General features: G+C 39.0%; 1 protein-coding gene across 3 annotated transcripts; it reads right to left on the bottom strand.

The window, feature by feature from the left end:
* Window positions 1-21,645: 21,645 nt before the first annotated feature.
* Window positions 21,646-53,660, bottom strand: LOC106553984 (glutamate decarboxylase 1). 3 transcript variants are annotated; one of them, XM_087707582.1, is made up of 15 exons: window positions 53,462-53,660; window positions 46,825-46,959; window positions 46,053-46,295; window positions 44,905-44,995; window positions 42,012-42,124; window positions 38,719-38,834; window positions 35,693-35,772; window positions 34,471-34,525; window positions 32,586-32,702; window positions 30,480-30,544; window positions 29,056-29,134; window positions 27,122-27,271; window positions 25,997-26,104; window positions 23,156-23,245; window positions 21,646-22,145 (listed from the first exon to the last, which is right to left on the bottom strand). In XM_087707582.1, exons 1-15 carry the CDS (start codon window positions 53,490-53,492, stop codon window positions 21,972-21,974), a joined length of 1,647 nt encoding a protein of 548 aa, XP_087563708.1. In that variant the 5' UTR covers window positions 53,493-53,660; the 3' UTR covers window positions 21,646-21,971. The 3 variants fall into 3 exon arrangements, with proteins under 3 accessions (XP_087563708.1, XP_087563710.1, XP_087563709.1); XM_087707584.1 differs by lacking the exon at window positions 46,053-46,295; XM_087707583.1 differs by lacking the exons at window positions 29,056-29,134; window positions 30,480-30,544.
* Window positions 53,661-70,702: the final 17,042 nt, after the last annotated feature.

Consider the following 70,702-nt stretch of genomic DNA (forward strand, 5'->3'; position numbering starts at 1 on the left):
CAAATCCGCTTCAAGGTGCTGGTCGCTACCTATAAAGCCCTACATGGCATCGGACCTGGGTACCTGAGAGACCGCCTCCTGCCAATTACCTCTCTCAGACCAATTAAATCGCACAGGTTGGGTCTCCTCCGGATTCCATCTGCCAGCCAATGTCGGCTGGTGACTCCCCGGGGGAGAGCCTTCTCTGTTGCAGCTCCGGCCCTCTGGAACGAGCTCCCTGTTGAGATCCGGACCCTTACTACCCTCCCGGCCTTCCACAAAGCCACCAAGTCCTGGCTGTTCCAGCAGGCTGGGGGGGGGGGGGTTGAGAAGCATCTACCTCCACGGAAATTGTGAATGTTGGTTTTGTTTTTAATATGTTGTCTTTGTCTCGTTTTGCCCCTTTCCCTTGTCTTTTGTGAGCCGCCCGGAGTCCTCCGGGAGTGGGCGGCATACAAGACAAACAAACAAACAAATAAACAAATAAACAAACAAACAAATAAATAAATAAATAAATAAATAAATAAACTATATGAAAATTTAAAGAAATAATATATTGAATTGCACCTAAAATCCAATCAGTCTTCACAGTAGAAGTATCAGAAGCCAATAAGCTGTGACGATTACTATTTAGGCTACTACATTTTGAAACAAATCCAAACGAGCTGCAATGCTCTAAACGTGAAGTGACAGTGGTAAAAGTGACCATCAACAAAGCCCCCCCCCCCATTCAAGGAAGGTCCATAACTACAATGTGGAGTTGCAGAGACTCCCTCCTGGTTACGGGTTCTACCTACCTTTCAGCAGAAAACGTGAATCCATGAGGATACCCAGAGCGCAAACTTGCTCTGCATGGGAGAATGCAAGATAGCTCTCCAATGGAATTACTCACTTTCTGAATCCATAGCCATTGTAGTACTAAAATTCAACTTACTCTGATTCTTCTTATTGAGCCCTGAATAGCCTTCAAACCTCAGAAAAGCCATCAGCTGCTGCTTGGCCCAGAGTGGGGATATAGCACTTGACCCACTGATGATAACCTCCCTTTAAGTTCATAGAAGAGCCTGGTTTCGTGTAAATTGGATGTTCTTCAGCAACTCACGTCAAATCACCTCGATGTGGAAAGCTTGACTTTTCCCCATAGCCTCCTCTATCTGGAACTGACCACAGAACCTCCAACTCTCAATCCTTGCAACCAGTCGGAGATACACGTTGTTTTTGTCAAAGGCTGCTGAAAGCTCTAGCGCAGTGTTTCTCAACCTTGGCAACTTGAAGATGTCCGGACTTCAACTCCCAGAATTCCCCAGCCAGCATTCGCTGGCTGGGGAATTCTGGGAGTTGAAGTCCGGACATCTTCAAGTTGCCAAGGTTGAGAAACACTGCTCTAGCGGGACCAGGAGAGGTACAGTTTCTCCATCCCAGTCCTTCCATGGCTCACCTGTGCAATGACAGCTAATGCAGCTTCTAAATTCCCTAAGCCTGAATTCCAGCAGAGGCCAAAGAGAGCACATGCATGTGCTCCTGTGAGCTAACATAACATGCCACTGATGTTTTCTCTGCCTGTTGCATCTGTATTTGTGTTAATGTGTGCACTAGGATGTCTTCTGGGGGGGTGGCAGCATATGCTCAGTTCTGGGTCGGTGACTGTCAAGGCAGAGAGAAGGTTAGACTCGCCCGTTTAACAGCATTCCAGGCTTCTGCCCAGCTAATTTGCTCATAAGGATGCATTGCAGGATCCTTTCCCTTCTTGTTTTCCGTTGTTCAATTTCTTTTGTATATTTTAATTAATTAAATACAAAAATAAAAGAAATGTCCAGAATTACAAGGGAAGGGAAAAGCTGAAAAAAAAAAACCATACAAGTCTACATATATCATAAACAGAGCTCATCATTAATGACAGTCATCCACAGTTGATCTGTATTAATCCGTTCTACAAAGTGCTGACTGGTTGGTTCCACCACAAAACCGCGGTCGACTAAAGCGTGTGTCACTAAAGCGCGGGGACAAAACCGCGCCGTCAAAATCGCGCGACAACAGCACGCCGACAACAGCACACCGACAGAACATAACCCTAAAAATAACCTAAACCTAACCCTAAACGTAACTAAACCTACCCTAAACCTAACCCTAAACCTAACCCTAAACCTAACCCTAAACCTTACCTTAAGTGAAATCGCGCTTCTGTCGGCGCACTGTTGTCGCGCGCTTTTGACATCGCGGTTTTAGCCCCGCGGTGGTGTCGGCGCGCTTTTGACTTTCGCGGTTATGTCGTGCCACTGACTGGTTAGAGCCACATGTTTTGTTTGTTTGTTTGTTTATTGGATTTATATGCCTCCCTTCTCCCAAAGGACTCAGGGCGGCATACAACATAAAAAAAAACACATATTACAAAAGTTAAAAAGGGAATTAAATAAAGTATCCAAAAACAAGCCCAATGAATATTAACAATAAAAATTTAAAAATGCAATTAAAATTAACAGTGATCAATCATTTATTTTGTTTTGTTCAGGCCAGGCTGGCTTGCTGGAAAAGCCAACTTTTGAGGGCGCGTCGGAAGGACCGGAGGTCGGGGATTATACGAAGCTCCTTAAGCAACCTAATGAATGTCCGTAGTTGAAAAAACTTAGATCTCCCGTTTTATCTTGCTCCCTGTATTGCACTAGCTATCCTCTTGAACAAGCCTTGCATTTTCATTTCATTTCATTTCCTTTATTTGTATGCCGCCCTTTTCCCTGGGGGGACTCAGGGCGGCTCACAATTCAAAAAGGGAGGGGGGGGAAGACAAACAGTATTCCAATATGGAAACAATACAACATATTAAAAGAGAGTACAACAGTCACACAATTCGGGTGGGGTTGGAATCTTAACCCCAGGCCAGCCGGGACAGCCAGATCTTCAAAGCGGCGCGGAAGGATTGGAGGGTGGTGATATTTCAAAATAACTGTATGCTGCTAGTCCTCAATGAAACTGCATTATGGAAAATATATTTTCCACTTTCATCTTTCACTAATTTATGTCTCCCTTTACAAACATTGAGCAGCACTGTTTGATTTTTTTGCCCTGCGGGGCTCTGTTGAGGATTGAACTTTGGTAGATTCGTTTCATCTTGTGTTTGTAACACTGTTAATTACACAGCTGTACTTTTGTCCTCACAAAACCCATTCGAGTGAAGCTAAATTCTGGGGAAAACACATTTCGAGAATCACATTATCATAGTGCATGGAGTTTTTAGAGGCCCAGCTAATGAATAACAGTATTTAGGGGAAGGAATTGAAAATGGTCCAATTACAACCATTCTGATTAAATGCATAATTTACATTATATGTGCACTAAATGTTGCAAAATAAAGTAGTTAGAGCAAGGTGATTATGTTTCCAAGAAACATAATTAAGTATTAAAGATGTATAATTACCCACCTGAGCTAGGTAACAGCACTCAGATATACATACTGTTGTAATTATAAATTTTAAAGCTTACAATTTATGCTTTGAACTCTTGAACTTGTGTTAATAAGAGTATCATTTACCCAAATGTTATTCTGCACGAGAGCTGGGTGGGGAAGTAATCTTAGCTTAATCTTAAATTTAAAAAGTCGTTTTTGGTGGCTCCCAGAGCAGGCAGCTGGCATCTTAATGACTTTTCCAGATCTGGTGGAAGAAATAAATCCATTTCAGAAACAAAACTGGAGATTAAGAGCACAGTCTTGTCATGCTTCCAAACGTATAATACCATTCCATTCATTCTAGTTATTCCAGAAAAGATATGATTGGCATTCCAGTTTATAGCAATGTGAAGAGTGAGATATGCAGGATCTAAAACAGAAAATCCTGTTGAATTTAAGCAGATTGGTGGAGATTCTTGGCTCCAGAGGAATCAGAGCAGAGTGAATGTTAGTTTCAAGAGAAGTCTGACAAGGCTTATTCCTCCTTAAATCTGTGCAGAAGCTGGGGTGAACTTCTACTCATCTTTTTTTAAAGGAGGGAGCATTAGATACGCAGGATCAAACCCAACTTTTTCAAACCTTTACAAGTCAGAGGTGCAACAATGCCAGATTCTTTTTTGTGAATTTTATTTCTTTTTTTCAGCATTTCTTGATGCACTCTGATCAAATTGTTATTACAGGAAATACCATCAAGAGGAAAACATCTCTATTTGGCTTGGTTCCATCAGAATCAATTTCTCCAAAAATTAATTTGTTGAATATGGACAACCGAAATTGTTGGGTATTCTTCACTTTTGCAATAAAACAGTTCTTTATGCAATGTTTGAAGCTATAGAATCATAGAGTTGGAAGGATTTTTTCAACGTAATCCAATGCAACCACATACGTATTTTATGCCAATTGGCTAGAATTTATGTTTATCTCATGGTCAACAAGGACTCCCACATTGCTTTTTCATGAGCTTTTGCCAAACCAAATCTTTCCCATTCTAAATGTTTGCCTTTAGAACTTTACATCTATTCTTAGAAATTCAATCCTGTTTATTTCAGCCCACTGCTCAACTGCCCAGATCTTTTTGTATCTTTTTTTTTTCATTTAAAGGATTAGCTATTCTTCCTAGCGTGGTGTGATCTGCAATCTTAACAAAAAACTTAACTTTCTCATCCAAGCCATTAATAAAAAATATTGAACAATAGAATTCAGTCAATATTTCCAGTACTCTGATCACCTCTGCTACCTCCTTCAGGATCTCCATTCTTTCTCTTTCTCTCCCTCACTCCCTCTCACTCCCTCCCTCTCTTCCTCCCCCTCCACACACACACATACACACAATGAGTATGTACACAATGAGGCTCAGTGTAGTATAGTGATGATGAAGGTGCTGGACTATGATCGGGAAAATCCATTTCTAGTCCTCTCTAAATCATGGAACAGGGTGCCTTTGAGACAATCATTCTCGCTGTGTCCTAGACAAGGATGTAAAAAATCATGTATCTATCAACCTGTACTGGAATTTTATGGTAGATTGTGATCTACAACCATTAGTGAAGAGACCTTCATCTTGCAATGGATTGATTCCGGCTGATCAATCATCATCTATAGTGCAATATCCCATCTTTTCTGCAGAATCTGTTACTTTCAAATAATTTATAGCCTCCACTGCTGTGTTTCAACCATTACTATCATCCCAACAATTTGAGTGATGTTTTTCACTTCACATTTTTCTTTCTAAACTAGAATCTCTAATTGCCTGTATTTTGTGCATTAGTGTAGAAACAGCTGAGTTTTGGGCTAGTTATCGTTTTTTTGGATCTTTTCATCCTGACTTTCGATTTTCCCTTTGTGCTTTCTTGGCTCCAACCCTTGGCTGTATATTTGGTTGTGGGCCTTTGCCATCTTCCATGCGAGACTGGAAAGGAGCCTCCTGAGTATATTCTTCCCAATTTTAGTAAGATGCAGCCTGGCTCCATCCAAGGAGTTCTTATCTGATTCTCACAGAATGCAAATCCTTCTTGATGGCATCATCCGCAAGGCATTTGTGAATTCTAGAACAGTGTTTTCTCTTTCTACACCCTGACTCTTAGCTAGAAGGATTGATAACAAGACCTGTGCTTTGAATTTCTTCATCTTCATTACCAAGCCCTTGGGTATTGTTTAAGATACATTTGACCATATTATCTTCATGTAAGATAGTTGTTGATGGGTTTTAATAGTCTTGTCCTAGATCAGTGTTTCTCAACCATGGCAACTTGAAGTCCTGTGGACTTCAAGTTGCCAAGGTTGAGAAACACTGTCCTAGATAAAGCAAGATGGAAGACAACACGCTTCCTCTGTATAATGTTGGTGCTGTAGACTTAGTTTAGATTTTTTTTAGATTTTATTAACATTTGTAGGCCGCCCTTTTCCCTGAGGGGACTCAGGGCGGCTCACATAAAATCAGGGAGGGGGAATACAAACAATGACGTAGACACATATAATAAAAGTAATAAGCAACATACATTCATCATTCAGGAGGGGCGGCTATCCTTGTCCCCAGGCCTGACGGGCTAGCCAGTTCTTAAGGGCTGTGCGGAAGGCCTGGACGGTGGAGAGGGTACGAATCTCCACGGGGAGCTCGTTCCAAAGGGTCGGGGCTACTACTGAGAAGGCCCTCCTCCTTGTAGTTGCCAGCCGGCACTGGCTGGCCGATGGAATACGGAGGAATACGGCCGATGGAATACGGTTTACCTTAGCAAGGAATCACCCTTATAATATACTTTTTCTTTCTGAAGTTGACTCTTGGATTTCTTGAACCTAAAGGTGCCCAAGTATCTTCTACAATACTCCAAAATTTGCTCAAGTGCTATACTTTGTGTTTTGAATGGGTCATCCATTTCTGAGTTCAATTGACAATGCGTACTTCCGGATCTTCCTTCTTTGGGTTACATACACAGCTTTTTTTTACATACATACATACATACATACATACATACATACACACACACACACACACACACACACACACACACACACACAAAAGTTTTTTACATGCACAAGTTTTTTCTGCTAAGGGGAACCTTTACTACTCCTTGATATTCTCTTACTTTTCTGCCCCTTCTGCAAAAATTCCTGGAGGCATTTTAGTGTAGAAACTGTCTCCTCAAATCCCTTCACTTTCTCCTCCAATAAAGAGAAACACTTTTACTTGCAGTAGATATAGTTGGATCCTTTTCAGAAGGCAAACATTTCAAGGAGACTAAAAGGGGGGGGAGAGAGGTTTTAGTTAACTTAATTTGAATGAATTATTCATTTTAATAAGTTCAATGTAATTCAAATTATTTAAAATGCATGTGTGTTATTTTTTTTTATTTAACTAATTTATCGTGAATATCATTTAAATGTTGCTTAGCATGGATATTTTAGTTTAAGGTATTTTGTGTACCAACAAAGAGTTACATAAGATGTAACTGTGATATTATAAAACTGAATGAGTGAATGAATGAGAAAATCGTTATGTATTGTGAGTCTAGTTTACAATTTCAAAAGGGATCCTTCTATAATTTTGTACATTATTGAAAAATAAGTGTAATTCCCACCCAACCGCATCTGATTGAGCCAATATTTTTACATTTTTTAAAAAAAATATCATTCTAAAATATGTCACAAATGAAGTAGATGTAAAACAAAACAGATTTTTTGAGGCAATGAATATATCCAGTGGACTTTAGCAATAAAAATATAATTAAATTGGCAGCTAAGTTCTTTTTGATAGTATCCCAAGCTTATTGCCACTTGTAAGCAGTCTTATCTAACAGTAGCGTAGATTCCCTGCTTGCGTCTTTAAATATTCATGCTCTGCTTTAAATTATTAAATTTCAGTTTAAGATAAAATCCAGAAAAGCAAAAATAATGGAACAATAAAAGCAAATGAAATACAGGAGGGGTGTTCTATAATTACAGTGCCATCTCTCTCCAAGAGATTTTAATCTTTGGGCAGTTCAGCTCAGGTGGCCAGGCGCATTGGAACACTGTTTATTCATACATAAATTCATGTATATATGTCAAGATGACTCTGAATGGCAACAGACTGATCTGTCTACCCAATACATTCAGTTTCTCCCTCAACTCAGTAATAGTTCTTTCCCTCTTCCATTCATGAAACATTGTCAGCCAAATATTTCAAGCATTACAGTGCCCAAAAATAAGTACAGAAAACAAAGGGGTGAAAACACAGGGTGTCCAAATAAATGATGCACAAGCACCAGGATATACAAACATACACAAATTGTGTGAATATGATCATTTTCATATCATTGGTGTGAATCAGATAGTTTTTACTTCCTCTGTAATGGCGATGTAGAGGATGGATCCCTCTCTAAGTGCCCATGTATATAAAATGTGTACAAACTGAAAAAGTTGTAAGCTTAAAAGTTTTGTTTTAGATTTCAGACAGCCATTTGAAGTTTAAATTGGGTTGACAGAGGCTGCTGCAGATCCAAAGTGATGGTTTGAGTGTAGATAGACCAGGCAAGATAAAAAAAGGGGGGATGTGTTTCAATAACAAGATATATATCCTGCCTTTCTTTTAAGGAGTTTAGAGTGACTTACATGGGGACACAACATATTTTACCTTCACATCTATATACCGTGAAGGTATGTTTGGTTGAGGAAAGACAACTATTCAGGTAAAGTGGGGATTTAAATCTTGATCCCCGTGGCCTATCTCTAATGCTTTTAACCAGTTAGGTTAATATAAGTTTGGAACAAGAATAAAATGAGATAAGAATGATAATATAACGGAAAAGAATAGAAATGAGATGAGGCGAGAATAGAAAGAGATGAAAAGGTATCACTGGATGTAAATTACCATTATGGTGGCAGTGTTGCTGTTAAGAGTATCCTATGTGATTAGTTTAGTTTAGTTTATTGGAATTTGTAGGCCGCCCTTTTCCCTGAGGGGACTCAGGGCGGCTCACATAAACTAGGGAGGGGGATGTGATGTCTTTGTCCTGCTAATACAGTAGCTAGTAGGATACTAGGAGCCAAAATAGTTCCTCCAACCTAGATTGAAGGCAGCACAAGAAGCAATGGATGGAAACTAATCAAGGAGAGATCCAACCTAGGACTAAAGAGAAATTTCCTGACAGAACAATGAACCAGGGGAATGGCTTCCCTTCAGAAGTTGGGTCCTCCATCACTGCAGGTTTTTAAGAAGGGATTGGGCCAACATTTGTCTGGAATGGTCTAAGGTCTTCTGCCTGAGCAGCTGGTTGGACTAGAAGACCTCTAAGGTCCCTTCCAACTCTGTTATTCTGTTATTTCTGCTGTCTTGCATCTATTCGTTGCTTTTTGCACCTCTTATCTACCGGAATTAAAATGCTTATGCTTTATTTCCTCCCTTAATTTCATGATCTAAAACAGGGGAGGGCAATGTTTCTTTTTTCTATCATTGGCCTCTTTGCTTTAGGGAGAATCTGTTGAGGGCATAAGGTGGGCAGAGTTAAAACAAGAAAAGGATGTGGGCAGAGCCAAAAATAATGATGGGGAAGGCAACATTCTCGGGCATACACACACACACACACACACACACACACACACACACACACACACACACACACACCAATTTCTGATGCCCTCCTCTCTCTTTTCCAAACCACAGGTTGCAGGGAACAATAGAGATGCTCTAATTTGAAATTAGAGAACAGGAGGATGAGCAATTTTATAAGGTATGGGATTTGTTTTACCAATGGTTAGACAAAAAAACCTGGAAATGAAATTGTTTATTTATGTACTACCAGAAAGTTATAGCCATTGTTATGAAAGGTGGGGGTTTTTTTTGCTATGAAATAGAGTGTTTGATCATATGATATATAAAGGACAATAGTGTATTTAAGGTATAAGAATGGGATGATTTGAATCCTATGTATAATTGTAAGTATTGATCATGTTATACCGGAAAGATTTTTATATGTTAAAGGGACTAATGATGACGTATTGAATAATCGATACATATATGAATTGAAATGTTCAATAACTACTTGGATTAACAATGGAAAACTATTTCTGGAGTTGAATATGCCACACTAGAAGTATTGTATATTCTATGGATGATTAATATTAGCGGTAACCTGAACACATAATGCTCAGTGAGGATAATGTATTTAGTTATGTTGGACCAGTGATCTTATTTTTAATCGTAAAAACTGATGCACAAAAGTTTGTAACCAAACGACATGCTTGATGAAATTGAGGAAAGTTTTTTGTATGTATTGTTTTGTTTTCGTTTGTTTTAAAAATAAAAATAAAATTAAAAAAAAAAAACAGAAATGCTCTTACCAAAATGCAGGGGTGTCAGCAAGATCCAGTTAAAAATAAAATTAAAAGGGGGGCTGTGGCAGTGTGATGGAAGATCGGCCTGTTTTGGTTTTTTCAATGTGTGCTGTGCATACACAGGCAGACACTCCTCCTTTAGTCGCATCTGATTTTGGGACCTGAACATGAGTAAACACTGCAGGACTAAGGTGAGCATAGCACATGGTTTAAAAAAAACACCACATTTTGTAGTCTGTGATAAGCAACATGCAGCACGACAGCAAGATTAAAAGGCATTTTCAATGTATTCACGTTTTCAATTCCATTTCTAAGCAGCAGAGACATTGTAATAGTGTAGGTAATGTTAGACCAGGTACAAAAATGGCACTCAAACTACATTTGCACCATTAAAACAAAGCATAAGAGCACACCGCCAGTGCTTCTTAATTACATTTCTTACATCCCGCTCCTTTAAACAAATGGTAATGGGCCATTGAAACACAGAACTAAAAATGCATACAGGTAAAAAGAAAAAGTTGATTAAATTCACGTGGAACTTATAGTGATATAAGTGGAGAATCCCCCCCTCCCTTTCAAAATTGTTTGAGACATTTGTGTACATGGCTAATTTGGCAGGCTTAACTTTGCTTGCATTTTTTGCAATTGACACGTAGAATGATCACAAATTGGCCTCGGGGGCCCAGGATGGGAGCAGCCACACTGGATCACTTTCAAATGTAAACCAGCAATTTGGCAGAGGAGAGGAGGATGGGAGTCAGTCCAGGCAAAAAATGGGATTTGATTCAAGGCACAAAAGGGGTTTAGTTCCACTAATGGGAGAAACAAATTAGTTAGAAGTTAGAAAGGCAAAAAGAAGGGGCTGGAATTTAGACACAATTTCTGGATTGAGGGAATCAATAAGAATAATAAGAATAACAAAAAGAGGGAGGCAGGAGAGGAGGGCTACACACCAGCAGCCCCTGAATTAAACTCCCAGCTTGTGACAGGCCTTCTCTCTTCTCAATTAATCCTACAACCCCAAAAGTTTATCCAGAGGCAAGGGGAAAAAACACCCCAGACCGATCTTTGTTTCTGTTTTATGATCAGGTGCAAGGATTTTCCCCTTGAGTTCCACATGGCAGGAAAAAAGAGGTAAAATTACAATGTTTTCTTTTTCCCCGTTTTAATAGTCCATGAGAGGTAAAGAAGAATCCGCCAAAATGGAAGAAGAATTTGAAACACACACACAGACATGGCGCTGTGTGTTGTTCTTAAGTTGATTTCATTTCCAATTGGAAGAACTTATTGTTGTCCATGAGATTAATAGCAATAGCAGTTAGACTTATATACTGCTTCATAGGGCTTTCAGCCCTCTCTAAGCGGTTTACAGAGTCAGCATATCGCCCCCAACAACAATCCGGGTCCTCATTTCACCCACCTTGGAAGGATGGAAGGCTGAGTCAACCTTGAGCCGGTGAGATTTGAACCGCTGAACTGCGGATAACAGTCAGCTGAAGTGGCCTGCAGTACTGCACCCTAACCACTGCGCCACCTCGGCTCTCCTCCTCCGCCTCCTATTCCTCGTTCTTGTTCTACTAGCAATAGCAGTAGCAGTTAGACTTATATACCGCTTCATAGGGCTTTCAGCCCTCTCTAAGCGGTTTACAGAGTCAGCATATCGCCCCCCACAGTCTGGGTCCTCATTTCACCCACCGCGCCACCTCGGCTCGACAAACCTGGACTAGTACAGGCAATCCTCGACTTACAACAGTTCATTTAGGGAACATTCAAAGTTGCAATGGCACTGGAAAAAAAGTGACTTATGGCCATTTCTCACACTTATGACCGTGGCAGCATCCCCATGGTCACGAGATTTATATTCAGATGCTTGACAACTGACTCACATTTATGACTGTTGCAGTGCCCCAGGGTCACGTGATCCCCTTTTGCAACCTCCTGACAAGCAAAATCAATGGGAAAGCTGAATTCACTTAACAACCTGTTTAACATCTGCAGTGATTCAATCAACAAATGCAGCAAGGGAAGTTGTAAAATGGGGCAAAGCTCACTTAACAAATTTCTCACTTAGCAACCTCCATTGTGGTTGTGAGTGGAGGGTTACCTGCGCTTTGTTTTCTTTGAGGGAGATGCATTAGCATTATGACCTTTAGCTGAACACCCCAAATTCTCTTTCATTTGCCGTTAGTCATGGCTCCCAGCAATGCCCTTAATAGAAGAAAATTAAAGTTACCTGTACAGTATATTGCACTATATTTCTTTGTGACCACTAGGAACAAATTATTTATACACCTGTTCACACATGAACCCCTGACTATGTGATTAGCATGCCATTAGAATTTTGAGAAAGAAAAACAAGAAGTTATTCAATAGGACATCTATCAGTATGAAAAGTTTTAGCAAGCTATAGCAAAATTCATTCTAGCAATTTATCTACCTGTGTCAATTCCCATTGAACATCGGAATCAATATTAATGATACATTTTCAGTGCCGTTCCTATGAACGTATATTAATAAGCACAGCACGGAAATTATTCTTGACCTTGTGCCATAAAGGACAGATAATCAATACCCCCAATGTCCTTGCCCAAGGTGAACCCTGTCCTTGGGTTATGCTAATGAAAATCTAAACAAACTGCCGGGCTGTTATAATTAAGAAATGGAGGAATAGAACAAGGAAATAAACAGCCTGTGGGTGATTTAATATTAAAGGTATTTGATAATGACAAATCGTTAAGGCAACTTCAACTTCCTCTAAGTATATTGTTTACTTACATGGGAATAGGAAGGTCATTTCAAAAGCAGAGCAAGGAAGGAAAGCTTTAAAAATAGTGGTAAAACTGAGGATGCTCAAGTCAAAAATGAGATTCCAGTTTAGGTGAATTTTGTGAGCTGAGAAAGGAGAGATGTGAAGCAATGTGTGAATTATTTCTGACATTTTTTTTACACATACTTGTAACGAATTTGAATAACTTTTTGGAATTAGTTTCATAGCTCAGAAAAATTAGCAAAGGTCAGGGTGCTACTAAATTGCAGCAGGATAGAAGTTTAAAAAATAAATATGTAAAATTCTATTTTATTTTTTAAAAATGCTGCTACTTTTCACGATAAGCCTTGTATCTGATGCAGCACAAATCAGTGAGTTTCTCAACTGAGTCCTTAGCTTTCATCATTCCCGGAGATGTGTATCAGATGGGGACCTCACATTCTCCATCTCTTCTCTCTCAGTCTTGGATCTGAACCTGAATTTTGGTTTGGGACTTTGAGGTTGGTTATATATATATATATATATATATATATATATATATATATATATATATATATATATATATATATATATATATATATATATATATATATATATATATATATATATATATATATATATATATATATATATATATATATATATATATATATATATATATATATATATATATATATATATATATATATATATATATATATATATAAATATAAATATATATAATATATATATAGTGTCACAACCCCTGGTATGCCCCAATTATGGGAGGAAGCTAACTGCTTCCATATCTTTCAATCGGCTCGTCACAAGAGTCCATCACGACAGAAACCCAATATTTTTACATACATACATACATACATACATACATACATACATACACACACACACACACACAACAACAACAAATAGTTGTTGTTGCTTTAAATGAGTGGATGTACTTATCAGGTGTAATTAACTTTACTATAAGAAGGAGTCAAGAAAGCGCTCTCTCTCTCTCTCTCTCTCTCTCTCTCTCTCTCTCTCTCTCTCTCTCTGCTTGTCCTATGCTCGATGACTTGATGACTGGAATGTGAACTGCGACTGTAAGCTATTGTTTGTTCTTTGAATTGTGTTTGGACTAATATCTACTATCACTGCTTGTGAAGCAATTATCAGTAGTAAAGCTACTTGTTTTTACTAGCAGTGTCTGAGACTCTATTCGTGTGTTTCTACTAGCAACATTCTTTCTCTCTAGCTGTACATTCCGCTGCACTAGTTTCTGTCTCCCGACGGAGATACCCCTAACAGAGACATTTCATTATCCAGCTGAATAACATTATCAGAATTCAGGGATGTGAGATTTTGTTGTTGTCATGTCCGACCCATCACGACCCCCATGGACAACGTTCCTTCAGTCCTTCTATCCTCTACCATCCTCTGGAGTCCATTTAAGCTCATGCCTACTGCTTCGGTGACTCCATCCAACCACCTCATTCTCTGTTATTCCCTTCTTTTGCCCTCAATCTTTCCCAGCATGAGGGTCTTCTCCAGTGAGTCCTTCCTTCTCATTAGGTGGCCAAAGTATTTGAGTTTCATCTTCAGGATCTGTCCTTTTAAAGAGCAGTCAGGATTGATCTCCTCTAGGACTGACCGGTTTGATGGCCTTGCAATCTAAGGAACTCGCAGGAGTCTTCTCCATTACCATATGGCTGCTTATATACAGTAACTTGCTCTGCCAATCTTGGTGAGAGTGGGGGGAAAGTATTCTGGGATCTTTGTACACGAATCCCCTGAATTTCAGTGCCATTAATCTACCACCTATCTCTTTGCTTAATCCCTTTGCCCACCCATTCATTTTTCTATATGGCCAGTCACAGATATGGCTAGATCAAACAATACGCATAGTGCTTTCGCACGCATAGGATGGAGACAATTCTCTATTCAGCAGAACACAAAAATGTTTTTTTTTAAATAAAAACACCCCCACAAATCCCTACTTCACTTACAGAAGCATTGTCTGACTTATTGCCTGCTAAAATCAGCAATCTGAGATTTGGGCTTTTTCTTCAGATACTCTGGTGTGGTGAATTGATTGAATTGGATTTCATGGGGGCAAGCTACAAATATCTAAAGTAACTGAAGGTAGGAGGCAGATAAATGGAAAGAGGTGTTCGCCTGTGTACTTTACTATTCTTCAGTTCCAACGCCATGCAGGGATGTTGATTGTAAATACAGAAAGGATTAGTTTCTCTCTCCCTGTCTCTTGTGCAACTGAAGAACAGGTTAAACAAAGAATCGTTATGTAGAATTATGTAGAAAGTTAAAGCCATCCTCAGAAAGGCTGGCACCTTGGAATGGATGAGCCAATATAAACGTGCTTTTCACATTGCCAAGTGTACAAATGTTGCCTGCACATTTTAGGGCAGTGTTTACTTGAGCAATATTTGAGCAGCTGGGCACAATGGTTGAATGTGGAGGATTTAATCAAGTCCGTCATAATGAAGGTACTTGCCTTTGTGGAGACCCAGAGACATATATTATTTGAATATCAATTGTATAAGAATTTTCCTGGACCACAATTTAAACGAATGATCTGTCACAGCTCTTATATTAGAACCACATATTTTATGTGCAGTCAGAATACAGAAATCACTTATATGGCCATTTATAATGTAGTTCAGTTGAGATCTGCATTTGTGAGTCTGACTGAGGTAAACCGCAGGGGTGACACAGAAATAAGATTCACTTTCTTTACAATATTTAACCAGTTCCTTTTGTTCCATGTTTACATATGGTCCTACTAATGTTCTGTATTTGGTATCCTGTATCTTTATACGACCTATTGGCTATAAATAAAGTGACTTTTACAGAGAGGATTAGCAGAATGTTGGTTAGCTTACATTGACATAGACTTGTATCTTGTGAATATTGAGATTCAGAGTTATTTCCAAAATGAAGCAAGCGTGTATTTTGAAAGACGTTATTGAAGTTACAGTCAGTAGGCCAAAAGGAGCATTTACATTTAGTGCGTGGGTTTATGTAAATTCAACCAGACAACAACGTGAAATCTTTTCAAAGTTTTATCTTTGTTGGTTTGGCTGGACAAATGTGTGACCCGACAAAAGTGCACATGACAAAAGCGCACTGACAAAACCGCGTCGCTAAAACCGTGACATCATCAACGCGCCGAAAACAGCGCGCCAACAACAGCGCGGCGACAGAAAGCAGATTTAACTTAAGGTAAGGGTTAGGTTTAGGGTTAAGTTTAGGGTTAGGTTAAGGGTTAGGGTTAGGGTTCGGTTTAGCGTTACATTTAGGGTTAGGGTTAGGGTTACGTTTAGGGTTAGCGTTACCTTTAGGGTTAGGTTTAGTTTTACAGCGCGCTTCTGTCACCGCGCTGTTGTCGGCGCGATTCAGTGCTCATTTGTCGGAGCGCTTTAGAACACGCGGTTTTGTCACCATGGTTTAGTCGGGCGTGGTTTTGTCATTCGCCCTTTTGTCGGTGAACCGGACAAATGAGTGTTGAGTATTTTTGAAACATTTCAAGTTCATCTGATGATGGATTTGGCAGCTTGCTGAATTTTAGAAGTTGGTAGCAACTTGTCCATGCTCTCGTGCCTTGATGATTGTGGAGTCTTAATAGTATATTAAGAAACATAGACTTTGTGTTGGTTTAACCCATTTTGGCAACCTTTTAATATCTACTGATATGTCTTCTCTCCTGCTTGTAAATTATGGGGCATTTGGAATATATTTTAAAGTGCAAAACCGGTGAAGTATATTAGCTGATTTTTGAACCAATGATATGTGTGCATTCAGTCCAGCATGTCAGGTACTGTTTGTGGCATCACCTCTGAGTTCCAAATTTCAAAGTTGTAACCCTGTAGCAAAAAGGCACATATTTAATTTTATATACTGTGTAAACAAATTGACATACTCCTCTTCCCATTCCATGCATTATTGTATGACATTAAAATGTCATTTAGGCATAAGTTTCTGACTGGGAGATGTTATATAGGCTTTGGCTAAGCAAAAGGATTGGTGAATATAAATAAAGTTGAAATTCTTTAATTTAGATACTTAGTTTTCATAAAATTTAGCACCACACAAGCCCTGGCAACATTTTTAATGTTCAGCAATTGTGGATTAACTTTGCCACCTAGTGCTGAAAAGGCAGACATGCAGAAACATATTCACCAATGTTTTGTTCAATTGTGGTTTAAAATTTTATGGATTCAAGCGTACGCATTCTTTGTAGACTGCTCAAAATTAGTGGAATATCTTCGCAGTTCTTAATGGGGAAAATGTAGCATAAGTTAAAAAGGTTCAAAACAATGCAGGTATTTGGGCAAATGTGTGTCTTCAGGGAAAATAGATAATATGGGACAAGATTTTTCATGCACTTGGATGTAGCACTAGACTTATAAAGTAGATTCAGTTATTGAATCTTCTGACACTTAGGAAAATGGATATTTAAGATTCTCAATATAAGGGAGTTTCCCTGCTACTTACTTTCTTTCTTTCTTTCTTTCTTTCTTTCTTTCTTTCTTTCTTTCTTTCTTTCTTTCTTTCTTTCCTTCTTTATTTCTTTCTTTCTTTCTTTCCTTCTTTCTTTCTTTCTTTCTTTCTTTCCTTCTTTCTTTCTTTCTTTCTTTCCTTCTTTCTTTCTTTCTTTCTTTCTTTCTTTCCTTCTTTCTTTCCTTCCTTCTTTCTTTCTTTCCAGCTATCCTTCACTCTAATATAAATTTTGGATTTTTCTTTCATATGGCCAAAACATCTCATTCTACTTTAATAACTCGGAGGCTACTGTACTGCTTATTTATTAAACAGTAGGAATGAGTTTTGAATAATTCCTGAAGCTAGAATTTCAGTCCCATGTGGAACACATCCTAGCCAGATATTTCTTTAAAAAGAAATTACCCAACCACTGGTTCCCAGATTTGTTAATGTCGCTGCCCTGAGTTTAAGAGGCTGTCTCCCTTAAAACCTCTTCAGGTAGGATCTTCATGAACTCTTTGCAATTTACTGTGAACACGTCTGATGCCTAGTTTTCCCTCATCTTTTTTGCAAATTCAAGTACAAATCTTCCAGTTGTGAACATTTACAGCTTGCGCAGTGGAGTCCACTGTTGGAAGAACAAGACGCCCAGGGTAGGAACATACAATCATGGAGAATTCTGCTCATATGCAAGTGTGGGAACCATATAAATTTAATAAGAATTACATTTAATAAGAACTATGCAGTTACTAAGAGTCAACAATAACTTTATGGTATATCATTATCAGTTCCACCCCCACCCTCACCAAGCCCTTGTGCGGCTCTCCCAGGGCACTGCCGCCTGCCGCCCCACCACCCCGCTCCGAGCATAACTTCCAAACTCCAAAACTCTGCTGCTGAATCTTCCAGCGTCAGCTGCTCTAGGAGTGCTCTCTATGGTGGTCCAGCTGCTGGAAGACTCTCTGTCTGGAAGACTCTCTGTCTGGCAGCTGGCCCACCAAGGAGAGCAATCCTAGAGCAGCCAATTCTGGAAGACTTGGCAACCGAGTTTTGGAGTTTGGAAGTTATGCTCGGAGCATGGCGGTGGCAGCTGGTGGCGCCCTGGTAGAGTTGCGCAAGGGCTTGATGAGGCTGGGGGCGGAACAGGCACTCAGACAACTTCCCTCTCCAGCTGGGCAGAGCTCCATGCACTGACCTAGAGGGTATCCCAAATGTGCTAAGCTGCAGGAGCTGGGGGGCGGGCAGAACGCCACTTGGCTTGGTGCCTTAGTGATACCCCCTAGGTCAGTGAATGGCGCTCTGCCCGGCTGGAGAGGGGATTTGCCGGGCGGCTGCTCATGAGCATGGTTACCTCATGGCTGCTTCGTCCCTGAGGCTGTGCTTGACTCTCCGGAGTCCGCTCACAAGCCACTAAGCCATGCCACACCCACCAAGCTATGCCCACAGAACTGGTAGTAAAAATATTTGAATCCCACCACTGGTCCATGGGGTCACAAAGAGTCGGAGATGACTTAGCAACTGAACAACAACAGATTAGCAATCACTTAATTTAAAAGAAGCCCCCAACATCCTTACTTCTGACACTGAATAGGCTGAAATAAATGTCAAAAGACCGAAGATTCTTTTTCCCTTCTAGAGCACCTTAAAGATTAAAAAATAGTGCCTTGTCCCTTGATAAGGAAGCTGCAGAACACTAGGAGTAGCCATCATGAAGATATCTTCTGCCTTATCTGTCAAAGACGTTTCTGACTGGTGGGAATGAAAATGGTTTCCCCCCAAGAATTTTAAAACTCAGCCAGATTGATTTGAAATAATGTGTTATGGCCCAATTCCCAGAAATCTTGGCTACTGCTACTGTAGGGTTAATGTGATTTTATTTTCCATTATTTCTACCATCATCGTCCTATTATTTCAGATGTCAGTCAGGTGTTATCTTGAAAGGGATAGGCAATAATCTCTATAACCTTACTGAAGAAAGAACCCTCTGAATAATTTGCATTTGGGTAAGCCCAGCCAGATGCTTGAATGCTAATTTGTTGAAGCTATAATTCCGTATTACTCAAAATGGGTGACATTTCAATGATATTATTAATCATTCTTTCACTCATGGCCAGGTCTTTGTGTGATTGTCCTTCTTGATTTTGGATGCTTTTGATTTCTTAGTGTAACTTTTATATTCAGTAATTGGACATGCTCATTAGCAATCTATTTAAGTAGAAAGACTAGACTTAAAATGATTTTGGAAGGTTTTCTTTCTGATTAATTCAGTGAAATTAGACCAATCTACGCCAAACGTGGGTGTTTAAAAAGTTAATGTTATCCTTATTAGATGTTTTTGTTAGATAGCTATGTTAGTTGAATGTAATTCTTACTTTAAACATACTTAGGCTAACGTTGAATTTATATGCATATTAGTTACTCTACTTTAGTAATGACATTTCCAACTCAGTTTAATGTAGAGCTTTCAAATTCTCATCCAGTCTCAAACATAATGCAACTCTTGCAGCCCAAACACCCAACGAAACAAAACAACAACAATTAGAATCTATGGGACTGAGTGATTCTTTTTTAAAAAAATGTGTACTCATTATATGCCCATAGATCAATGTTGCTGTTGACCACTATTTATTTATGTATTTATTTAACTCAATTTAGGCATTGCCCAACTTCAAATCATTCATGGACAGTTCACAATCAAAATAAAAGCACAAGATGGAATAAGATGAGATCCAATCAGGCATTCAAATGCCCACAACATACAGGCTGCATGGGACACATGCACTGGCTTCTGCCTTATTAACTCCCATCTTTCTCAAATTCATGATGAAAATCTAAAGCACGAGTTCCAGAAGTGACCATTTTTATACATCTTTGACTAGTGAAAATGCTGGCATGTGCCCCAAGAAAATCTGATGACTTTTGAAAATGGCATATCATTTTTAAAATAATTTTTAAAAAATTTTTTTAATCTAAAACCAGTAGGAAAAAGTAGATAATGGTCAGAGGTGTTTTCAACGAATCAAACAATCTCTATTTATTGATTGTATGTATTTATTTATTTACAATAATTTAATGCTGCCTACTGACTAGGCTCAAAGGGCTTACAATTTCAAAACCACCAAAATCAACATTCAATATAAAATCAATCCATTAATATCCATGCAATCATTACCTATGCTGTCACTGTTCTTCCATTCAAATGCCACGTGAGGTAAGACTGTTGTCACCATCTTTCTAATCATTGAATGGGAACAGCATCTTTCTAGAAGACGCGACTCTGAAGTGATGGAGTTGCTACCAAGAAAGCCATCTCTGGGGCTTTCGCCTGCTTGCCTGCTAGGCTGTGTCTACTTAGTACAGGGATGTCAAACTCACATCGTCACGGCAGTGTCACATGACATATTAGGACATTTTCCCCCTTTGCTAAACCTGGTGTGGGCGTGGCCAGCACATGACGCATCCAGCCCATGGGCCGGGAATTCAACAGCCCTGACTTAGTGCATGGATTTCCAAAAGTATTGGACTAAGAGAAGTATGCCATCCTCACCCACATCCTGCTATAGACCATCACAAGAATGACCAGCATGTTTTTGCCCCATGCCTAGGTTTGAGCCTTGACTTAAAGGGATCCAAACAATCTTTATTATGAAGGATTACTTCTACTTGTACTCCAGACATCATTGTCAGTTGGCACTTTGTCTTTGCATCCAAATTTTGATGCAAAGTTGTTTTGCATCAAAATTGCTGCAACAGTCTGCATGGGGCAGTGGTGGGTTCCAGCTCCCATTGCAATCGGGTGTCCACCACGCACAAGTGCGGAGTGCGCGCATGCGTACCCACTACCCGTGACCCTCCAGCTGCTCAGCCTCATGCATGTGTGCAAATGCTACAGTTGGCTCAAATAGAGGTAAGGAGAGTGGGCGGGCGGGTGGGCCCTCCAGAGCACCGTACCAGAATGGCACCTGGTGCTCCCAGCAGGCACTGGTACGCCCATACTGGTGCCACTGGCATGGGGCTGCTGCAATGATCATAAGTGTAAAAACTTGTCAGAAGTCACTTTTTTCAGTCCCTTTGAACAGTCACTAAATGAATCATTGTAAGTCAAGGATTATATGTATTTCTGATAACCATTGGTTATTGGTTAGTGGAGTCGAGTGAGAAGGACTGCCATCTTGGATCTAACGTGACCCTGAGCATGGTGCCATGAGATGTGTCTATGTGGGTTTTTTAAAAAACCCACATAGAGAGCCGAGGTGGCGCAGTGGTTAAATGCAGCACTGCAGGCTACTTCAGCTGACTGCTATCTACAGTTCGGCGGTTCAAATCTCACCGGCTCAGGGTTGACTCAGCCTTCCATCCTTCCGAGGTGGGTGAAATGAGGACCCAGACTGTGGGGGCGATATGCTGACTCTGTAAACTGCTTGGAGAGGGCTGAAAGCCCTATGAAGCGGTATATAAGTCTAACTGCTATTAAAATACCCAGTGCTTGTTTTGTGCATGGTGATTATCACAATGATTTCTCTTGGGGATTACTTGTGATCAAACAAGACAGCATGATCGCGTGAACTTTTTAAGAGGTTTTCTTAGGCTGCAGCCTATGGAAAAACAATGCCCACTACTTTGAATAAAAAGACATGTAAGATTCTTTACCCACTTAATGTACAAATACAAGTTTCTTGAAAAATGTTCTATTTCATCAGATCTAGTGTAACTCCCTTCCCGGTATGTTTCAAACCTTTGAATTTCACCCCAACAAATAGCAGAAAGAAAGGAAACTACAGCGCAGCACTTTTATGAAAAAAATAACAACAGACCTTTGTCAATCCGTGTTCCACAACTTTGACAAGATGTGGACTTCAGCTTCCAGAATTCTCTAGTCAAGAGGGCTGGCTGGGGAATTCTGGGAATTGAAGTACACTCATGTTAACGTTGACAAAGTTGAGAAACTCTGCTGTAAAGAACCCCCACAATACTAATAATACTTTTTTTTTCTGATTATCATAAATCCTTCCCAAGTCTTTCAATTTCTTCCAAGAGGAAATCGACATCTGATTTTTGGGTTGCTGGATTAGAGAAGACCATTCGGAAGAAGTTGACATTGTCCCCCAAAGGTTGGTAGCTAACCATGGTAGTGCCTTCTTCAATCATCCTTGCTTTTATTTTTGGAGCAACCTGGGTAGATAGGGAAGAAAACAATACTTAATTCCTGGGACAATGCATTGAAGAGACTAAAGAAAAAATAGTTGCAGCCATTATTTTGGAATGATGGCAGAAATATGATTAAATTGTATATTTATATCTTATTAAAATTTGGTGAACCTTACGGTTATCAATATTGACATTTTAGAGATGTCTTAATATTGATATTAACATTTTTTTATATTTTAGAGATGTCTTAATATTGACATCTAAAGATTTAAACATTCTAGTGTTAATATTCTCTAGTCAATACGGTATAAATAGCACGGTATTCAAGTAATATAATGTATTATTTATGCCTTATCATAATTCAATAAAGCAAATTAAGGAATGAAAAAAACGATTCAATGGTGGGTCTTTCATTAGAAAAAGAAATCAAATAGAAACATACTGGAATGAAATGTTGGATGACACCATGCAGGACAGAAACATTCAGATATCTCAGTGGTTCCCAAACTTGGCAACTTTAAGACTTGTGGACTTCAACTCCCAGAATTCTCCAGCCAGCAGAGCTGGCTGGAGAATTCTGGGAGTTGAAGTCCACAAGTCTTAAAGTTGCCAAGTTTGGGAACCACTGAGATATGTCCATCAGAGACTAAAGGCAAAACCAGACCTTCTGCCATTGCAGATTGTATCTACTATCCGTAGATTAGGCTACCCTTCCCCAATTGCATGAACCTACATCTGAAGCTGTCATACTCAATGGATCATTGGTAAAGAGAGTAGGAGTTCTCCTCTAATATATTTAACTTATCTGAAATATGGAGGGATAGATAGAACATTTTAGTTCCACAAACACTTGTTCCAACCACTTGCTTTTCAAACTTGGCAACTTTTAATATGTGTAGACTTCAACTCCTAGAATTCCATGCCCAGAATGGTTGGGTAGAGAATTCTGGGAATTGAAATCCACACATATTAAAGTTACAAAGTTTGAAAAAATAAACGCTGCTCTGACAGAAAATGTACCCATGAGCTTTTACCTGATGGAGTCTTTTGTCTCTTTCTGGCCCTTTGGGGATATGTCGAAGACTTGGTGGGATATACCAGAAACATACATTGCTGAATTCAGGCTTTAAAAAAAGAAGAGGTAAAAGCAAACATTTTTATTTCTGCAACGAATGTTCTACTTTCTCAAACAGGCAGGGGAAGTTGTAACCTGAAGTCTTATAAACAAAATTAGAATAAATCCACTCTATGCAAAATCCTTACTTACCCATGGTAAGCCCATGATAGCAATAGCAATAGCAGTTAGACTTATATACCGCTTCATAGGGCTTTCAGCCCTCTCTAAGCGGTTTACAGAGTCAGCATATCGCCCCCACAGTCTCATTTCACCCAGATAGATAGATAGATAGATAGATAGATAGATAGATAGATAGATAGATAGATAGATAGATAGATAGATATAGAGAGAGGGAGAGATAGATATAGAGAGAGGGAAGGAGAGATAGATATAGATAGATAGATAGATAGATAGATAGATAGATAGATAGATAGATAGATAGATAGATAGATGATAGGTAGGTAGGTAGGTAGGTAGGTAGGTAGGTAGGTAGGTAGGTAGATAGATAGATAGCAATAGCAGTTAGACTTATATACCGCTTCATAGGGCTTTCAGCCCTCTCTAAGCAGTTTACAGAGAGTCAGCATATTGCCCCCAACAATCTGAGTCCTCATTTCACCCACCTCGGAAGGATGGAAGGCTGAGTCAACCCTGAGTCGGTGAGATTAGAACCACTGAACTGCAGATAGCAGTCAGCTGAAGTGGCCTGCAGTACTGCACCCTAACCACTGCGCCACCTCAGCTCTTTTTGATGATTTCCTCTGTTGGCATTTTCTTGTACCTAATGCACAAGTTCTCCTCTTTTCCATTTAATGCCCAGCATGAAAAAAAAACTCATTGGAAACTTCAGCCTCTCTACTTCCTTCCTTCAGAATTGCCTCTTCATTAAACACAACTATTCATGCGTGTTTAACATAGGGTAAAATATTTTCTACCGCCAACCCAGTAAACATCATGAAGTAGCTCAGGGGTGACTTCTCCACTGCGGAGTCAAAAATCATAATGAATTAAGCTAAAACTTGTTTTTTTTTATTAAGTTCACTGCAATCTTAAATATGGGCTGAATTTGTTTCTGCATGAACATAAATTTTAACTTATTTTATTGAGAATTATCGTTGGTTCAGGTGTGGGATATTTCCATGAGATGTTTATTAATATCTACAGAGATAAAATGTGTGAAAACACAGTCTATTTAAATTTCATTAATTATATACAAGTCTCTGACGCATCGCAATGAGCTATTAAAGGTTTTAAATTTGGTTATTTTCCATTAGCTCAAAAAAAAAGTGATGTGTGTGAAGAACATTCCATAAATACCAAAAATTTAGGCTGTGGAACCTTTCCAGATCTAACTTATATTTAGTTTAACTTTTCATAATCCTTTTTTTTAGTTTAGTGATAATTTTACAACTGCTATTTGTGAAGCATTTTTATGTCTTTTGATTCATGTTGCAGATTTGCTACTCTATTTTTCTCTCCTGGGGCATTATGAAAACTAAGGATTGCCTTTTCTGATGTTCACATATTTATGAAACATTTTACATTTTACACATTAATAGCTCGGGGAAATCTCTGGGGCTTAACATCAAATAAATATGCACCCACATGAATTTGTAAAGAAGTTCTGGAAAACGTAGAATTCAGGCATTAGAATTCTACTCAGCTGAAGCAGAAATGTGAGGTTCATGCCCATTTTTAAAACATATTTTCATTTAATCTGATTAATTTATTTGGCAGCTTCTGAACCTAGGGAAAAAGATGATTCATTGTTCCTAGTCACCAGAAATCTTGATTCACACCCAGAATGTGTAATGCAAATAAGTCACTTGCATGAAGGCTCATATGCAAACTTTCAGCTAAGGGGGGGAAAAAGACTAGGAAAAAAAAGGATTGGAGAGGGTGGGGAGGAAGAGAAAAAAAACATATTCATTCCTTATAATCCAGCCAAAAAAGATTGGAAGACCTTTGTAACTTCTGTGATAATTAACTTAGTGTGCCCATTTATTTATTTTATTTATATCCTGTCATTATTGTGTTTACAAATAACTCAAGAGTGCAAATACAGGCAATATCCCTTCTTCCTCCTATTTTCCCACAATAACAACCCTGTGGCATAGATTGGGATGAAAGCAGAGGTGGGATTGAAAAATTTTAGCAACCCGTTCTCTGCCAGATTGCTGGGTGGGCGTGGCCATGGTGATATGGCCTACTCGTCATGGTGGGGGAGTGTTTCACCCTCCCCAATCTCTGGAGGCTTTTTTCGAGCCTCTGGGAGAGCAAAAACAGCCTTTCCTGGGCTCCAGAGACCCTCCAGAAACCGGACATCTGGAGCTTCTGGAACTTCCGGGAGACCCATTTTTCACCCTCCCATCCCAGAGCCTCCGCATTGGCCCTGCGCTTACCTGGCATCCAAAACAGGCCGTGTGGAGACTCCTGGGAGGGGCAGAGCTAGGTGGGGGTGGCCAGCCAGTCCTTTCAACTACCAGTTTGGTGAACCAGATGTAAAATGATCATCCGATTCACCCGGACCAGTCCAAACTGGCTGAATCTCACCTCTGGCTGAGAGAGACTGGCCTAGTTTTCATTGTAAAAGTGGGATTTGAACTCACGGTCTGCTTTTTTTAGCTGGTGTCTTAACCACTAGACCAAACTGACTCTTTTCATCCTTTGTGAAGAAGACTTTTGTGGGATCTGGAAACTATAGATTAACAAAATAAAGAAGTAATACAGAGACTCCTCGCCACTGTTAACTCCTAACCTCTGCATCAAAAACCAGCTCATAGTTGTTTCTTGTCTTGAGTTCCTTATAAAGATATTCCGCAAGTTCCAAAAATTTGTTGATAAGAATTTCAAATCCTCCTGTGCCCTGTAGGATACAAAAGGCAGAACGAACACGAGTCATTCTATTATATACTGCAAGTTTGCAAAGTAAAATGTCAATGATTTATCTGGGGGCAACAAACAATTAAAATGAGGTCCTCCCACTGTAAAGTAACATAAACGGCTATATTGAAATTTCAGAAGCTGCCTTTTCAAGAATACAAAGATTCCTCTGCAGATTTTTATTAGAGCTTCATTAAAAAAGAAGTCCAACAATGGTAGATAAATACTTTTATTGCGGAGGCCCAGAAATACTGATCAGAATCCATATTATTCTTCATTCATTCATTCACTCACTCATTCAAATGTATTGCAAATGGATATGTGTGTATTCATTTATTAATAGTATTAATTTTCATTGAAAAAAATATTCTCAAGTGATGCAGTTTGTCACAGAATGAACTAAATCTAACATTAAAAACTAAGAAAGCGAGGGTGAGAAGGAAGGGAGGGAGTGTACTGGGAGAGAGGAGTGGTAGAGGGGGAGGGGAAGCAGGGTAGAGGGGAATGTTGGAGGGAAGATGGAAAGTTGGAGGGGGGCGAAAGAAAGGGTGTATGGAGGGTCGAAGAGGTACATTGGGTTTCTATTTTGGGGGGTATTGTTGACAAGAGGAATGGCTGTGTTTATTGTTTAATGTTATATGGCCCCAGTTGTGCACAGTATATATGTGACTGTACGAAATGAAAATGGAAAATAAAAAGACATTTACATTTTTAAAAACTAAGAAAGCAACCGACTTGTTCATCTTTAGTCGGATGCTTCATCCAGTAATAGCAATAGTTAGGCTTATATACCGCTTCATAGGCCTTTCAGCCCTCTCTAAGCGGTTTACAGAGTCAGCGTATTGCCCCCAACAACAATCTGGGTCCTCATTTTACCCACCTCGGAAGGATGGAAGGCTGAGTCAACCTTGAGCCTGGTGGGATTTGAACAGCCGAACTGCTGAACTGCAGTGCTGCATTTAACCATTGCGCCACCTCGGCTCTATGAATGTGCTCCTACCTTAGCTCTCCACATTAGCCACAATTTGAAGACATCAACATGCCGGCCACACTGGATTGCCTTGTCTCCGGTGTCATAAACTGTGTCATAAGCCTTGTCTGGTTGGAAGAGATAGTCAGCACGGAGCTGGTTGCAGGCTTGGAGAAGACCCTAGAGGAGATACAGAATGAGAAAAGCTTCTACCAACAATTTTATTTTACATATTGTTATGATCTGCTATCCTTCTAGAAATGAATCGGGACTGGACTGTGATTCCCACCAAGCCAAATGTATAATATCCGTGCATTACAAGCGCTCCTCAGTTAAGGGCCATCGTTCAGTGACTAAAGTTGTGATAGTACTGAACAAATGGTAATTACAACCAGTCCTCAAAATTCTGGCTGTCACTGCAGTCCTGAGCCAAGGTGGCGCAGTGGTTAAATGCAGCACTGCAGGCTACTGCTAGATCAGCAGTTCAGCGGTTCAAATCCCACTGGCTCAGGGTTGACTCAGCCTTCCATCCTTCCGAGGTGGGTAAAATGAGGACCCAGATTGTTGGGGGCAATATGCTGACTCTCTGTAAACTGCTTAGAGAGGGCTGAAAGCCCTATGAAGTGGTATATAAGTCTACTGCTACTACTACTACTGTGCTCATCATTGGTTCTGATTCAAGTGCTTGGCAACAGTTGTAGTGTCTCGTGGTCATGTGGGCTACCTTTTGCAATCTTCCTTGTCAGTTTCCCACAAGCAGAGTCAACGGTGATGCCAGCAGGGAAGGTTGCAAGTTAGTTCCATCACTTATTTCTCCTAAGGAGCCCCACTTGTATTCCGTAGCAAGCGCGTGCTGGATCAAACCCTCCCCAGTTCCACTAAACATCTCTATTGCCTGTAGACCCATGGTGGTACAGTGGTTGGAGCGCAGTGCTTCAGGCTACTTCTGCTGACTGCTGGTTCCCAGCAGTTTGGCAGTTCAAGTCCCACCGGCTCAAGGTTGACTCAGCCTTCCATCCTTCCGAGGTCAGTAAAATGAGGACCCGCATTGTTGGGGGCAATATGCTGACTCTAAATGACTTAAAGAAGGCTGTGAAGTGGTATGTACCGTATTTTTCGGACTATAACGTGCACTGGAGTATAAGAATCGGCATCATGATTTTGAAGAGGGAAATTAAAAAAAAAGGTTTTTGCACTATGCATGCCTCTCAAACCCTCTGCGTGCCTCATTTTTTGCAAAAAAAAAAAAGGATGGGCATGCAGAGCTTTGGGAGGCTTGTAGAGTGCGAGGTGGCGCAGTGGTTAAATGCAGCACTGCAGGCTACTTCAGCTGACTGCAGTTCTGCAGTTCGGCTGTTCAAATCTCACCGGCTCAGGGTTGACTCAGCCTTCCATCCTTCCGAGGTGGGTGGAATGAGGACTCAGACTGTGGGGGCGATATGCTGACTCTGTAAACCGCTTAGAGAGGGCTGAAAGCCCCATGAAGCAGTATATAAGTCTAACTGCTATTGCTATTGCTCCTGGGGGCTAGGGGGAGGGGCAAAACGAGCAAAAGGGGCCCTTTTTTGTTCGTTTTTGCCCTCCTCAGTCTCCAGTAACACCTTGCAAGCCTGCCAAACCCTCTGCATATCCATTTTTGCAAAGGGGGTGGGGTTTTGGTAGGCCAAAAATTCTGTATTCAGTGTATAAGACGCACCCAGATTTTCACCCTCTTTTCTAAGGGAAAAAAGGTACGTCTTATACTTCGAAAAAAACGGTAAGCCTAAGTCCTATTGCTATTGCTATGATTGCTCAAAAGTAAGCAAATTCATTACAGTAAAAGTAGCTTCCATGTGATACAGAGGGTGCCTTGTCCTACAAATCTTTCCTTGTGCAATATTATTTCAACATTATTTAGATAGAAATCTTGTTTTTATAGCAAACAAGTAGACCTACCTGGGCCAAAAAAAAGAGAAGGAAATTACCTTTTCATGGACTAAAAAAGCCGAGCACTGTAGCGGAACACCCATCAGTTTGTGAGGATTCCATGTAACAGAATTAGCTCTAATTAAAGAAGAGAACTTTAATATCTGCAACTGCATTAATATCTGTGCTGATATCTGCAACTACATGATTATAGAAACTCAACAAAAAAGAAACATAGAAAGAAAAGGGATGTTAAATGTGGAACACTTAAAAGAAAAGAATATCAGGTTTTTTAAAAAAAAGGCTGGAAAAAAATAAACTCTAAAATTATGTACAGATCACCAGTCACACTATGATCCTATGTAAACGTATGCATTCGCTAGTGATTCAGGCACCATACAATCACACCAACTTAGTGAACATCCACTGTTCACTGTATATACGCATCAGAACGGAAGTGGTTGATGGATTAAGGGAAGGGCCCGCTCCCATGTGCCTCCTGCTTCCTCTTTTTAACTGTAATGTAATACTGTCATTAGAAATATTTATTGTTCATGATTTTGGTATTGGATCTGGGTACTTGAGAGACCGCCTGCTGCCAATTACCTCCCACAGACCCATTAGATCTCACAGGGTTGGCCTCCTCCGGGTGCCATCTACCAGCCAATGCCACCTGACTACTACCCGGGGGAGGGCCTTCTCTGTGGCAGCTCCGGCCCTTTGGAACGAACTCCCCGCAGAGATCCGGACCCTCACCTCTCTCCAGGCCTTCCGGAAAGCCGTCAAAACCTGGCTGTGTCGGCAGGCCTGGGGGTGATGAGTTCCCTCCCCTCTCGACATGTATGGTTGTGCGACTGTTGTTTACTTTTATTATTTGTATTTTGTCTTTTATGTTCCCCCTTTTTTTTCCCCTTGAATTGTTTGCAGCCCTGAGTCCTCCCGGAGAAGGGTGGCATACAAATAATAAAATACAATACAATTTTATTGTCATTGAATGTTTGTAAGTCACCCGGAGTTGCCTCGAAGTGGTATAGGTGGCAACTAAATCTAATAAAAACAAACAAATAAAATAAATATATTTATAGATAAGCTTTTTAGTTCCTGGTTATTACCGGTTCCTTTACTTGGTACATAAAATGAGGGAAGTATTCCCACATTTAGTTTAACTGCAAGTGTGAATGGTTTTTTTGGGGGGGAAATTGTATCCTCTGGCAATTAGTTGAACTGGGTCTATTAATGTTTTTTTTTTTTTTCGTTTTCACAAGATATATCTCTTCCTCCTTCAATTGATGCACAGGTTGAAGAAATAGGATCAAGATTCCTCCCCCCCCCCTCTGCTTCTCATAACAACTTTGGTTGTTCATGGATCATTATCATTGTAATTATATTCTTTATCTTCTCTTCAGGGAGAGGTTAGGAACAAACAAAAAATAATATATTAATATCACTGCTGTACAAATAAATTGCATCACAAGCTGCTTACCTTTCAATGCCGCTCAACTTATGGGAATGCTTTCTTGACAATAATAAACCACCTCCCCATGACGCCTATTGAAATGAAGCACAGAGTTATCTGAATCAAAAGATTCCACCTGTTATCACATTTTGCCAGCCATACCTACTACCTTTCAAAAATATCAGGGAAAAGAGAAACTAAATCCCAAAATGAAAAAACAGAGAAAAGAGAAAAGTCTGATTTTATAAATGTTTTGCTTTTCCCTAAGTAGAATAGAGAATAGTTCTTTCTGTTCTGTTATATTCTGGGAGAGGAGCAGCACTTGAATGGAAAGAATTGTGTTCTATAGGAATTAAAAATAAAAGTTATTGTATTAGTATTAATTATATACTTCAATAGTGGAAGGAAAAATTAGAATATCCAATTTTGGAGAATCAATGATACCAAGTGTGAAGGAATGGAATAGGAACAAGAACAGGAGTAGAATAGAATAGAATAGAATAGAATAGAATAGAATAGACTTTGGAGGTCTTCTAGTCCACCCCCAGGAGATCCTATACCATTTTAAGTGGCTGTCCAGTCTGTTCTTAAAAACTTCCAGTGATGAAGCCCCCATGATTTCTGAAGGCAATGTGAATATACATTTTACAATTTAAACATGAAATTGACTAATTAGAAAATATTATTTCAAATTCATTTAGACACTCAAAGAATGATCATTATATACATATTTTTAATGTGGGCATTGTAAAATATTTAAAGGTTTCTTAATTCATATGACCTGGTCTTTCCAGTTGTAGCCTTGTTTTGGTTTTAAATCACTACGTCAAAATGTGAGCAAAAATGCTACAGTTAAGGAACCATGCAATGTTCAATCATATTTCTAAAATATGAACTTTGTCATCTCATGAATAGCTTTAGCTCTATTGGGGCAACTGGAAAGAAACTTACTCTCTAATGTTAAGGACGGTACTTAGAATATGACATCTAATGATAAGCATAAGGATTGAATTTATTTTATATTGTTATTATAGTTATTATGTTGATCCTGTCTGTTTTTTTTTTCTTTTTGTCACTTCCAGTATATACAAATCACTATTTTATTTACTTATAACCAACCTTTTCTTATTTTTACAGATAACTGCTGGCTTCGTGGCTAAGGAGAACGTTCCAGGTTCTAGCCTGGGCCCTAACCACTAGACCAAACTGGATATAATAGTATACTAATATGATGGTGCAGCAAGTTATTATTTGACTTCAGTTTTCTACTTGTATCCATCATTGAAAATATTGTGTTTAAAACATTTGAAGTTAAAGTAAGCTTTTTAAAATTTAAATACAGCACTGTTTGAGAGCTAGTCTATAAGTCTTAATCCTTTGGCACTTAGTTGTCTGGGTGAAATTGAGTCTTTTGGCTTCAGCAGTTCAGGCAGTTGCCAGGAATCAACACAAAGTACTGTTTTAAAATGTGTCCTATTATGTACTGAATAATATGAATTAGTCATAGGAAGGGAATTAACTGAAATCAAATAGAATCTCCTACAACTTCCCTTTAGTTATATTCTGGCTCAGGGTGTTTTTCTGATATAACCAAGGTTTTTTTCTTACCTATGTTTACATTAAATGAATAATCTTAAGGGTGGCAATGAGATTTCTCTCCTTGAAAGCCAGTAATGTCTTTCATGGTTATCTCTACTCATCACATGCAATTAGAAATTGATTTTATAAATCAACCTATTCACTGAGTTCTAAATTGTCTTAATAACTGTCATTTATACACATGCCTTTGGTGCGTGTGTATATTTATCTATCAAATAGGTTTTATACAATCTGAAAAGAAACTAGAGTTTGAAAGATCCACAGAAACAAACAACCTCTCTTCAAATCATGAAAACCACCCAGAGTCATTCTGGAAGGTAAAATGGGCTGCCTATAAATTTGATCAATCAATACACATATTTTTTTCTAGACTCAAAAAGCTGATTTCTCAGCTGAGTTAAGCTGACTTTGCATACTGAGGAAGCTGGGCCTACACATTTGTGAGGGGACAGCTGGCAGCAGCTTATAGAGCAGCCCAGATTCTATCTCACCACTAGTTTGTTGCAGCATTGAGTGTGAAAGCAGTGATCTTACATCCACATGCATCCAAAGGTTGTATTTTTCACAAATGTCAGCAATGCTAGCCAGAGGATCAAAGGCTCCATAGACAGTTGTCCCAGCTGTGGCACTAACATACAGTGGTATTTTTCCCTGAAAAAGAATACAACATCCTACATTAAGGTACATGCAATTTGTCAGCACTCCTCCATTGAATAATTAGGAAAGAAAACCACGAGACTCCATTGATAGAAATCAAGTGTACTTTTACTAATTATAAATGATCAGAAGCGTAGCAAAGCGAAGACTGATTATTTAGGCGCGAAAGCAAATGATATATAGAATAGCCCATTCCCCACCCCTTGGCATCCCAGTTACAGTCCAATCATAATTCTCCCAAGTGTCAGGTGCGAGATAACTTTGAAAGGCATCACCAAGATGGAATGTCGGTGCCGTTGGAAGTCTATAAGGGTTAATGTATTGTTTTCTGTTTCTGTGAATTTGATTCCCTTGTGAGTAAGGTTGATTCTATTTTTTCTAACTGTTATATTTTATTTTGACAAAGATGTCATCTATGTAGTGGATTCAGATTGGAACTGAGACAATGGAAAGACTAATTTCTAGATATTACATTACTGTTTCTACTATGTATGAGTTTTGAGTAACTTTGATCTTTTTATAGATTTTACTTTCAAACTGGAAGCACATAGTGAAGCATAGAAATATGAGTTCTATAGACTTGTATATTTTAATCTTATGTCTTCAGTTAGGTTAGGTATGTTATACAACAACACAGAAATTGTTTCATTGCTAGTGTCTGCCTGCCCTTTTTTATATTATCTGTGTACATTTGCATTAGATTACATTGCGGGATATTAACTATATTTATTATTATTTATTTTTTCTTGCTTTAATTTATTTTGTGATCACTTTTGACTCCACAACCAAAATGATGTACATGCTTCTAAATGTTAGACTTCCAGGTGTTTTCAATTCAAATTGCGATATAATGGTAATTACTGTTCTTTCTTACTAAGCTCAAAAATCTTTCCTTTAATTCCAAACTACAGTATTTTCCTCTTCTGCATCATTATTAGGCTGTCCTTGAATTTATTATCTTTTTTATTAATATATTTATAAACCACCTTTTCTCAAGTAATTTCAAAATCATGAACAGTAAACATGAGATAAACACATGAGAACTGCATGCAATCAAAGCATTGATAGTGAAACAGAATTTGAACATATGCTTTGGAGACAGTAAAAAATATAATAAAACAGAGTAAACAGCTAAGTTCAAAAATGTTTAAAAAGAAAAGACCCACCTGATATTAAAATTATTGTTCCTCTACAACACTATGGTTGAGTTTACTCTACAAGGTGGCCAAGGATGCTATTTCTATATACCAATCTCCTTCCCCACTGCTTTTCTATTATAAATTTTTGCAGGCTGCCCAATGCCAGGATTTTCTAATATAAGAAGTGCCAAAAGGACGATTTTACTTATAATATTCTTCTCAGGGGTGTAACTGAACTGTGAGGAAGAAGAAAAATTTTACGGTCTTTTAAAACCACCTTTTTTTTTGGGTGACGGATGTCTATGTTAGAAGTAAAGCTGAACAATGTGCTGTTGTTTCTATCGCTATCTGCTCATTTGTCTTTTCCTTTTTGGAAAACAAACAAACAAAAGAAAACTTTTCTACATATTTCTAGATATCCCACGAAAGCCAAATTTGCCATTAGCATGATAATTCAAAATTATAAACCAAATTATGTTCCAGAGGAATAGTTGCGTGAGTAGAGACTGAAAGGGTTTACAGGTTTCTTGGGACATGAATCTTTGAAGGGAAGTAGCCTGCTTTATCAAATTAATAAAAATGCCATAAAGCATAAAACCAATACAGTAAGGAAACAAACCAACCTGTCTCTTGACTTTGATAATATTTTCTTCCAGTTCAGATGGAATCATTTTCCCTCTGTTTAAATGTTTCAAAAAGTGAAATGCAGCGTTTGATAAAGATGGCATGCTCAAATTTTCCAAACATATAAAAAAAACTCCTTTCTTTTGCAAGCTAAACAATTCACAGATATGTACTTCTGAACAAATCCCCATGACAATCAAGTCCCATGCAATCATTCTCAAAATGGATACACTTATATACACAAAAAAACACCACACAATAAGGTGAAGAAGAAAGGAAGAGTTAGTAGGTTTAAATCCTCCATTGTTCATTTTTTTCATGATACATGGTAAACTTCCTCTTAGAACAATATTCTCATTAAAAATCCATATTTAGAAGGAGGCTACATTAATAATTATGTGGGAACCCTCACAAGCAGAGTCATCTACCAATAGACAATCACCTTTGAATATGCAGGAAACTGTGAGAATAGGAAATAAAGACACAACAGAAGTCATAAAGCCATGAAAATCTCCTTTTCCATCTTCAAGGAATGATAAAGGATATCAGTGAAGTCCTTATCCTTTTTTCCCTCTCACCAAACAAAATAAAATAATAAAATAAAATTTGTTTACTGCTTGGAGAGGAAGTAGACTTGGATTTACAGTAGAAGTTCAGGAAAAAAAAAGTCATTTATTGTTTTAAATTGTACTAATGTTCTTCGTTTAAAGCATCATTCATTTTCCAATGGACTCATTCATTATATGCATTGGTGTTCTTGATATCCTTAGACATAAACCCATTTTTTCCCCCCCTGTGGCAACAAACTTCAGCAGCTAAATCTTGACGACACCAATGGGGACAATAGACCTAGTTTGAGCTGATATATTATTTATGAGAAATTAATTGATACATTTTACAAGAATCCCTTGACTTCATGGCAGATCTGTACCATGCTGGAGGAAAAATTGTCTAGAGGCAGTAATTGAAATAACCTACACTGCTCTGGGAAAAGTACCTGTTTTTCGCTGTTTGTGAAAGGCTCCCGGGGAGTAGAAATTACTGTCAAATAACTGACAACGAAGTCATTTGCTCAGGGAGACTTAACTTACGGGGAAGGGAGGGGGTGCATTTGGTGAAAATAACGGAGCCGGAAGATGAAAATGCATTTATATCAAAGAACATTAGAGGAAGCGAATTGTACATACTGATATTGTGCAGGAAAACTTTTAAGAACCTTACCTTTCATCACATTTGATAGCAATAACATTATCCACCCCAATTCCCACAACGGCTGCTGCCTTTTTTATAGAATAGTGACTCTGCAGAGGAGAAATCATCAAACAGGAGGGGGGAAAAAAGACTTCACAAAATGCATTAGAGATCAACAATTTTATAACTGCCCTGGTTTTAAGAAAAATGAAAGATGGTAACATTGAGTTTAAAGCCATGACTGGGCTGCTAACATCAGTGGGATCAGTTTTAACAATCCTTATAATTGTATCTGGTAGCAAACCCCATTGAATGAAAATTAGAGGAACCTGTGAGTAGCTAAAGGTAAAGGTTCCCCTCACACATATGTGCTAGTCATTCCTGCCTCTAGGGGGCGATCCTCATCTCTGTTTCTAAGCTGAAGAGCCAGCACTGTCCGAAGATCTCTCCGTGGTCATATAGCTGGCATTACTAAATGCCGAAGGCTCACAGAACTCTGCTACCTTCCCGCCAAAGGTGGTCCCTATTTTTCTACTTGCATTTTTACATGCTTTCGAACTGCTAGGTTGGCAGAAGGTGGGACAAGTAACGGGAGCTCACTCCATTACACAGCACTAGGGATTTCAACCGTCGAACTGTCAACCTTTCTGATTGACAAGCTCAGCATCTCAGCCACTGAACCACCGCTTCCCTTTTAACCTGTGGATAGGTGTGTATAAATAAGAAACAAATTAAGACTTGATGGTAATGATATTAGAGGAGGCAGCAGCTGTCTTTCAAAATTCTCAATACTGTTTGTCGGGTGATCAAAGAATCAAATACTTCTAAGGAGAATAGATTTCAAAATATTTTTTGAGAGTCAATTAGCAATGGCCATAATACAACTTACTTCTTTTTGGGGGGGGGGGGTTGTTACTGATGGAAGTGCTTCCCCTCTCTTTCTCAGTATTGTCAATTTCATATAATTGCGGGGCGTAATGCAAAAAAATAGCAACCACCCTAAACAATTTGAATCTGTTTTGAGAAAGTTACCTTCCTAGCATAGGGAGGGTGAAATAAATAACAATAAAAGAAGATAAATTATTTCCATGAGAGCTTACCTCATAAGTGAAATTACCAACTGAGTGTGGCTTGCCTGAACTACAGTCAAAATATCACCATAATATAATCTATAATACTGTTGTGATCCACATGGGAAATATAATCAAAGTTCATAATTCTTTGATTTACAGTTTATTAATTTATAACTGCTTAGGCTAGTCACCTTCCTTAAATTGTGGCAAAGTGAGAAACATTTTATGCACATGGAAATTTACGTTAGGCAAGTCTTTCACATCTGATGTTCTCACATCTGGGTTCCGGCTTCTTCTACTACTGGTTTGCTCAGGGACATGCTGTGAGTGTGCGCATGCTTGATTTGATTTGATTGCATTTATATGCCGCCCTATTCCCTGAGGGACTCAGGGCAGCTCACAAACCAAAGTAAGGGGGGATACAAACAAGAGGAAAACAACAGACAAACAACTACAGACAAATTTAAAAACAATCAACAGCCACACAATTCGAGCGGGGACGGGAACTCGTCAGCCCCAGGCCTGTCGGAACAGCCAGGTTTCAAGGGCTTTGCAGAAAGCCTGAAGGGTGGTGAGGGTCTGAATCTCCACGGGGAGCTCGTTCCAGAGGGCTTGTTGCATGCTACGTGTACATGTGCAGCACTATAAAAAATGCACATGTGCACATGTGCAGAAGCAAAAAACAAGATGGTGGCCCCTACTGCACCGCCAGTAGAATTGGTTTGGGGGCGTGGCGAGCCAAGTTACTGCCTATTCGGCCGAACCGGGCCAAACCAGTAGGAACCCACCTCTGATGGGAGTGCTGTTACTCATGGTTTTCCAGTTCTCCCAATTATATCTTGAATATATGATAATAATATTTCTAGAATAACAGCCAGGAGTTCAATTCTCATTGGCTCCAGGTTGACTCATCCTTCCATACTTCCGAGGTTGGTAAAATGAGGATCCAGATTGTTGGGGTAATATGCTAACACTGTAAACCACTTAGAGACGGCTGTAAAGCACTATGAAGTGGTATATAAGTCTATTGCTATTATAACACACCTCGAGCCATTTGCAAAATTGAAATTAGCAGCATTAAGTTGTCACAAAATCATACAGTGCCAGCAACATGGAGCAGGGATGACTGCAACTATAATAACTGTTTCTAGGCTAAGATTCATGTATCAGATAACAGTCATTGACTTTGCTCTGGGTTTTCCACAACTCTTGTGGCAGCCATGACAGAAATAATTCACAATGCAGTGAAACCACAAACGTACGTTGTTGCTATCAGGAAGCAATATTTCCTCACCTCTATAACTAGCCCTGAATTATACATTAAAAATTCATTTTTCTCCCGTTTGACAAGGTAACTTTCTTCGTGGTTAGTAATCAATTGCTGAAATTAGGGCGAGTGGAATCGAGAGTTGGTGAATGTCAGTCCTTGGAGGTAGGTAAAGTCAGGAAAAAAAGATTCATTAAGAGTCTTGAAATGTACTTTAAGGTGGCGCAGTGGTTAAATGCAGCACTGCAGGCTACTGCTAGATCAGCAGTTCAGCGGTTCAAATCTCACCGGCTCAGGGTTGACTCAGCCTTCCATCCTTCCGAGGTGGGTAAAATGAGGACCCAGATTGTTGTTGGGGCAATATGCTGACTCTCTGTAAACCGCTTAGAGAGGGCTGAAAGCCCTATGAAGCGGTATATAAGTCTACTGCTATTGCTATTGCTATTTTGGGTATTGTAACTGAATTTTGAAAGCCTATTAAAGCCCTCCTCTATTCCAACATATAGTTAATACAATGAAAGTGTACTCGCTTTGCGTTTCTTTGTCATGATTTCTACTTTCCCAGGACTCAGATATCTTTTCTGTACTGGCTCTACATTCTTGTGGCATTCCATCACACTGGGAGTTCATTCAACAACCATGTATTATTAAAATAATTGCAGTCAGCCACAGTCAAATAACTTTATACAAGTGTGATTGCACACGTAAATACTCACGTGTTCAGAAATGAACAATATGATCTCTGGAAGGGCTGCCATGCCTTTGGCTTTAATCTCAGGGTAGTATTTATAGCGAGAAACTAAAACACTGTAGAGGTTTGATATGCTTCCTCCTGGTAAAAAAAATAATAGATTTTATTACCACTTGAATAGCTGAGTGTCATTGGGAATTAATGCTTCATCTCATCATTTCAAGTCAAACAGACAAATTTCAGATACCAAAGGCAGATTAATTTAAGTTATTCCATGTAGTGAATATGGATCATCCACACAGGTAATGTTCTCAGTTGCAATTTTCTAGAGGCCGCTTATTTCCATTCAGGACATTTTTCATTGCCAAGGAAGATCTGTGTAGAAAAGCCACGAAAAGCTTGCTATGTAAATAAAAACTAACCCGATTACATTCTCATCCACTAGGATACAACATAATTTATTAATGTTAAAAATGATGTCGCATTGATTCCAACATGCTGAATTCCACAAACTGCTATGATACTCAGAAGGAGCATCATTGTTTCAATCTGGTATGGTCCATCTTCGTTGATCAGTGAAAATTGTTATCATCTCTCATCCACTGGTGATTTGCAGCTTTGTTATAAAGCTTTGGGTGCCACAAAAAAATAGTTGAGAACAGAGAATAGAACAGAAAGACCAAGTATGCCTTTTTTTCTCTGTGGGTTCTTTAAACTTTAAACTTTAATAGGATTTCTATGCCGCCCACTCCCTAGGGACTCTGGGCGGCTCACAACAAGTAAAAGCATTTAAAATATTTAAAAATACAAAATTAAAATCAATACAACATCCATTCTATCAAGTGGGGCTGGAAATTAATCAACAGCCCCAGGCCTGCCAGAACAGCCAGATCTTGGTGGCTTTACGGAAGGCCGGGAGAGTGGTGAGGGTCTGGATCTCTGCAGGTAGCTCGTTTCACAAGGCTGGTGCAGCTACAGAGAAGGCCCTCCCTCGGGGAGCCGCCAACCGGCATTGTCCGGTCGACAGCACCCGGAGGAGGCCCAACCTGTGTGATCTTATTGGTCATTGGGAGGTGAATGGCAGGAGGCGGTCTCTCAGGTAGCCAGGTCCAATACCATCTAGGGCTTTAAAAGTAACGACTAGCACCTTGAAGCGGGTCCGGAGACCAATGGGAAGCCAGTGCAGCTCGCGGAGGATAGGTGTAACATGGGTGTATCTAGGTACACACATTATCGCTCACGCGGCTGCATTCTGGACCAGCTGTAGTCTTCGGACACTCTTCAGGGGCAGCCCCATGTAGAATGCGTTACAGTAATCCAGTCTTGAGGTTACAACCCAGCCAGGGGTGGGTTGCTGCCGGTGTTACTGCCGGTTTGGTGCGCACATGATTTGTGTGCGCGTGTGCCAGGTGCCTGTAAATAGATCTGCGCATGCGCAGAAGATTAAAAATGTCCAAAAAAAACCATGCCGCGGTGACCGGAGAACCAGTTCAGGGGCATGATGAGCCTGTCGTCCCTACGGTTCACACTTTCCACTACTGGCTTGCCTGAACCAGTGTGAACCGGTAGCAACCCACCTGTAAACACAGCCAGTACAATGATTTTGCCATTTCTGTATTCATTTTAAGGAAGGAAGGAAGTATTGAGTGGAGCCCAAGGCTGAGATTGCTGTCTCCAAATCTGTGAATTGAATTGAATTGAATTTATTATATTTCTATGCCGCCCTATTCCTAGAAGGGACTCAGGGTGGCTCACAACCAGGTCGGGGGGGGGGAGGGGATACAAATAGGAAAAAAAGGGACATGGACAAAACAATACCACAGTATAAAAACAATCAACAGCCACACCATTCGAGCGGGGACAAGAACTCATCAGCCCTAGGCCTGTCGGAACAGCCAGGTTTTAAAGGCTTTGAGGAAAGCCTGGAGGGTGGTGAGGGTCCGAATCTCCACGGGGAGTTCGTTCCAAAGGGCCGGAGCAGCCACAGAGAAGGCTCTCCTCCGGGTAGTCGCCAGCCGGCATTGGCCAGTGGATGGAACCCGGAAGAGGCCTAATCTGTGGGATCTAATGGGTCTTTGGGAGGTAATTGGCAGCAGGCGGTCTCTCAAGTACCCAGGTCCAATACCATGAAGGGCTTTATAAGTGACGACTAGTGCCTTGAAGCATGTGGTGGTAACATAGATAATGCCAGGGACCAAGATTTTGCTTCCCTCAACGGAAGTCATGCCCCACTATCCTCCCATAGCTTTTATTCTACTGAGGAGTTAAAAGCAATTGCTCTCAGTATGAAGATGTCACCTATTTCCACATAGAAAGAGTAAAGAAAAGAAACAGAGGGGAAGGACTTCCACAGGCTGGATGTAGAGGCCTTGCAAGACAGACCATTATCTGCAGATCAAAGTTTCCTTTCTCTGCCTTACAGTGACTTCACGTGTTTATGTGTAGACAGAAATAAAAAGAGGGAGATATGTTACCCTTACCCAGGTACTCTCATGTTGCACCCCTTTTAGGCGGCCTGCACTGGTTGCCGGTTGTCTTCCGGGTGCGATTCAAGGTACTAATTATGACCTTTAAAGCGCTCCATGGCTTAGGCCCAGGGTACCTGCGAGACCACCTACTGCCATTGGTAGCCTCCCATCGTCCAGTGCGATCCCACAGAGTTGGACTCCTCAGGGTGCCGTCGGCCAGACAGTGTCAGCTAGCGACCCCCCAGGGGGAGAGCCTTCTCTGTGGGAGCGCCTTCCCTCTGGAATGAGCTGCCCCCGGAGCTTTGCATAATCCCCGACCTCCGGTCCTTCCGACGCACCCTAAAAAGTTGGCTTTCCCAGCAAGCCAGCCTGGCCTGAACAAAACAAATCAAAGTATTGATTATTGCTAATTTTAATTTGAATTCTTTTTTTAAAAAATGTGTCATTGTTAATTTTAATTGGGTTTGGGGATATCCTATTTAATTTCTTTTTAACTTTTGTATTATTTGTTTCTTTTAATGTTGTACGCCGCCCTGAGTCCTTGGGAGAAGGGCGGCATATAAATCGAATGAACCTAAACCTAACCTAACCTATGTATGTATGTACAGTACGTACATATATTCCAGTTACTATTTTTATAAATAACTCAAGAGGCAAACACTCCCTCTTCTTCCTATTTCCCCACAACCAAAACCCTGTGACATGAGTTGGACTGAGAGAGACTGGCGGGTCCAAAGTAATTCAGCCACCTTATATCCCTAGAGCAAGACTGGAACTCACTACTTCGAACGTCAACAGACTACCCTGGTCCCATAATTTGAATAACACTGAACATTTTTAATCTCCTTACCTGGAGAAAATATGCCATCTGATTCCTTTTCTTTCCACCCGATAATTTCCTGCATTTTCTTCACCAGGATCTCCTCCATTATGATGAATACTGGTGCTATTTCATATGTAAACCTATTCACGTATTTTAACGTAAGCAACATAACATAGTGATAAAATGCAGAAATCAAAATATATCCAAATTGCTTGACAAAGATGAAAGCAAGGCAATAATGCAGAATTCCATCTGGTTCATAAAGAAAAGCTCTATTCACAGAATCCAGTAGCTATACATACAAATAAAACTATGGTAACATAGCTAGACTAATCTATGCATGCATTTAGAATAGAATTGAATTGAATGAATTGAATTGAATTCTTTATTGGCAAAGTGTGATTGGACACACAAGGAATTTGTCTTTGGTGCATATACTCTTAGTACATAATTTGACAGTGTTGTGGGGATTAGTTGTTTATCAGAGTGGTGCCATTCGGGAAAAAAACTCTCCTTGTGTCTAGTTGTTCTGATGTGCAGTGCCCTGTAGCATCGTTTTGAGGGTAGAAGTTGAAACAATTAGATATTGTTTCAGTAGATATTTTCACAGCCCTCTTTTTGACTCCTGCAGTGTACAGGTCCTCAATGGAAGGCAGGTTGAAAGCAATTGTTTTTTTCTGAAGTTTATCTGAAGTTTATCACCTAGGAACTGACAGTATATAGCACTGGAATTGAATTGAATTGATTGCATTTATATGCCACCCTTTTCCCCAAAGGGGACTCAGGGCAGCTCACAATCCAAGTCAGGGAAGGGGGGTACAGACAGAAAATAAAAGACGAAACATAACAATACATAATTTAAAAACACGCAACAATCATACCAATTCGAGACGGGGGCAACGGCTCTTTAGCCCCAGGCCTGTTGGAACAGCCAGGTTTTAAGGGCTTTGCAGAAGGCCTGGAGGGTGGTGAGGGTGCGAATCTCCACGGGGAGCTCGTTCCAGAGGGTCGGAGCAGCCACAGAGAAGGCTCTCCTCCGGGTAGTCGCCAGCCGGCATTGGCCGGCGGAGGGAATTCAGAGGAGGCCTAATCTGTGGGATCTAAATGTTCCTGGGATCTGGATATGTTCCTTGGGCAAGTACTTCATCATTTTAGTCACTGTCCATCCAGTACAGGATGAAGGCCTCTTCTGCACATTTCCAACCTATGTGGCCCTGGGCTTTCTTTTGCCAATTAGGTCCACAAGACTTGCAAGTACTTACGACTACTTATATGCAGCTAAACTTAGAATAACCTTTCAAAATTCCTAGTGTCGCTCCTACTTTTCTCAAGTGCTTTTCTTATTATCCATTTGTCATCTTCTAACTAATCACTAAGCATGCTTCAGCATTATCTGAAATATTAAGGGAAATCTTTCCAACTTGAATTACTAATCATAATATACTATTTTTCTCATGTTATTTTAAATTGGGCTATAATTTAGTAACAGATGAATAGATATAGAATAGATTTTTAAAAACAGTGATGAGTATGTATGAGACTAGTGATATGTAATCGCTAGTTGTGGTTAGGTAATTTATACTGGCTTGTATTTAATTGCGTTGTGTTCCCTTCTTTAGATGGCCAATTATAAATAGAAAATCAGTAACTTGCTAGATGGGCAGGCATATAAATTGAATAAATCAATACATAAAAGTTGTGTTTGCTCATTCTAACTTTCACTATATGAAAACTTAAGTTTCCAGGAGGATGTCCTTGAAAGGAAAGGAACTGGAGGAAGCTTCCTAATAGAAAATGCTTATAAAATAGTAGTACAATAGTCTTTAAGGAGTAGTAATTTACCGAGGTGGCGCAGTGGTTAAATGCAGCACTGCAGGCTACTGCTAGATCAGCAGTTCAGCGGTTCAAATCTCACCGGCTCAGGGTTGACTCAGCCTTCCATCCTTCCGAGGTGGGTAAAATGAGGACCCGGATTGTTGGGGGCCATATGCTGACTCTCTGTAAACCGCTTAGAGAGGGCTGAAAGCCCTATGAAGCGGTATACAAGTCTACTGCTATTGCTATTGCTATTCTCAAAACTATAGTCCAAATCCAGATGGGAATTTGCTTGCATATGCTTCTTCTTATTAAGAAAGAAAGTATGGAAGCGCGTGCAGCTTAATCCTAAAGAAAAACATTAAGAAAGAAAGTATGGAAGCGCGTGCAGCTTAATCCTAAAGAAAAACATTTTTTTCAATAGAAAAATGTGGCTTTTTATAGAACAGATGCTTCCAAAATGCTTATTTATTTGATTTACATACTTCCCACCAGGTAAATGCACTTTGTTCTATATAAACACATAAAAATTGAGAAACCATATGGAAATGGAAAAAAATGAAGGTGACAATATAAAAAGCTAGCATAAAAGAAATAAAAGTAACACATTAAAATATTAAATGGTCATTGGAACATCTTGTTTTAGTACTTTAAAAAGTGTGTGTTCCTGTGCGTATGTGTGCACTCACGTGTGCCTATGCACAGGCACATATATAGCAATATAGCAATAGCAGTAGACTTATATACCGCTTAATAGGGCTTTCAGCCCTCTCTAAGCGGTTTACAGAGAGTCAGCATATTGCCCCCAACAATCTGGGTCCTCATTTCACCCACCTCGGAAGGATGGAAGGCTGAGTCGACCCTGAGCCGGTGAGATTTGAACCGCTGACCTGCTGATCTAGCAGTAGCCTGCAGTGCTGCATTTAACCACTGCGCCACCTTGGCTCTTATAGAAATATAGAAATATCACTGTGGTTGGTGACCCTTGGAGAAGAATATTTTTACCAACAAAGCCCTTTCTTGGTTTGAGCTTGTACAGTCTTTTCATTCTTAAACAGCAGCTAAATATTAATCCCATATAAAACCGAGATTACAGTATACATACATGTTTGTGTTTGCAGTAGCTGTCACCCATTCTCCAACAAGTCCTATAATGTCAAGGCCACTGGAGAGTTGGTTGAAATAACGGGGATGTCCTTAAAAATAGAAATGTTAGCAATGCATCATTTTAAGACGCTCTTACTATTGCAATAAAGCAGCCGCAGGTAGTGTAAAAAAAGCCCGCGTGCCTATGTCTTTTATATCTAAAAAGAGTTCACATTTTTATGTTCAAAAGTTTTATTTCTTTTAAGACAAACATTTCATCATACCTCAATCAGTAAGACATCGAAGTACAATTTTTGTATGTCAAAATAATTCTAGTTTACCACCAAATTCTTGTCTAGCCTAATGCATACCCCTCCCTCCCCCCTCCCCCCTCCCCCCAACCCCCCTCCTCCTTCCCCCCCCCCGACTTCCCAGAACCCGTACACAGTATGGATTTTTAACAAACACAGTCTAAAATCTATTGAGAAAAAAAGAAATAAAGAAATTAATGACATTCTACATTGACCTTAGCTTCTTCTTGCTGAACTAACTTTAAACAATTTAAATCTCGCATTCTTATGGGACTATAATGTCCATCAATACATTCATGGCACAACAGTGAACAAAGAACAAAAATCTGCATTACAAAAGACATTTCTGAGAAATGCGTCCGAGAATGAATAGTGTCAAAAATTATACAGTCCATGAAAGTATGCACTATGGAGATTTATATTTTAAAAGTCTGTCTCAGAAAAGCTTAAAATCATAAAATCTAGCACAGTGTTTCTCAACCTTGGCAACTTGAAGAGGTCCGGACTTCAACTCCCAGAATTCCCCAGCCAGCATTCGCTGGCTGGGGAATTCTGGGAGTTGAAGTCCGGACCTCTTCAAGTTGCCAAGGTTGAGAAACACTGATCTAGCATCAGGAAAGGCAAAAGACCCTTCCATCCCCACCCCCGGAAAAAAAATTAAAGTCTCTGTAGAGAATTAGCATTTGCAGACATGTGTTAATGCATGAAAAGTAATGAAATTAGTTTAGCTAGTAAAATCCTCAGAATAAGCTTGCTCGGGGTGGAACAAGGAAATTGTGTGCCCAAGAAACCCGAGGGCTACAAAATTAGGGAACAGATGATTATGCTGAACTAAGTAGTATATATTATTAGTTACCTGTTTTAACACCATATTTCAAGGTGTCCCTGCAGTCTACAAGAATTTGCTCCAGAGGTTCAGGATGATCAGAGAGTTGCAAATGGAAGCCTTCCAGCCCTTCCAGAAGCTGATGTGGATGGTGGAAATCAAGCACTTTGCTTTTTCTATCAACGGCCTTTTTTATATAACTGAAGATAATATCTACCACTTCATGAAGGAAATGTTTGGTGCATTCCTCTCCATTCCAAGCTGGCAACAAATCTAAAGAAACAGCCATCAATAAAATAACATGATGGAACTGAAACAAAGAATTGCCACACAGTTGGAGGATGTTTTCATCTTTGTACTTATAGCAATAGCAGTTAGACTTATATACCGCTTCATAGGGCTTTCAGCCCTCTCTAAGCAGTTTACAGAGTCAGCATATCGCCCCCAACAACAATCCGGGTTCTCATTTTACCCACCTTGGAAGGATGGAAGGCTGAGTCAACCCTGAGCCGGTGAGATTTGAACAGCCGAACTGCAGAACTGCAGTCAGCTGAAGTAGCCTGCAGTGCTGCATTTAACCACTGCGCCACCTTGGCTGGATTCCCCAACTGGATAGAAAAAACAAAGTTCTTCTAGTTTTTTCACTTGTTTCTTGGCTTTATCAAAACTTTCAAACTTTCCTAAATAAACCAATTAAATTAAAAATGTTAAGCCATTTCCTGAGAATCATGGGCCAAAAGATCTGACAAACAGACAATTTTATAAATTGAAAAGCATGTTTTTAAATAAATGTTAGCATTACCTGACCCATATACGTTTGAAAAATTTGTTTCAAAATTTTTAAAAGCAGAATTTTTTTCTTTCTCTTCACATTCTCCATGGAAAGCAGAAATATGTTCGGATTTCTGTTGGTGAGGTTCTGAATGGGCCGGCCCATCTGGGAAAGTAGCACAAGAATAATCATTTTTTTAAAAAAAAATTACCATACTAATGTTTGAGTAGCAGGTAGCTTAGATTACAGCTTAGATAAATAACTGTAACATCTAAATGTTACTTTAACTGCCCTAAAAAGTAGCCACGAACAGGAATACAGACTTTTAGGAGCAAAAAGAAAGTAACTGATGCATTTTTCTTCCTTTTTCCTGTGACATATTTATCAGCTTTGCTACATGGTCTTAAAAGATTGGTAGCTTTGATTATATTCTAATGATCAGTTTTCTAGATTTGGGGCATGTGATAACCTTTTCATTCCCAGATTTTTATTTTCTTTCTTTGGCTTATGATTTCAATTATTATTTTTTCTATCTTCAGCCCTAAATGTGATTTATAGCAATAGCAATAGCAGTTAGACTTATATACCGCTTCATAGGGCTTTCAGCCCTCTCTAAGTGGTTTACAGAGTCAGCATATCACCCCCAACAACAATCCAGGTCCTCATTTCACCCACCTCGGAAGGATGGAAGGCTGAGTCAACCTTTGAGCTGGTGAGATTAGAACCCCTGAACTGCAGATAACAGTCAGCTGAAGTGGCCTGTGTGGGGACCAGACTGTTGCCATAACAGGCTAGGTGAATTAGCTAGGAAACAAAAGAAGAATATCCTAGTGGAAATTTACCAAAGCCAATTGACTACATGTCAGGGAGACAGTTCTGAGAAAAAGATAAGAGGGCGTTGGAATTCATTCTGGGTGTTTACGTGAAGGACAACTTCTGTTATCTGAAACACAAATACACAAGGGATGAATTATCATCGCACCAGAAACATCTTTTATGGCCTCACGGTCATAAATGCAGCCTCGTGTAACAAGTATTATGTGAACCAGATACTCCCACACACACATGCCTTTTTCTCCCCTATGCTGAGTTATAGCTTTCTATCTCTTCTCTCCTGCTCTCAATGCCATGTAGCTTGTAAATCTTTTGCCCACCCTTTGTCATGATGTGATTTGTAGAATGCTGTGAACTTTTTATCAGTTTACTCATGCCATGTGTGATTATATATACCTTTTTGATACATTCCTTTCTGATGATGCTGTAACTAACTTTTTCTAATAAAAGGCACTCTGAAGGAACAGAGAATTGCCACTTTATCCAGACTGCTGCCTTTGTGTTTCATTGGGAAGCAGTTTCAGGAATTGGGATCGTAAAGTGGACCACTGGTTGGGGAGACCCCTGTATTTCTGCAGGCGCTGTCTCTTCAGGCCTGCAGTACTGCACCCTAACCACTGCGCCACCTCAGCTCTTATATCTCCGAACGTGCTTCAAGGTGCTGGTCATCACCTTTAAAGCCCTACATGGCCCTATAGGACCTGGATATCTGAGGGACCGCCTCCTGCCACATACCTCCCAACGGCCGATAAGAACTCACAGGCTGAGCCTTCTCCGGATACCGTCGACCGGACAATGCCGGCTGGTGGCCCCTCGGGGGAGGGCCTTCTCTGTAGCTGCTCCGACCCTGTGGAACGATCTACCCGTAGAGATCCAGACCTTCCCCACTCTCTCGGCCTTCCGGAAAGCCACTAAAACCTGGCTATTCCGGCAGGCCTGGGGCTGTTGACCTCATGAATGAGGTCCAGCCCCACTCAGATTGAGTGTATGGTGTGTTGTTTTTAAATTGTTTCTCTTTTTTCTATTTTTAAATTGTTTCTCTTTTCCTATTTTTAACTCCTTATTTTAATCTTGTTTTCTGTAAGCCGCCCAGAGTCCTACGGGATTGGCCGGCATATAAATTTATTAAAAGTTAAAGTTAAAGTTAAAAGTTAACTGAAGGATTTATCATCCCATGAAACTTTTACATTTACAATTTCCAAATAAATATAGTCATTGCTAGGTTGCTGAACTCTTCATAACACCATTAACACCATTTAACCACTGCGCCATAACAGGTGGCGCAGTGGTTAAATGCAGCACTGCAGGCTACTGCTAGATCAGCAGGTCAGCGGTTCAAATCTCACCGGCTCAGGGTTGACTCAGCCTTCCATCCTTCCGAGGTGGGTAAAATGAGGACCCAGATTGTTGGGGGCAATATGCTGACTCTCTGTAAACCGCTTAGAGAGGCCTGAAAGGCCTATGAAGCGGTATATAAGTCTACTGCTATTGCTATTGCTATTGCTATTGCTACCTAACATATAGCTACACTGTACTGAAAACCATTAGAATTGTTAGAGCTTCATCATGTACTTGTACAAATCCACACACCCCTAACTGTATGGGTGAAAGAGATTTAATCTTCTTCTCTTTGGCCTGATGTTACTGAAAATAAAAAATAAATAAAAAATAAAAATGCCCTGGTTTCTTTAATTGGAAAGGGCATTGGTAAAGTGGATGGTATTTGATTTGATTTGAATTGCAGCTTAAAAATCAATCAATGAGACTTTGGTGGGGGCCTTTTTCTAGTGCTTTCACCAGCTGGATACAATGCCAATGATGATTTGGAAGGAAATAAACATTGACAGAGGTGAAATGTCCTGCCCTCCTTTATTATTATACTGTGATGCTTTGGTCTGAAACAATATTTACTTTTTAAACAACTATTTGAAGAAAACTTATTTAGTGTGACTGCAAAGGTTTAATATGCTGGTTTATTTTGTGGCACAGAATAACATATTTAATATGCACAAAGGAAAAACAACTTAAATATCAGGTTTCCTAAATGTAAGTACAGTCTTATAGAATTTCATCTCTTCTTATGCTTTGGTAGACTGAAACATCTGCCAAACTATCTGTGTTCAGATGAAATTTTAATTTGATTAAAGATAAACTGAACAAAGTAGAGAACAAATAATTATATTGCGGAGGTGTAAACCCCACAGTATAACACAGGTTAAAATGACGTCACCATGCAAGCACTAAATTGCATAAGTGCTCTGGATTAGCTCTTTTTATAACCTGGGTTTATGGCATTCAAAGAAAAGAGTAAACATGTCTTCTCTGCTTTCCTTTGTTCTCTATCTCCACCTTTTCTTTTCTGTGTTTAAAATAAACACAGGCCAAACCCCAATTAACTGTTTTCATTACCCACATTATATAATCAAATTTACCAACAACAGAACACAATGCTTTCTTTAGAATGTGTGACGGTTTTTTTAATGGGTGGGGAAAATGGTGAGGCACGCAAAGCAAGACAAAGACCAGTCCTACCTTAGTATTTTGACACCCAAGCCTGTTATTTTAAAATGTTCCTACTTCCTTCTCCTTGCATGTCTTAAACATTCTTGCAGGTTTAAAGGCCTAGCAAATATTTCCCGTGCATTTGTGTGCAATCCATTTGCCTCTTATCCTACCTCATTTTACTTAGTTCCTATGCTCATTTTCTGCTTAGGGACACCTGGTACTTCCTTAATTGTCCTTGCAGGTTTCCAATGAAGCCATTAAAGTAGAAATTTTGGTCTCCATGCGCTACCAACCCTCCTTCAATATTTTCCTTTCAAAATGATGCATTAAGAACTATCTGCACTTCCTGTTTGGTCCAGCATGATTCATCCACCAGTTCTGAAGTGCCAGAATGCGTCTCCTGATTATTTGCCCAGGAATCAAGGTGAACACAACATCTGCCAATGTTTTCCCACTTTAACTCAGAACGAGTGTTTTTCACTTTCTGATAGAGGAAGAGAGGACAACTGGTTTGTCTGCGATGTTTCACTGAGCATAAACAATGAACTAGTATGTGTTGTTGAAGGAACACACCTCCTCTTGCTTGTTGCTGCAATGCACAACCCTTTTATATGGCTTGAATTAAATGTGCTGCTCGGAAGGAATAATGGCACATTACCTAAAATCCAAATTTTTGCATTTTCCCAAGTTTGGATCCATAATCTTTCCTGAAGGGATTGTTGTACAAGTTCCACTTGCATGGTACTGTCTTCTGGTTTATCTGTCTGTGCTTTCTAATTATGGTCTTGGGTGTTATGTCATCTGAGTACCAACTGATTGGTACGTCTCCCAAGAGCTGTGATTGTCCTTACTAATACCTTAGTAAGGAGGATCCTGAGGAACCCTGAAAAGTACTACATTGTGATCACCTTGGGTCCAAAATATTTAAGGGTCCCTTAATTGTATCTAGAAACAAATCATAAGTTTTATAGTCATGCATTTTTCCTGCATTGGTATCAGCCCTCCCAGGTAGATGAGACAGGAAAGATAAACTGATAAGCTACACTACAGTCATGTTGGGAAAAACAAAACATATCTGGGTTGAAAGGATAGAACAGTGACATTACTATTGTCCAGTAGATGCCCAGTTGTGAGATCATTTCCTATCACCATTAAGTTATCCCCCCCAAAAAGTGGTACCTATCTATCTGCTCACAGTCCTCCACTTTCAAACTGCTGGATTGGCAGGAGATGGTGAATGTGTCAGGAGCTGATCCTATCTTGTGCCATCAACCAAGTCTCGAATATCGTCCTCCCAATTCATCAGCCCAGAATCCTAACCGTGAGCCACTGTGCTCCCTACCTTTTGAGCTAATTCTACTTTATTGTAGAACAGAACCATGAACAGAACCTTTCAAATCTGGAAGGACTTAACATTCAGCCTGATAAGTTAGGTAGGACACTTTCTGAATTTCTTTCTCTGTCCACTATGCAGCTGTGGGAAGAGCCTCCCAGCTAATCATTCCCTATGAAGCATGTCTCCCCCTCCCCAAATCTCCCAAGGCCATTCCCATGTATCATTACATCTAGAGACCCAGAGTGGTTAAGGCTCTAGTGTAGGAACCAAAAGATTAGTTTTAGTTCTGCCTTGGGGCTAAGTGCAGCTAGCCATTCTCTCATAAGAAGCAGGCAAGGGGAAACCACTTCTGAAAAACTTTGCCCAGAAAACTGCAGGGACTTTTTCAAGCAGACCAGGTGTCAGGTGTCAACACTGGTGCCAGGTGTCAGCAATGACTTGAAGATGCAAAACAAACAAGCAAACAAAACCGTACAAAACACACCTTCCTTCATTACTTCTAAGAACACACCAGTTTCTTATTAGCTTACAGAACATCTGTGCCACCATATTGCAACAATTAATCTACTGGAAAATGAAAACCACAAATGGTTGCTTGGAAAAGTGAAATTATCATCTGAAAAACAAAAACAGAACACTGTGGTTTTTTTTTAATCAAAAGCCCATGTCCAAGATTCAGAATAAAGAGGGTGAAAAAGTCATGTGAAAAATGAAGTTATGAAGTTTCACCATGAGACTCTTAATATACTTAAGCTTCAAGAAGGTTGAAGCCTTCTGGAAGAAGGAAGACTTGCCTACAATCCAAGAATGGACATTGAAAGTCACAAACTTAGCCGAGATGGCTAAAATATCGGCATATCTTAAAGATCACTCAAACGAGAGATATAAACGAGACTGGAAAAAATGGATTGACTATATACAAAATAAATACGGGACCAAGAAATTCCAGTTAGCCTATGCTTAAGATCAGAAATGATTTAAACTGTTAAAAGTTAGTTCAGTAAGAAGAAGCTAAGGTCAATGTAGAATGTCATTAATTTCTTTATTTCTTTTTTCTCAATAGATTTTAGACTGTGTTTGTTAGAAATCCATACCGTGTACGGGTTCTGGGAAGTCGGGGGGGGGGGAAGGAGGAGGGGGGTGGGGGGGAGGGAGGGAGGGGCACACACACAAAAAATTGCACTTCAATGTTTTAATGATTGACGAATGATGAAATATTTGTGTTTTTTAAAAGAAATAAATCTTAAAGATCACTCAAATGAGAGATATAAACGAGACTGGAAAAAATGGATTGACTATATACAAAATAAATACGGGACCAAGAAATTCCAGTTAGCCTATGCTTAAGATCAGAAATGATTTAAACTGTTTAAAGTTAGTTCAGTAAGAAGAAGCTAAGGTCAATGTAGAATGTCATTAATTTCTTTATTTCTTTTTTCTCAATAGATTTTAGACTGTGTTTGTTAAAAATCCATACCGTGTATGGATGTAGGGTTCTGGGAAGTCGGGGGGGGAAGGAGGAGGGGGGCTGGGGGGGTGGAGGGAGGGAGGGGCACACACACAAAAAATTGTACTTCAATGTTTTAATGATTGACGAATGATGAAATATTTGTGTTTTTTAAAAGAAATAAAACTCTTTTTCTGAAGAAAAAAAAAGAAGGTTTCTTTGGTTATTTAAAAAAAAGTAAGCTAAAATCCACAAATGAATTACACGGATCATTTTGAGATGCCCAGAGAAATACAAGCTTTACCAGCAAGAACTTTTTCTTCCCTGCTTGCAGGTGTTTTCCCATAGAGACCTTCCAACTGTCACCCTTCTCAAAACTGTCATCCATCTCCCCCATTCCCAAGATCTCGATCAGCTGCAGAGCAATCCTAAAGCTGTTTTCTATTTGTTCTATTTTCTATTTCCATTTTTGGAACTCCGTAAGAGCTAGGATATTTTTGGAAGGGTGAGGGTAGATGATGAGACAATGATAGCTTTAGACTTACCTGTTATATGGGCAATCATCTGGAAATCCATCTGCTTTCCTCTGAATAATCATGCACCACTGAGTAATATCCACACTACTGAAAACAGAAAGGGCAAGAAAAAAATGTAGCAACAGAACTGAATATAAGTATTCACAAATGTACGTCCTGCTGAACTCATTTATTTTATTACAGAGCACATAGCTTTATATTTCTAGACTGCTCAGTGCTTCTGGGCGTTCCACTACATGATTGGAAAATGGGTGGAGACAAAAGTTTCAGACTTGGTTTAATTACTATAGCCGTTTGTTCATTCTTATTCAAGTTCAGCAAACTGAACAAGAAATGATAGGGGGAAAAAATACGTAGCCATTGATATGACTTCCCCGTCTTCCTGGAACAAACTTTTCCATGAAAAGAAGTTTTTGTGAAAAGAGGTTGTTGAAAAGAATGTGTTGTTCGCTGAATCAGGAAGAAAAGAAGACTGTTCGATGAAATACCTTGCAATCTTCTGGACATACACAAAGCAGGACCTATATAAAGATAAAAGGACAATCTGTGTTTGTTGTTTGGAAATAGCTTTGTCCTTTAAGAAATATGCACCACTGGGGTGCATATGGGAAACAAAAAAGTATAGAAAAACACCCATGGAAGTATTTTGGCACTGTGCACAATGGTTTTTCTATAGCTCTATTTATATCTTCTTTGGGGTGGAATGAAATAATATTATGCCAAAATCTACGTTGAAGTTTCTCAAAACTTTTTTTCCTCTTCCAGAAATCTGGTTGTTATTCCAGCAGATAACTTTACTCTATTTTAGTTCTTCTATCCTCTTCATTTTTTTTAAAAAAGAAACTTTATTAAACATTACAATTACAAAGATAAAACTAGTGATTAAGGCATCAGCCTAGAGACCAAGAGATCGTGAGTCTGGCCTTAGACATGAAAGCCACCTGAATGACTTTTGGTCTGATCCTCTCTCTTTGACCCAACTCACTTCAAAAGGTTGTTGTTATGGGGAAAATAGGATGAACAAGCTATTTTAACCTTATTTAAGTAAACCACCTTTAAATTATGTCCTTATTTTAACAATCTTGATCTTTAATTCACTCAAATAACATCCTAGAACTTTATTTCTTTCCATTTTTTTCTGTGTCCCTTATAAAATTCTTCAAAATTTTAACATCTTATAAATCCACTATAAGGAGGTTATCGAGGTCACTCTTTCAGCTGAACCCTTTTAATTATTAATACATGAGCCAGTTTCATTTGTACATCCAATGTAGCATCTTTCTCCATATCATTCCTGTAATCTGTTACATCCCTTTCAGATCAGTCTCAGTCTCTCCTCTTCATCTTTGAAATAAAAACTGCAATCTTGCTAGTAATATGCAAGTTTATTCCCACCAAGAAGTGAGTAAGACAGTTTTTTCTGGGTGTCCCAATATTACTTTTTACTTTTTAGGTAAGGATTTAAGCAGTGACGTGCAGTGAGATTTATGGCTTGTGAGGCAGCAATTTTTTTTAGACTTGTGGACTTCAACTCCCAGAATTCCACAGCCAGGCATGCTCAGTTCTGATTTAAAGCAACGACAATTGTTTTTCTCCTTTGCTAAACAAGTTTCCTTCTTTCTTTTTCTTCTCCCTCCCCCTCCTTCCTCTTCAATAACTGGAACATCACTTTTTTTTTTGAATGCATTAATGCAAAAGGCTGGCAAGATGACTACACAATGATACACTATGTCACATACAAACCTGTTCACCTCTCAACTAAATTAGCGAAGGAATAGCAGACGTCACACTAGGTAAATCTATCCTGTTTCTTTGAAATTCATTTTGAAAGCAAATTCTGTTCCATAAATTGAGTCAGGAGGAGTTTTAAAATATACACTCCATGCTTTTTCAATCATTACATTAATAGAATGAATAAAGTTAATTATTCCTCAAATATTTTTTTAATACTTAATATAATTTGCCTTTATTTTATTTTTTTAATTTGCCTTTATTTGTATGCTGCCCTTTTCCCTAAGGGGACTCAGGGCGGCTCACAATTCAAAAGGGAGGGGGAAACAACAAACAATAAACAATACAGCATATTAAAAGAGAAAAACGCAACAATCACACAATTCGAGTGGGGCTATAATCTTAGCCCCAGGCCAGCCGGGACAGCCAGATCTTTACAGCAGCGCGGAAGGATTGGAGGGTGGTGAGGGTACTATTAATGAAGGTAATTGTTAGATACTAGCAACTGTTATAATGGTTTCCACCAAGGTCCTCTGTTCCGGCGGGAAAAGAGGTTTAATCTCATTGGTCGAAGCATCTGACAGCTCCCTATAAAAGGGCTGCTGAACCTTCGCTGGATTATACATATTTGTTCTGTTACAATAAAGACCTGTTGTTGCCTTTCGACTGAGTGTGCCTTTCCATTACCGATCTAACAGTAATAGTAATGAAAATGTTCAGATTTTAAACTGAGATTTGAACAAAGAAAACATCCATCAGCTCAGTGGTGGGTTTCAAAAACTTTTGGAAGCTCTTCTGTAGGTGTGGCCTGCTTTCCGGGTCCACTGGTGGAACCTCTTCTAACCGGTTCGGTAGATTTGACGAACCGGTTCTACCGAATAGGTGCGAACTGGTAGGAACCCCCACCTCTGCTTCAGCTCAGCTAATAGTTATTAAAAGATTTTATGTCTGGATTGCTGGTTTCTCATTTTTGGGGACAGAACTGAATATTGGCACATTGGCTAAACTATTTCCTCCTTTCCTGTAGCATTTCAGGTTCAGTTCTTCATACAGTCTTCAACCCTGGCATAAATTTCTAGAATACTATGTGAGATGTGGCTTTACAAAGGTTGATAAATGGCAGCTTCCGGCACCTTCATGACTAGTTGTTCTATTCAGAGTGCCACGAGTTCTCCGCCAAACACTAAGCATTTATTATAACACTTCGTGAAACAACAGTAAATATAATGCGCTATGTTCAAAGTATAAAAGATTAGCAATAAATTAATAATAATCTTCATTTCCCCTGGTGTTAATTCATTGCAAGGTTTAAATAATATGTATTCTGTTCACTGAGTCTTATTTTCCGAAACTAATAAAACAGTCATATGCTGAGTAACAGAACATATTTACTCCAAAGTAAATCCCATTAAGTCCAGTGAGACTTACTCTCTCTTAAATATGCAGAAGAATATGATAACGTATTTCTTTCTATTCATGCCACTGAAGTATTTTCAATAGACTAGGTAATTTCTCACAACTTTCATTTATGGAGAAAAATACTTCCCCGCGTAATGTTACGTGATTCCTTTTATGGTGTGAGATTATTTATTGTAGGTTTTTTTTTTATTACTGTTATTCGTATGTTTCTCAGCTGACCCATAAGTCACATCAGCTTTCTTCCTCTGGTGGAAATGGGAATAATTGGTCGATTCTTAACTGCAAATCTTTTAATACTGAAACTCTGTCATAGATGAGTAAGAGGGGATCAGGTGTAATTATATTTTTTTGTTGTCAAGAGATTGCTGCATGATCTTTCATGCTAGTGGAGAAGATCAAGAATCTTTTGAAAATTAAACAACAAAACAAACAAATAACAACATTAAATAAGTTGTGACTGTTAGTTATAATGTCGTCAGTTTTGTGCTTTTCCAAGAAAAAAGTAACATCAGATTTTAAACCTGGGGTGACACCTGTGATCCAAAGAATTTTCTGAAATAGAAAATTGAAATATTACTAATTTTAAAAAAATCCCACCACCAACACTAATTTATTTCCTTTTATTAGTAAACCAAATTGTGCTACCCTGAGTGGGGTATTTTGTATCTTGGCTATTAACTAGGACTATGCTTGGAAGATCTAAATCATGAAATAATATCTAGGCAAATATCTTTTGTTACAATTATGTCTTTCTTTTGGTTTAACATATGCAGTTCTTAAAATACTTACTCCTACTTATGAATTCTATATATAATGAGCTTTGTGTTCTGGCTTAGGCTTCCCAAGAGCATGAAGCAAACTCCTTGTCTTGACAAAAAAAACCCTTTTATTAATTTACCATGAATTCTCTTCATTCACATCCCGCAAAGTATTTCAAGGGAGGATTTACAGTCACAGACCTTATCTGGCTTGGAGAACTTGGCAAGAAGTCTCGGAGAGTCACAAACCAATTAAGCAAACTAATTGTCTCCTGTAAACTCCACTCCCCTTCCGCTCCTCTTTTATTTCCCATGGGAGGGGCCATTCATCGTCCACCTGTGGCCTTACTCCCAAGTCAACCCCTGTTCTTTAGCTGTTCCCTTCGTGCACACGGAGAACAGGCTCCAGCTGTTCGTTTGCCTCAATGATGTTTGACTCGGAAGGCAGCTGATAACTGGCATTTGGCTATGCCCCCCTCTCTGCTCTGCCTTCAACACTAACCCTAACCCTCCTCAGAGCCTTCCCCAGACTCCAGGGCTGGCCCATGTTCCTCTCCAACCTCCTCACTATCCGAATCTGCTGCCAGCTCTGCTGGCTGCTGATGGACCACAACACTTGTATGATGTTTTGCTGACAGTCTGTTTAATTGGTTTAAGAAACCAATTTATATATGAGATCTAAGTTTTATAAATAAATAAATCTGCCTTAGTCTAGTACAGATTTTTAGAGATCACTTATAGTAATTTGCAAATGACTGATAAAGCTGAGGGGCTTGAAATAGGAGATATCATCTGAGTTATCTGCCATTTCCATCCAGGGACTTATTAGCGCTATTTTCTAGAATTTACCTTTATTCTCCATTTTGGCACCTTATTTCTTCCCAGTGTTAGCTATGATATTCCTGGAAAACTATTGGAAAATACTATTTTTTTTTATAGCAATAGCAGTAGACTTATATACCGCTTCATAGGGCTTTCAGCCCTCTCTAAGCGGTTTACAGAGAGTCAGCATATTGCCCCCAACAATCTGGGTCCTCATTTTACCCACCTCGGAAGGATGGAAGGCTATTTCTTAGCAGCTGGCCATTAGAACAGGGTGTCTTTGAGTCTGCTATTAATAAACAATTGTTTGACGTATAAATGTGTTGAATAACTGCTGCCAAAAATTCCTCCTTGGAATTTCTGAAATCGACCTGTTTCATTTCAAGGGATAAAAAATGTTTGGATCTTTTATGAATGAACAAAGAATTAAAATAAAAGCCCCGTTTCCATATGACAAATGGAACTGACATATTTCTGCCAATTGGGCTTTTAAAACTGATAAATACCCAGGTGACAAGTGACTTTTTTAATGGGTCTTGTTTTAATCATCTACATTATGAAAGGACATCGATTTTATGGTTAAAATGTGAATTTGTCTGTCAAATCTACTTAGAAATTGCACAGGCTGTCCCTTGCTTCATCCCGAAGGGTAATTAATCCTTCCTAGAGCTGCAGTTAAAATCTAAAATATTAGTTATTGATTTAAAGTTTGGACATAAACTCCAAAAGGTCACACCTGAATATCCTAATCCATTACATGCTGGAAGTGTAATTTTATGCTCTGAGGAAATGTTCAGAAGTGCTGAATTTCTAATATGCGCATTTAATATATGCATTTCTTAACCTTCACAATAAAAGACTGATCCTAAAACTTTCTTGTAACACACTGACTTTTGATGCTTTATCTGTTCTTTATAGCCCAGGACTTCCTGAGTCCTACGATTGCAACTTGAAAGTTTTCTGAAATAAAATATGCTTCCATTTCTTCTATTATAAATTAGGAATTCTTAAGAGGCTCGGATCTTAGAATTGGAGCCCCATGAAGCTCTTTTTAAAGTGAATATTATAGGACTCCCCAAGCAACTCTCTGCTCAATGCCAACAAAGTTTGCCAATGACAAGGCATGAATTCAAATTAAACTAACCAGTGAAATTGGACTCTTCTGAAGGGGATAAAGTTATGACTTACCAGGATGCAAAATTTCCTACTCCAAAAAAAAAACCCTACATCAAAAATGCTGTAAGAGGGGAAAAAGCAACTGTTGCATAATAAAATAATTGTCACATCTTAAAAAGTCAGAGTCTCATTTTATATTGTTCTAGAATTTATTGTTGGCATCATCATATAAAATTGAAAACCCCAGTTGGGGCATCTATTCCAGCCTTTGCTATGAGCCAGAAAACAGGATTTAGTCGTCCTCTGAGATATTGCTGCCTTTTTTATTGTCATTGATACTAGCCCATTTTTCTAATGATTTAATTTGTTTTTGTGTAGCTTACATCATTCGCTTGTTTCCCCCTTGTTGCATTATGTTTTTACATGTGCTCTGTTTCAAAATACTTTTATTAGTTCAACAATCTGTTCAGTGAAATAGCTGGTTTAATAAATAGCAAGTCTAAACTCTGGAACTAGTTGTATTAACCTTCTCTTAGAAAAATGGACCATTTTGTGGTGTCTGGGGATGCATTTAAAAGTAAACACCCAATTGATCAAGTGCATTCATGTTCAAAATGATAAATCATTAATGTTGAATAGATTTAGCAGTAGATGAAGTGATGGATGCTAATTCAGACAGGTTTAAAAGAGATTCATCAAATTCATGAGTACTAAGATTATTAATGTCTACATATTAGACCCCCCTACTCGAATTGCTGTGCTTGCTGTGTTTTTTTAAATTGTTGTATCACTGTCCTGTTTGTCTTACTTTCTGTATTTGTTTTTCCCCTTCCCCTGGTTTTTGTTCAGCCGCCTTGAGTCCCTTCGTGGAATAGGGCAGCTTACAAATCGAATAAATACCAAATACCAAATTATGATCATTATATAGCATCTCCAGATCAGCAGAAGTATATTTCTGACATTAGTTGTTGGAAAAACCCTTTTGTACTAAATTTGCAAACTGATGCAAAAACAGGCTGAAATGAACGTATGATTAGAAAAATAGAAAATTGCTGGCAACGTCATCCATCTTGACTATAACTTATGAACTCAGTTGTGATGTACAGCAGAATACACAACTTGTGTTGGGGGCTCATATATCATCTTTAATATTTATCCTTGTTTCAAAAGAATCCTTGAGATGATTTTGTCTCATATATTTTGATATATTAAGATGGAAAGCTAATGTTACAAAACTGTATTTGTAAACAGATAATGCATATACACGAAGATGGGCTGCGGCTTGCCGCCATTAGCGCTGTAAACAAGGGCTCACTAAATATATCATTTTCATGAATAATTTTTTTTTTCCAAAATGCCAGACATCTAAGCACTTCCCTGAAGCGATCAGATGCCAGGTATAAGCAGTTTTGATGCACGAGGTAAACATGTGAATAACAATTCTTTCTATATATTTTTTTTAAATGTACATGAAAAACAAATTTGTAAAAATATTAACATGGGCAATAGAAATTAATAAATAAAAATTGTTATATAAGTAATTTACATACATTCAATAACATTCTAATTCAGTGTTTCTCAACCTTGGCTACTTGAAGATGTCCAGACTTCAACTCCCAGAATTCCCCAGCCAGAATTCGCTGGCTGGGGAATTCTGGGAGTTGAAGTCCAGACATCTTCAAGTGGCCAAGGTTGAGAAACACTGTTCTAATTATCCATTTAATATACCAATGGAGTTGTTGTAAGATCAGCCTTTAAAAACTGTTGGATGTATTTGCTGGATTTTATTAGCTTCTAATCTCCTTATGGTATTTGCTCTCTCTATATTATATTGCATCAGTGTAAATGTATCCCTGCTATGTGGGACCATTGGAGAAACTATGAAGGGCATAAAATTATTGGTAATCCTTGACTTACAAAATTTCATTTAGTGTGAGTTGAAAGTTACAATGGCATTGAAAAAAGCAACTTATGATTATTTTTCACACTTATGACGGTTGTAGCATCCCCATGGCCATGTGATTTAGATTTAGATGCTTGAAAACTGGTACATATTTATTATGACGGTTACAGTTTCCCGGGGTCATGAGATCATATTTTGTGATCTTCTAACAAGCAAAGTCAATGGGGATACCAGATTCACTTAACAACCATGTAACTAATTTAACAACTGCAATGATTCGCCTAACAAATGTAGTTTTAAAAAATAGTAAAGCGGGCCAAAACTCACTTAACAAATTTCTCACTTAGCAACATAAATTCTGGGCTCAATTGTAGCTATAAGTCATGGAGTACCTGTATAGCATTTTGGAGGAAGGGAGAACTACAGTTCAGTTGCAATCCCAACTTCCACTCTGTTGCCTCAGGACCAGGTGGCAAATTGCTGGTGTTCTTGGCTTTAAGATGCTGATGGTTAATAGCAAGTCTGCAACCTAATCACCTTTATTCATAGTTTGGTGTTGAACAAGGCAATATACCTAAATACATATTGCTGAAATCTGGCAGGGTGAATGGAACAACATCACTTTGTCAGAAATTTGTTAATTTCTTTCTCAAAATTCTTTCCTGGAAGTTCCTAAAGACAGCTTGTCCTTTTCCATAGTGACTGGAATTATCTTGCTATATTAACAGAAAAATGTTTTTAACACTAGACTGTGATATCTAAACAGGGAGCTGTCACTCCATCTTCTGCCCTTCCAGTGTTCAGAATTAGAACTCTCCGCCTGTCTGTACATGGACCATGATGGATGGAGTTTAATTCCAAATATTTGGAAAATATCAACTTTCTTACTATGATTTAAACACTGGTTGGAGTGGGTTCTATGCTCACACTATAGCTCTAAAAAAATGGAATGCTAGCTCAATCGTGTATTAAAAATTTAAGTGGACAATATCTATCTACCAGAAACATTATGGAAAGCTAATTGCCTGTTAAAGAGTTGCTCTGCTGATATCATTTTCATCATCAGGGCAAAATTAATCTTATAGTATGTGTAATAATTTTCCTTATTAAGAAAGTTATAAAAGGCAGTGGGGGAACCCATAAGGCAGTGGGGAAGTCCATAACTTAATACATTCATCCTCCTTGGGGCACATAGAAAATAAAACTTAATAAAGAATGAACTTTTTCATTACCCCATTTAATGAATTCCACAGAGCAGACTGACTCAAGTTGCACTAATAAACTTCTGTGGTAGTCAAAAATGAAGTCTTTTAACATCTTATAGTTTGATCCCAAGTTTACTTCGAAATGGAAGCACTTTATAGGAAAGCTATCCAGGTCACTCTTTCAGTTTGTTATTTGTATATGCCTTTTAATTATTAAGTACACCACAACCTTTTACACCATAAACTGGCCCAACTTTCTTGCTTTGTTTCTTGCCCAATTTAGAGGGGGACATCATCTTTAATTATGGAGTCGTTACGTTTATAGAATCGAGAAATTTTACATAGAATTTCGATGCAGTGATATATCCATCTGAGAACAAATTATAATATCAAACACAGAAATAAATCACTGTTGTTTCAAACCTACACCCAATTGTAAAGTTATTATTTGAAGGCGTTTTTAAAATCATTTTTCTCTTCTTCAAACCCAGCCCTCTTTGTTATCGTTATTATCATTACTGTTCAGCTTACTTTATGCCATGTTTCATTTTCTTTTGTTAATTGGTTGGTGTAAAGCCATAATAATTCCCTGTCATTTATCAGAGAAACACGAGTTTTATTGTTATGCCAGAAACTTCACTGGAGTTAAGGAATATTAAATTGCTGGTCTGCCTTTTCCCCTGATATTGTTGTTGTTGTTGTGGTTGTTGTTGTTTAATTCTTTTGTCTGTATCCCTCTCCCCAGTTCGAGTTGTGAGCCGCCCTGAGTCCCCTTCGGGGGGAAAGGGCGGCATATAAATTTAATAAACTGAACTGAACTGAATATATAATTCTTGTCTCTTCCTCTTTTCCTTTCTTCAGTCATTCAAATCTTTTTTTTCTTTTTTTTGCTACTCTCTCCCAAGCATAATGTGAAACTGGCACCTAAGTTATATATACAGCCTGGGTGGCATAGAAATTGTCACTAGGATATATTGTCCAATTGTTCTAACTTCAGGGGCAGTTGTAGTGAGTAAGTAAGCAAAATGATTTATGCAATCATTGATCATTGGAAGGGGAACCTATGAAGTCCCACTATATTTCAGGGAGAAGTACCCTGGTCTCCTTGTGTCCCTCAGAGAGCTGCAATTTATAAGCCATGCATTAAGCAGCAAAAGGCATAAAATAAAAAGCCTAAAGAAAAAACATGATCCAAGCTGGTGGGATTTACTGAGCAGCTGTATTTTTCTTTCTTTCTTCTTTTTTTTTCTGAAAAGGTCCTCATAAAAGTTCTCCAAATGAAAATAAATGATAACATTAATAACAATTAACGTATCATTCAGAAAAGGGACATAATTTAATTACGCATTTAAATTGTTGAGGAATAAATAACCATAACAAGTGAACGCATGCAACTATTTTTCAGAAAATCAATGCTGGTGGAATAATATGAAGTATATTTGCTGTTTGTGAATGTTTCCCTTGGCCAGCAGAGGGCTACATATCTTTTCATAAGAAGAAGAAAAAATGGTTTCTTTTTCTTTAAAAAATCACTTTACTTTTTAATTGCTTTTTACACTAGCTTTCTCCAATCTGACAAGTAATAGCAATAGCAATAGCAATTAGACTTATATACCGCTTCATAGGGCTTCCAGCCCTCTCTAAGCAGTTTACAGAGCCAGCATATTGCCCCCAACAACAATCCGGCTCCTCATTTTACCCACCTCGGAAGGATGGAAGGCTGAGTCAACCTTGAGCCGGTGAGATTTGAACAGCCGAACTGCAGAACTGCATTCAGCTGAAGCAGCCTGCAGTGCTGCATTTAACCACTACGCCACCTCGGCTCAAGTACCAGAACCACAAGCTGCAATTATACTAACAACTCTGAGAAAGGAACCTCTGAAGTGAAATTTAGACTTATGCTTTGAGCAGGTATGGAAGCTGACTGACTCACTCCTTCCAAGATACCTCACACAAGGTTGTTGTTGTGGTGAAAATACAATGCGGGAGCATTAATTGTGGAAAACAAAGTTGGGATAGTAAATAAATAAATAAAAGGGATATTTCAGTTGGATTGACTTAAAATCTTACGGATTTCAATGAGATTCAGCTACACACTTTCATAGAAATATTAATATTATTTTATCGCTAATTATATTCATGCTTATTGTATTGATCTTTATTTTAATTAATACATTTAATAAATTTGTTTATATATATCAATACTTATACTAATACTTAACTAATTAATAAACTATTACTTAATATTTATAGTAATAGCTATTAATACAAATATTTTCACATGACATCATTTTCATTTTATAGCAACGCAATCTTTCTATTCTTCATAACCCCTAAGACCTACGGGACCGCCTCCTGCCACATACCTCCCAACGACCTATAAGATCACACAGACTGGGGCTCCTCCGGGTACCATCGACCGGGCAATGCCGGTTGGCGACTCCTCGGGGGAGGTCTTTCTCTGTAGCTGCTCCAGCCCTGGGGAATGATCTCCCCGCAGAGATTCGGACCCTTCCCACCCTCTCGGCCTTCCATAAGGCCACTAAAACCTGGCTGTTCTGGCAGGCCTGGGGCTGTTGACCCCAAAATACGGTCCAGCCCCACTTGGAATGGAGTGCATGGTGTGTTTTTTAAATCTATTTTTTTCTTTCTGCTATTTCTTTTGACTTATTTGTATTGTTAGCCGCCCGGAGTCCTACGGGATTGGGCGGCATACAAATGCTATTAAACTTTGAAACTTTGAAGACATTTTAGGAATAATCTTATCAGGAAAAGAGGGAAGAAAATATATGCTTAGAGACTTTACTTCTAAGCAAGCGTGGACTTTATAAACAAGCATTAGATTAGCAAAAATGAAATCAATTTCCTTCTGATGTCCTTATAGGCCATTAAAATTGCAGTGTTCATTCTATATTCTAAACCAAAGTGTCAAACTCACGGCCCATGGGCCGGGTGCATCAAGCACTGGCCACACCTACCCCCATTTTAGCAAAGGGGAAAAAAGTGGCGATACTTCACATGATGACACGAGTTCTAAGCCATGGTTTATGGCTTAGATACTTCACATGACGACACAAGTTCTAAGCCATGGTTTATTTACTCATGCTTTAACCGCTTAGAGAGGCCTGAAAGGCCTATGAAGCGGTATATAAGTCTACTGCTATTGCTTTGCAGGTGCAAGCACAATTTGCTGCCATTATACAACACGTTAAGCGGTAAAATATAGTTTTATTCGATCTTTTAGACCAGTGGTCTCCAACCTTGGCAACTTTAAGACTTGTGGACTTCAACTCCCAGAGTTCCTCAGCCAGCAAAGCTGGCTGAGGAACTCTAGGAGTTAAAGTCCACAGGTCTTAAAGTTGCCAAGGTTGGAGACCACTGTTTTAGACCACAAACAAGCTTTAGCTTAGCATGTTACACGAATATAACTTGCTTTTTTCATTCATGCTGATATGGTCTTGTACAGGTAGATGGTGCTCTTGTACCTGATTATCAAACTGCCAGGAGAGACTCAGAAAATGTTCCCTATTACAGCAGACAATGCCTGCTGTGCTTGCTACAATGATTTCTGACAGAAGTGCAGTGTGTGGTTTATTAATGAAGGCCAATCTATGCAGCCTGGGAAGTAATTATCCCAGTTGACGCTCTGTGTGCCAAGTATCCCTTCCTTCATCCTTGAGAGACCATGAATGGTGGATAATAAGCAAGCATCCCCGTGCCACTTTTTTTGGGGGGTGAGAGCTCTTGAAATCATAAATGGAGTTCTTAGAACACCATTATTGAATTATTAGCTATCATTCTATCTTCTATGATGGCTCTAAAGACAGGAAAGGCTTCAACAAAGGTATAAACGGATGGAGAAAATGTACGGCTTGTTTTGTTCAAGATGAGTGACATAAATTGGCTGGCCAACTTAAAAATAAATGATGCCTGAGGAAAGGATCAAAGTGGTACCTGAGGGATTCTGAGTGGCTCCAATATTAGATATATAACCTACTTAAGTTTCACTTTTTAGCGTGAAAGTGGGAGAAAACTCTTTACAATTTTGTCATCTGCTAGTTTGGGGGAACGAAGTTTTATCACGAATCTCTCTGAATGATGCAAAAGCTCTGCAGTTATGCACACTCTGACATTTTAATTCCTATCGTAGTATATTTCTGGAAAGTTCTCACAGAAGTAAAGCTTTCCTGCAATTCTAATTGCAATTTCTATAACCATCCATCATTTCAACCACTCTATTAGACAACTAAGTCCCACAACAATTTCTTAGGATATCTAACCATGTAGTAGGCATGTATTACTACTATACTTATCTTTCCTACTTCCTGTTCCTTTAGTCTTTTGTGATTATTACATGGTTGTTTGTATCTTATAATTATTATAATTATTGTATTTTATTATAGCAATAGCAATAGCTAGACATATACCACTTCATAGGGCTTTCGGCCCTCTCTAAGCGGTTTCAGAGTCAGCATATCGCCCCCAACAACAATCCGGATCCTCATTTCACCCACCTCGGAAGGATGGAAGGCTGAGTCAACCTTGAGCCGGTGAGATTTGAACAGCCGAACTGCAGATAACAGTCAGCTGAAATGGCCTGCAGTACTGCACCCTAACCACTGCACCATCGTGATCTATCAATTGTTGCTTGTATGTGCATTTACAGCTTATGCACCAGTGACAAATTCCTTGTGTGTCTAATCACACTTGAACAATAAATAATTCTATTCTATTCAGAGCTGTGGTGGGGCAGTGGTTAGAATGCAGGATTGCAGGCTAATCCTGCTGACTGCCAACCACCAGCATTTTGGCAGTTCAAATCTCACTGGCTCAAGGTTGACTCAGCCTTCCATCCTTCCAATGTCGATAAAATGAGGACCCAGATTGTTGGGGGCAATATGCTGATTCTGTAAGCTGCTTAGAGAGGGCTGTAAAGAGCTGTGAAGCCGTATGTAAGTCTATTGTGCTATTGCTATAGTGCTATTCTATAAACTCAAGAAGAAGTACCTTAAACCTTTCTTTCCTAATTATCTGGGCGCTTCAGCTTTCAGATGGACTTGGCACCACAAAGGATTTCAACATTTGTTTTATCATTGTTTCAGCTACACTCATTCCAATACCACTCAGTCTAAAGGAATTCAATACATGACTCCAGATATGGTGTAAAGTCTAAGAAATATTTGCCCTCAATATTGGTGGTACTGGAATGAACTTGGCTCATCGATCCCATCATTACGTACTTTCTAATTTTAGTATATGTTTAAAATGAAGATATTTTACCTCACCAAAGGACATTTTGATGGAGCTAAGAGCAATCAGCGGATAATAAAATAATAATATAAACTAATCCCTAGTATAACACCATTCTCCCCCTTTCCTTCCTTTGCAGCAGATGACTCTGAATGAAATGGTTTCGGGGGGGAAAAAGTTAGCAATTTGTAGCTTGATATAATTCAGACTGACTGCAAATTTAATCTTCCTCCTGAGGGCCTGACCTATTAACTTATTAGCAAATGGTCAGGGGCTTTTGAAAGTGACCCATGACTTAGTTTCAACCAGAAGTAGTCCATCTTAATCTGTCTCTGCTTTTTTTATATATATAACCATTGTTAGAATGAACATTAAATAACACAAACTTTGACACTTACCAGAAGAAGCTAAAGAGACTCTCCACAAACACTTCAGTTGTAGGAAGTGTTAGTCTAGCTGGCAGTTTATTCTGAAGAATTTTGCAACTGGAAAAAGAAAGGGTAATGTGGTATTTTTGCTTAATCTGTGGTCAAGAATGCCCAAGCGAAGATCTGGACCAGAGGTGGGTTCCTACCAGTTCGCACCTATTCGGTAGAACCGGTTCGTCAAATCTACCGAACTGGTTAGAAGAGGTTCCACCAGTGGACCCGGAAAGCAGGCCACACCTACAGAAGAGCTTCCAAAAACTTTTTTGAAACCCACCACTGTGTAATGTCCCGCAGTTATCTACGCATTAATAATGATCTAGTAATATTTCCTTATACACTTTAGGGACCTTTCCTTACATAATTGGTGTTTTCTTTCATACTTTTGGATTTCTAATTTCTGTTTCCGTTAGTTGGCAATTGCTAAAAGCAATCCCACATGAAAAAGTATTCAAAGCTTTCTTGATATTAATTGTCAATTTATTTATTCCTGCACATTGTAATATTTATTCATTTACATATCTCTGTTTTTCCACTGTTGTGCAAATACAATTCCAGCAGCTGCTAACATGTGTAAAATTAAATATATATTATACTCCCTTTCAAATAGCCAAATTATTATTTTTGGTTTTAATTCCATATCTTGCTTTACAATTGCTTCTAACCACTAACTTCTGAATAGCTACTTGGACCAACCTCAGTACTAATTCATAATTTCATATCCAGTCACATGAGCAGCAAGCCACTCCCATCTGGTCACATGGGCAGCAAGCTACTCCAATCCGGTCACATGGGCAGCAAGCCACTCCCATCCGGTCACATGGATGTCAAGCCACTCCCACAAAGGAGGCCACACCCACAGAGTAGGTTCCAACAATTTTTGAAACCCACCACTGATCTGGACATAAAAAAGTTCATTATTAGCATGTTAAAAAGCATACCCAGAGGTAGAGAGGTTAACTAATTAAGTGCACCTCCGTGCTTATTATGGGATAGTAACCTAAACTGCAGGTATCTTCAATAAATAAGAAACAAACAATAAATTGTCAGGAAATACTAAGGTGTATTTGTGGTTTTATAGTATAAAAACAACTTGTTAAATATCAGCAGGCACTCTTGATTTGGATCTTGGTCTGAAATGTGAATCTTTATTTCTACACAGCAGTAAAGTGTTGAATCCCATTTTCCTCTCTCAGTGTGGTTATCGGCTCATATAGTGATGAGTAAAATGAACCTAGTGCTGAGTTGGGTCAAGGACTCAACAATAAACGTACATAATGTATTTTGATTTTTTTAGTTTCACCAAAACAAAAACGTCCTTTGTCACATCATACAAATTTTCCCCATATTTCTGCCATCCGTAAATGCTCTTTAAGCAACATTTACCAATTCTCCTTCATCTTATGGAACATTGGCCCACAAATTGATAGGATTTTTTTTTAATTATTGTATTGTCATTTAATCATGTGGCTATCAAATTGAGACATATCAGTACTAGTGTGTAAGTCATACAGTCTGTTCTGCAAGCTATCACACCTCCTTCCTTCGCTCCCTCCCTTCATTCTTCCTTCCATCCCACCTTCCTTCCTTTATTCATTCTTCTTTTCTTTCTAAAACCCTGTGTATAAGGTGACAGATCACACAAATTACTTCATCATGTCACTCAACTATGTTACCGCACAGTTACATACTTTTTTTTTAATGAATATTGGAAATTACAATGACAACTTAATACCTGAAAAGAGCTGGAGTCTGCAATGCTACAGATGATGTGGGATTTAGTTTTTAAACACAGGACATACAGTATCCCTGCACTTAATTTCTGAGAGCCAATATAGTGTTGTGGTTAAGGGTAATGGATTCGGCTGATCTTCCAATTTTGTTAGGAAATTCAAAACAGCACCATCTTCTCTCCCCCCTCCCTTTTCAAATGTTTAAGCTTTCTACTTAGGATTTTCAAACCAAACTTTTTTTTTCCTTTTCTCTATCTTTTCATCCTCTTTACACAGTAAATAATTTTAATTACATTAGCAACAATTCTGCAAGGTTATATTTAACTCTGAAGCAGGTGTGCTGGCTCATGAAGTGTGCTGTTACTTTTTTTTTTATTCTCTGTGTGTTTTGGAAGTTTTTTAAGTTTGTTGACCCCTAAAATTTGGTGCTTCTAGGTGAGTGCCTTTTCAGCCTTAGTTTAGAGCCAGCTTCTCTGGGGATAAACCTTTCTATTTTTCCCAAGTGACTGAGGAAAATGTTAAAACTCTGGACTGAAAGAAAGCATCGATTCATAAATGTCATAAGTCACATATATGCACAAATTTAAATTGTATTTCAAACCAGCAATCTTCTCATACTAAGCAAAGACCTTAGCCAATATGCTAAGTCTTGGAACCGAGAAGTATTAAACCAGTTAGCATATGATGGAAAGAAGGGTTTTCTGTCCCTGTATCTGCATTTTGTCAAAATAAATGTAATTTAATTGTGTCTATGTTTACACACACACACACAGACACACACAACACACACATACATATGCAAAAAGGATATATGCCTAAGAAGAGTCCCTATGAAGAGAGAAAGAGATTGGCCATGGATTTCCTGGAACTGAAAGGCTGGAAGAGGAA

This window comes from Thamnophis sirtalis, unplaced genomic scaffold (assembly GCF_051295495.1).
Source record: "Thamnophis sirtalis isolate CommonGarterSnake01/CBP01778 unplaced genomic scaffold, rThaSir2_p1.2 scaffold_2, whole genome shotgun sequence".
Classification (NCBI taxonomy): domain Eukaryota; kingdom Metazoa; phylum Chordata; class Lepidosauria; order Squamata; family Natricidae; genus Thamnophis; species Thamnophis sirtalis.

What these genes read in the sequence shown, in the direction of transcription:
- LOC106553984 (XM_087707582.1), bottom strand. Translation starts at nt 53,492, where the DNA reads ATGGATTTCCAGATGATTGCCCATATAACAG. An exon ending in GCTATCAAATGTGATGAAAG is followed by an intron (nt 34,526 to 35,692) that starts GTAAGGTTCTTA and finishes ACATTTAAACAG; the next exon opens with AGGGAAAATGATTCCATCTG. An exon ending in GGCTAATGTGGAGAGCTAAG is followed by an intron (nt 26,105 to 27,121) that starts GTAGGAGCACAT and finishes TGTATCCTACAG; the next exon opens with GGCACAGGAGGATTTGAAAT.